Below are 72,089 nucleotides of genomic sequence, written 5' to 3'. Positions count from 1 at the left end.
GGAATAGCACCCCAGTGCTGGATGTAATGAGAAAGTCTGGTACCATAAGTGATCTTCTAGATCTTATAATTACATTTTTCCCTGAGACATTCAAGTCTCTTCTTTATCTACGATAACGATTGTACTTTTGTATTCTGTTTGTTGGATTTTTAGGTATTTCTGTTATGTCACTGATCTGAAAGAAGTCATTCCAAATTATCGAAGGAAACAATGGAAAATGCATGAAAACTATGGGGGGGGGGGGGGGGGGTGAACTGGAGGAATTTTATGAGTAAAAACAAATGTACAATATAATGCAGAAGAACTGTTGGGAAAGTTGTTTCATCATCTAGAATATGAATCCACCACTCAAAAAGTCACAAAGTACATAGACTTCAGTGTGCAGAAAATGAAAGCCACACAGAAGAAAAAACTACCTAATCTTATTAAACAACAGTTATCTCCCAAATTAAACCAAAAAAGCTGAAAGAAACATATTTTACACACCTTTGCTCAGCAACACCAACATAATATTTACAGCACAGGATTCAAACCAAATCAGCCAAGAGAAGCTCATCACTATCACACAGTTTTCAACCATCTGCCTTGAGAAGCAAAATGACAGAATAGCAAACTGCCAGAAAATAAACAAAACTATTGAGGAGGAGATCACAAAACAAGTCCCAGGAGACAAGAAAAGAGAGGAAGTCCTCACACATAACATAAAGACAAAACTGAATACAAATAATGCAATAACAATAAGAGCTGACCTTTTTCTGTGCTGCAAACCTACACTTTGGCTATCTCTTACCTCCTCTGACTTTCCGTCCAATGGTCCTTTTGGTGGAGAACCTGACTGTACTTGGTTCACGATTTTAATCTTGATTCCCAGTTTCACAACTGGCACTATACTCCCCTGAATGTCATCATGACTGGGTCACAGGGACTCCCTGCAACAGCTTACTGGCCAGGTAGCTGTTGCTGTGGCTGGGTGGCACCTGTGGGGAGAGCCCGCATTCAAAGTGGGTGGCACCATGGCAGATAGTTTGTACATCAAGCAACTTAAACTTTCTTTTGATGGTGGTTGTATAGCCCCAGTAGCCTCTTTACATGGAAAGGCCTTGTATGATGCAACTAAGTATGATCCCAACATGTTCCCTTCCCTGACCACTCCATGGGAGGAATGCAAGACTAGGCAAGGAGCAAAATCCTCCCCCCCCCCCCCCCCCCCAATACCTGATCTGTACCAGGACTGACGAAGACATCTTTTTGGCACAAAGCCTTTATTTTTTGTTGATCGCAGTGAGGACAAATATGGGGAAGTTGCAGCCACCTCTAAGACGAAGAGTGGTTCCCTCCTGATTAAAACATCATCTCCTGCCCAGTCACAGGTGCTGCTCTCTTGTGAAAAGTTGGGTGACATACCCATGACTGTCACTCTTCGTAAGAGTCTGAACATGGTACAGGGTGTCATCTTTCACTGCGATTTCCTTTTGAAATCTGATGATGAGCTGCCAGCCATCTTAGAGTGATAGGGTGTGCACTTCATCCATTGTGTCAATAGGGAACTAATGGAAAACAGAGTTGCTACCGGGGCCTTGGCTTTTGAGGGTGATACATTGCCTGAGAAGGTCAAGGTGATGGTCTACCATTGAGATGTGAAACCCTATGTTCCTCCTCGTATGAGATGCTTCAGGTGTATGAAGTTCAGACATATGTCTTCCTGTTGCACTGCTACCCCTGTCTGCAGGGATTGTGGATATTCTCTGCATGTGAATGTTCCTTGCACCCCTCTCCCCATCTGCATAAACTGTGGTGAGCTCCACTCTCCCTGCTCACCACACTGCTTGATTTTTAAGTGTGAGAAGAAAATGCAGAAGTATAAGTCTGGACAAGCTCACAGATCAAGAGGCCAGATAAAAGTATGAGCATCTTAATCCCATAAAGATGACACAATCCTACCCCATGGCCACAATGTCATCACCTTCTCTGTCAATGGTGCTTTCCCTTGTTGCACCTCTTACAGTCAGCCCTCGGTGCCACCCACTGATTCCTAACCCCAGGCTGTTGAGGGCCCTTCTGGTGCTTCCAATGCACCCACTTCAGGAGCATTGGCTCCCCACTTGCCAGGGACATCGGTCCCTATCCCCCAGCTGGAGACACTTCACCCTGCTAGAGTTTCTCTAGGCATGAAGGGGCCCTTACCTCCCTGCTGGTCCATAGCCAGATGCCAGCTGGCACCTGAATGAACCAGGGCTTCTGGCCATTGGACTTATCGATCTTCCTCTGTCCCTGAAACCAATTCAGGGACACCTCTCCAGTCCTCTTCTTCTAAGGAGGAGGAGGACAGGGAGGATAAAAAGAAGTCCTCTAAAATGAAGGAAACTCCAGTGGCCCCCATGCTGCAGGACTCTGCACCTACTCCTTTAGTGTCCAAGGTGGAGATCCCAGTGGCCACTGAGACACCAGATCTCCCCAGGCAATGTGCTGCAGGACCTATTTCAGTGGATCCACTGACATCTCAGCTGGTGACAGCACATGACCCTGGTTCATAACCCCCCCCCCTCCCCCCTAGTATAAACTCCAGTGATATTATAATGGATTTTTCCACCACCTGACTGTGCCATGACAGCTTTTAAGCACTTACTCTGCATTCTGTATTGCCATCCAGGAAACATGGTTTCCAGAAATTTTGACCCCTGTCCTTCATGGCTACTGAGGCTATTTTAAGAATAATACCGACTATGAGAGGGTATCGGCTGGAGTTTATACATATTTGCTGGACTCTATATCAGTGGTCTTGTGCCTCTTCCTACACTACTGGAGGCTGTGGCTGTTTGAGTAAGGGCACATAAGGGTTTTACCATCTCTGATGTTTATCTCCCTCCTGATGATGTGTCCCAAGATGTACTGTCAGCACTACTCTCTCAGTTCCCCCATTTTTCCTAGTCTTAGGCAACTTCAAAGCCCATAAACTTTTGTGGAGTGGTGCAACGATCACCGGCTGTGATAAAGACATCAAAATTTTACTGGTATGGCTCAAACTTTGCCTCTTGAACTCTGGTGCCCCCACACACTTCAGGGTGGCACACACAACTTATTCAGCCCTTGATCTCTCCTTTTGCAGCCCTGGTCTTCTACATCCATCGAATGGTGGTTCCTTGACGACCTGTATGGTAGTGACCAGTTCCCAATCTTCCTTTACCTCGCTCAGCGTTGCTCCCCTGGATGCCCACCCAGATGGGTTCTCCATAATGCTGATTTGGATTGGTCCACCTTTGCTTTCATCCTTAGCACCCCATCGCCGAGTCAGCATTGATGCAGCTGTGCAGCATACAATGGCAACCATTCTTTAGGCAGCCAACCACGTCATCACCTCTTTCTTGGGATCCCCCCACTGGAAGATGGTACCCTGGTGGACCCAAGAGATCACTGCAGCCATTAGAGATCATCAGCAGGCTCTCCAATGCCAAAAGCAGCAGCCTTTACTGAAGCATCTCACTGCCTTTAAACGGTTCCGTGCCCATGTCCACCAGCTCATTAAACAATGAAAGCAAGAATCCTGGGAATGGTATGTTTCCATCATTTGATAGCATACCTCTCCATCACAGGTATGGGCAACGATCAGATGACTCTACACTTCCAGTCCCCTGCCGGTGTACCAAATATTTCCTTAGATGATGCCATTTATACTGATCCAGATGCTGTCACTGTGTATTTTGTTGAGCACTATGCTTGTGCATCTGCGTCTGAGAAATACCACCCTGCCTTTCAGCTGATAAAACAGTGGGTGGAGCGAATGCACTTATCTTTTACTACCCACCACTTGGAGCCATATAATCCTCCATTCAGTAAATGGGAATTCTCCAGTGCCCTAGCCCATTGCCCTGGTATGGCCCCAGGGTCAGACTGCATCCACAACCAAATGCTGAATCATCTCTCACTGTATTGTCAGCATCCTTACCCTCTTTAATTGGTTCTGGAATGAGGGTGCATTTCCATCTCAGCAGCAAGAAAGTGTGATTGTTCCGGTACTGAAACCAACTAAGAAACCCCCTAGAGATGGACAGTTATCACCCAATCAGTCTTACTGAAGTCCTCTGTAAGTTGCTCAACAGCATGGTGAGCTACTGGTTGTGTTGGCTCCTTGAGTCTTGGGTCCTTTTGGCTGCATCTCATGGTGGTTTTGACAAAGGCCACTCCATTTCTGATAATTTGGTTCACCTGGAGTACATCATCTGGATGGCCTTTGCACATTGTAACTTCATTGGTGTCTTTTTCAATCTACAGAAGGCTTATGACACAGTGTCTTCACTTCCTTACTATGATACATATGTGGAGACCCCATAGTCCTCTCCCAATTTTTGTCAAGAACTTCTTGTCACACCATACATTCTGGGTCCAAGAGGGTGCTTCACGCAGTGCCCCACATATCCAGGAGAAAGTCGTCCTGCAGGGCTCTGTACTGAGTGTCCCCTTCTTTCTGGTTGCTGTCTATGGTCTAGAGGCAGCTGTGGAGTCCTCGGTATCACCCTTTTTACTTTTATTATTACTCCTCTAGTAAGGGCATTGCTGAGTGTCACCTAAAGGGCACCACATGGGAGGTGAAGTCATGGGCTTTGACCCATGACTTTCAGTTGTCAGCTGCCAAGACTTATGTCATGCACTTCTGTTGCTGTCGTATTGCCCATGCACACTCAGAGCTTACCTAGATCATCAGTTAATTCTTGTCGTTTAGACACACCACTTTCTGGGACTGGTCTTTGATTCCTGGCTGACACGGATTCCCCACCTTCGCCAATTTAAGTGAAAGTGCTGGTGACACCTCAATCCATTTCACTACCTCAGTAACAGTAGCTGGGGTGCAGAATGGTCTACCCTTTTGTGGCTCTACAAAGCCCTGATTCTGTCCCATCTTGCATATGGTGTAGCATCACTCTCAGCAATGTGGATACGGGACCTCATCCATCATTGTGGAGTCTGGCTTGTGACTACTAGTCGAGGCTGGAGTCTTTCCAGTACCTATCAGGTGCCAACAACAGCTCCTGAATTATGCTATATGCATTTGTAGCTTCCCCAAACATCCCAACTACTGTCTTCTTTTCCCTCTAAGGAAGCTCCACCGTCCACAACAGTGACCCAGAACTTGGTTTACAATTACTGCATGCCTCCAGTGTCTCTGTTTGGAAATGCAACTTCCCCCACTGTTGCCCCTGGTCTGAGAGACATCACATCTGCCCCCATGGCTTGTGTTCAAACATTTGATTTCCTCAGAGTCTCGTTTGGTCCAAAAGATTCCATTGACTCCATGATTTTTTGCCACCTGATGTTGGCTGTCCTTGAGAAGTATCCAGGTTTGGAAGTGGTATTCACTGATGGCTCAACAGTCGACAAATGAACAGGCTTTGCATACACACTAGCATGGTGTAGGGAACTCCACTCTGTGCCAAACGACTGCAGTGTCTTCATTGCTAAATTGATGGTCAATAAATTAGCCCTTAGTCATGTTTGTTCTTGAGCTGGCAAGAGTATCCTAATCTACTGTGACTCCCTCAGCAGCCTTCAGGCTATAGACCAGCACTACTCTCCACACACACACTGGTTATGACTATCTAGGATCTTGTCTCTGACCTCGATCAAGCTGGGTGCCAGTCATTTTCATTTGGACCCCTAGTCACAGTGGGATTTCGGGAAATAAATGAGCTGACCAGTTGTCCACGCTGGCAACCACGATGCTGATTCTAAGAATGGAGGTCCCAGAACCAGACCTTCAGTCATTTACATGCCATTGATTGTTGGAATTTTTCACCGGCCCCCTCCCACCTCTGTTACGTACAATGCACTTAGCTTTTCACTCTTATTAACTCATGCACAAGGTTTTAGTAGTAATCTATGTCTTGCATATTACCCTGTCTTCCACTTTTAAGCTCTCAGGTTTTCAAATCTTGTCCGATGCAGTCCCCAACAATCAGTCTTTCCTTCTCATCCCGTATGGTAAGTCTCCCTCTGACCTGTGGCTCTGGGTGACTTTACTGAAATCTTCCTCCTTTTCTTAGACCTCTCCAGTCCTTTTCCTTCACCCTTCTTCCTTCCCCTTCAACCTTTTTGCCTGAAGAAGGAGCCATTGGCTCCAAAAGCTTGCTAATCACAACAGTCTTTTATGTGTACATTCTACCACCACTTGTTGAGTACATTTTTTATCTCTCCAATTAACTAATTTTATCAGGAATTGATTGTTTTCATTGTTATATCTCTTGAAGCATTGTACTTCTTAATTCATTTTTTATTCTTTTCAATTTGGAGAAGGAGTGTTCTGCACTGCAGTTAGTTACCATCATGTTTAAAAAGATTCTCAATGTGATTTCTACATTTAGAAATATGTCTTCAATTTTGTTTTCTTTCAAAAGGTGATATATTTCCAATATACTATTAGTTCCTCCCATTTTTACTATGAACAGTTTTCAAGTATTCTGTTAAATATGGACATTCCATTTCCTACCCTTGCTTATTAATGTCTTCATTATAAATTTTGGCAAATTCTTTGCAACTTTGTTTCAGCTCTTGGGAATTCGAAGTTTTCAAGTGAAAAAATAAGCCAAAACATTGACTAATGTTCTCGTATGAAGTTAATCGCTGTTTTGGATGAACATTCAGGGTATCAGTCATGGGAAGATAGATTTCTACTTTGAATTTCTCTTTTCCACTCAGCTGGACTGACAACAAAGATGATGTGACTTACCAAACGAAAGCGCTGGCATGTTGATAGACACACAAACATACACACAAAATTCAAGCTTTCGCAACCAACGGTTGCTTCTTCAGGAAAGAGGGAAGGAGAGGGAAAGACGAAAGGATGTGGGTTTTAAGGGAGAGGATAAGGAGTCATTCCAATCCCGGGAGTTACCCTCTCCCTTAAAACCCAAATCCTTTCGTCTTTCCCTCTCCTTCCCTCTTTCCTGACGAAGCAACCGTTGGTTGCGAAAGCTTGGATTTTGTGTGTATGTTTGTGTTTGTTTGTGTGTCTATCGACATACCAGTGCTTTCGTTTGGTAAGTCACATCATCTTTGTTTTTAGATATATTTTTCCCACATGGAATGTTTGGAAACATTCCACGTCGGAAAAATATATCTAAAAACAAAGATGATGTGACTTACCAAACGAAAGTACTGGCAGGTCGATAGACACACAAACAAACACAAACATACACACAAAATTCAAGCTTTCGCAAACAGCGGTTAGTTCATCAGGAAAGAGGGAAGGAGAGGGAAAGACGAAAGGATGTGGGTTTTAAGGGAGAGGGTAAGGAGTCATTCCAATCCCGGCAGCAGAAAGACTTACCTTAGGGGGAAAAAAGGACAGGTATACACTCGCGCGCGCGCGCGCGCGCGCGCGCGCGCACACACACACACACACACACACACACACACACACACACACACACACAGACACAAGCAGACATTTGTAAAGGGAAAGAGTTTGGGCAGAGATGTCAGTCGAGGCGGAAGTACAGAGGCAAAGATGTTGTTGAAAGACAGGTGAGGTATGAGCGGCGACAAATTAAAATTAGCGGAGATTGAGGCCTGGCAGATAACGAGAAGAGAGGATAAACTGAAGGGCAAGTTCCCATCTCCGGAGTTCTGGCGGGTTGGTGTTAGTGGGAAGTATCCAGATAACCCGGACGGTGTAACACTGTGCCAAGATGTGCTGGCCATGCATCAAGGCATGTTTAGCCACAGAGTGATCCTCATTACCAACGAACACTGTCTGCCAGTGTCCATTCATGTGAATGGACAGTTTGTTGCTGGTCATTCCCACATAGAAAGCTTCACAGTGTAGGCAGGTCAGTTGGTAAATCACGTGGGTGCTTTCACAGGTGGCTCTGCCTTTGATCGTGTACACCTTCCGGGTTACAGGACTGGAGTAGGTTGTGGTGGGAGGGTGCATGGGACAGGTTTTACACCGGGGGCAGTTACAAGGGTAGGAGCCAGAGGGTAGGGAAGGTGGTTTGGGGATTTCATAGGGATGAACTAAGAGGTTACGAAGGTTAGGTGGACAGCGGAAAGAAACTCTTGGTGGAGTGGGGAGGATTTCATGAAGGATGGATCTCATTTCAGGGCAGGATTTGAGGAAGTCGTATCCCTGCTGGAGAGCCACATTCAGAGTCTGATCCAGTCCCGGAAAGTATACTGTCACAAGTGGGGCACTTTTGGGGTTCTTCTATGGGAGGTTCTGGTTTGAGGAGATGAGGAAGTGGCTCTGGTTATTTGCTTCTGTACCAGGTCGGGAGGGTAGTTGCGGGATGCGAATGCCGGTTTCAGGTTGTTGGTGTAATGGTTCAGGGATTCCGGACTGGAGCAGATTCGTTTGCCATGAAGACATAGTGTGTAGGGAAGGGACCGTTTGATGTGGAATGGGTGGCAGCTGTCATAATGGAGGTACTGTTGCTTGTTGGTGGGTTTGATGTGGACGAATGTGTGAAGCTGGCCATTGGACTGGTGGAGGTCAACGTCAAGGAAAGTGGCATGGGATTTGGAGTAGGACCAGGTGAATCTGATGGAACCAAAGGAGTTGAGGTTGGAGAGGAAATTCTGGAGTTCTTCTTCACTGTGAGTCCAGATCATGAAGATGTCATCAATAAATCTGTACCAAACTTTGTGTTGGCAGGCCTGGGTAACCAAGAAGGCTTACTCTAAGCGACCCACAAATAGGTTGGCATACGAGGGGGCCATCCTGGTACCCATGGCTGTTCCCTTTAATTGTTGGTATGTCTGGCCTTTGAAAGTGAAGAAGTTGTGGATCAGGATGAAGCTGGCTAAGGTAATGAGGAAAGAGGTTTTAGGTAGGGTGGCAGGTGATTGGCGTGAAAGGAAGTACTCCATTGCAGCGAGGCCCTGGACGTGCGGAATATTTGTGTATAATGAAGTGGCATCAATGGCTACAAGGATGGTTTCCGGGGATAACAGACTGGGTAAGGATTCCAGGCATTCGAGGAAGTGGTTGGTGTCTTTGATGAAGGATGGGAGACTGCATGTAATGGGTTGAAGGTGTTGATCTACGTAGGCAGAGATACGTTCTGTAGGGGCTTGGTAACCAGCTACAATGGGCGGCCAGGATGATTGGGTTTGTGAATTTTAGGAAAAAGGTAGAAGGTAGGGGTGCGGGGTGTTGGTGGGGTCAGGGGGTAGATGGAGTCAGGTGAAAGGTTTTGCAGGGGGCCTAAGGTTCTGAGGATTCCTTGAAGCTCTGCCTGGACATCAGGAATGGGATTACCTTGGCAAACTTTGTATGTAGTGTTGTCTGAAAACTGATGCAGTCCCTCAGCCACATACTCCCGACGATCAAGTACCACGGTCGTGGAACCCCTGTCTGCCGGAAGAATGACGATGGATCAGTCAGCCTTCAGATCACAGATAGCCTGGGCTTCAGCAGTGGTGATATTGGGAGTAGGATTAAGGTTTTTTAAGAGGGATTGAGAGGCAAGGCTGGAAGTCAGAAATTCCTGGAAGGTTTGGAGAGGGTGATTTTGAGGAAGAGGAGGTGGGTCCCGCTGTGACAGAGGACAGAACTGTTCCAGGCCGGGTTCAATTTGGATAGTCTCTTGGGGAGTTGGATCATTAGGAGTAGGATTAGGATCATTTTTCTTTGTGGCAAAGTGATATTTCCAGCAGAAAGTACGGGTGTAGGACAGTAAATCTTTGACAAGGGCTGTTTGGTTGAATCTGGGAGTGGGGCTGAAGGTGAGGCCTTTGGATAGGACAGAGGTTTCGGATTGGGAGAGAGGTTTGGAGGAAAGGTTAACTACTGAATTAGGGTGTTGTGGTTCCAGATTGTGTTGATTGGAATTTTGAGGTTTTGGGGGGAGTGGAGCTGGAAGTGGGAGATTGAGTAGATGGGGGAGATTGGGTCTGTGTGCAATGAGAGGCCCTGGACGTGCGGGATATTTGTGTATAAGGAAGTGGCATCAATGGTTACAAGGATGGTTTCTGGGGGTAACAGATTGGGTAAGGATTCCAGGCCTGGAATCCTAAAAACAGCTTTCGCATCCCGCAACTACCCTCCTGACCTGGTACAGAAGCAAATAGCTAGAGCCACTTCCTCATCCCCTCAAACTCAGAACCTCCCAAAGAAGAACCCCAAAAGTGCCCCACTTGTGACATGATACTTTCCGGGACTGGATCAGACTTTGAATGTGGCTCTCCAGCAGGGATACAACTTCCTCAAACCCTGCCCTGAAATGAGATCCGTCCTTCATGAAATCCTCCCCACTCCACCAAGAGTGTCTTTCCGCCGTCCACCTAACCTTCGTAACCTCTTAGTTCATCCCTATGAAATCCCCAAACCACCTTCCCTACCCTCTGGCTCCTACCCTTGTAACCACCCCCGGTGTAAGACCTGTCCCATGCACCCTCCCACCACCACCTACTCCAGTCCTGTAACCCGGAAGGTGTACACGATCAAAGGCAGAGCCACGTGTGAAAGCACCCACGTGATTTACCAACTGACATGCCTACACTGTGAAGCATTCTATGTGGGAATGACCAGCGACAAACTGTCCATTCACATGAACGGACACAGGCAGACAGTGTTTGTTGGTAATGAGGATCACCCCTGTGGCTAAACATGCCTTGGTGCATGGCCAGCACATCTTGGCACAGTGTTACACCGTCCGGGTTATCTGGATACTTCCCACTGACACCAACCTGTCAGAACTCCGGAGATGGGAACTTGCCCTTCAATATATCCTCTCTTCCCGTTACTCATCTGGCCTAAACCTCCACTAATTTCAAGTTGCCGCCCCTCGTACATCACTTGTCACTCAACAACATCTTTGCCTCTGTACTTCCGCCTCGACTGACATCTCTGCCTAAACTCTTTCCCTTTACAAATGTCTGCTTGTGTCTGTATATGTGCGGATGGATGTGTGTGTGTGTGTGTGTGTGTGTGTGTGTGTGTGTGTGTGTGTGTGTGTGTGTGTGTGTGTGTGTGTGTGTGCGCGCGCGCGCGCGCACAAGTGTATTCCTGTCCCTTTTCCCCCCTAAGGTAAGTCTTTCCGCTCCCGGGATTGGAATGACTCCTTACCCTCTCCCTTAAAACCCACATGCTTTCGTCTTTCCCTCTCCTTCCCTCTTTCCTGATGAAGCAACCTTGGGTTGCGAAAGCTTGAAATTTGTGTGCGTGTTTGTGTGTTTTTTATTGTCTCCTATCAACATACCAATGCTTTCGTTTGGTAAGTAACAGCATCTTTATTTTTAGATATATTTTTCCCACGTGGAACGTTTCCCTCTGTTATATATATATATATATAACAAAGATGATGTGACTTACCAAATGAAAGCGCTGGCACGTCGTTAGACACACAAACATACACACAAAATTCTAGCTTTCGCAACCAACGGTTGCCTCATCAGGAAAGAGGGAAGGAGAGGGAAAGAAGAAAGGATTTGGGTTTTAAGGGAGAGGGTAAGGAGTCATTCCAATCCCGGGAGTGGAAAGACTTACCTTAGGGGGAAAAAAGGATGGGTATACACTCGCGCACACACACACATATCCATCCACACATATACAGACACAAACAGACATACATATATATATATCTAAAAACAAAGATGATGTGACTTACCAAACGAAAGCGCTGGCACGTCGATAGACACACAAACAAACACAAACATACACACAAAATTCAAGCTTTCGCAACAAACTGTTGCCTCATCAGGAAAGAGGGAAGGAGAGGGAAAGACGGAAGGATGTGGGTTTTAGGGGAGAGGGTAAGGAGTCATTCCAATCCCGGGAGCGGAAAGACTTACCTTAGGGGGAAAAAAGGACGGGTATACACTCGCACACACACACACATATCCATCCACACATATACAGACACAAGCAAACATATTTAAAGGTCTATATATATATATATAAAGATGATGTGACTTACCAAATGAAAGTGCTGGCAGGTCGACAGACACACAAACGAACACAAACACACACACAAAATTCAAGCTTTCGCAACAAACTGTTGCCTCATCAGGAAAGAGGGAAGGAGAGAGAAAGACGAAAGGATGTGGGTTTTAAGGGAGAAGGTAAGGAGTCATTCCAATCCCGGGAGCAGAAAGACTTACCTTAGGGGGAAAAAAGGACGGGTATACACTCGCACACACACACACACATATCCATCCACACATATACAGGCACAAGCAGACATATTTAAAGACAAAGAGTTTGGGCAGAGAGTCATTCCAATCCCGGGAGCGGAAAGACTTACCTTAGGGGGAAAAAAGGACGGGTATACACTCGCACACACACACATATCCATCCACACATATACAGACATCTCTGAACAAACTCTTTGTCTTTAAATATGTCTGCTTGTGCCTGTATATGTGTGGATGGATATGTGTGTGTGTGTGTGTGTGTGAGTGTATATCCGTCCTTTTTTCCCCCTAAGGTAAGTCTTTCTGCTCCCGGGATTGGAATGACTCCTTACCTTCTCCCTTAAAACCCACATCCTTTCGTCTTTCCCTCTCCTTCCCTCTTTCCTGATGAGGCAACAGTTTGTTGCGAAAGCTTGAATTTTGTGTGTGTGTTTGTGTTCGTTTGTGTGTCTGTCGACCTGCCAGCACTTTCATTTGGTAAGTCACATCATCTTTGTTTTTAGATATATTTTTCCTACGTGGAATGTTTCCCTCTATTATATATATATATATATATATATATATATATATATATATATATATATATATATTAAAAAACAATATAAAAAAATCTGCCATTAGCTTCTATGTTTTGCTCTTTCATATAGATCCTGGTAATCAGATTCTGGGTTCCTTTCATTGGCAGCTGATTCAAAATCATCAATTTATCGCTGAAGTTAATGGTAAAATTGTCAAGTGAAGTGAACAAATTAGTTTCTTTTTAAGAAAATTACATTTTTGTCCATTCTTTCCAATATAGAGCTCCAAATTGCCATTATTATAATAAATTCTAGCTTTCTCATTTTTTCTGGACAGACTAAGGGCTTCATCTCTAGTTTCTCTTGCCTGTTCCATATCTTCTGCAATGGACATCAAAGTTTCTATAATTTGTTTATGACTTTCATGCAAGGCTGACCTTCTGGTTTGTGAAAGACTTGTAACAACTTTTTTTTGAACCTAAATGTTCTGTCAATATTTTCCATCAGTGGGTAGAGCTCAACAAAAAGTTGTAAACTTTCTGAACCGTTTCATATACACCCAGCAGCTTGGATACCTACCAAGTTTAGTGAATATCCTGCACGATACGAAGGTGGCAAATTCACATTTCTCCTTAATTCTTGCTTGTAGACCACACTTGAAGCATTGTCGTAGCTTTGTCCTCTGCAATCTTTTATGGAAATATAATGATTCTCTAGAAAATTCAAGATGATTTCCTCTAAATACTCAGATTTATGGTCTTTAATAGGTATAAATTTCAGGAATGTTCAAACAGGAACCTGGTCTTTTACATATCGAATTATAAAAGTTAGCTGGTCAACATGAGACAGATCAAGCATATTGTCAACACTAATAGAAAAACATTCTGATAATTAACTTCATTTATAATTTTTTTAGGATCTGTTTCCCATTATGTCAATAAACTCATTACAGATGTTCACTGCTAAATAAGAAGTGTTACCTTTTCCAGGATTCCCAAATTTTTGTAAGAGATCTGCAAGAAATGGATCAAATTTGCTCAATAATTCCACACATCCCACGTAATTTCCATTGCTGGGAGATCCTAGGATTTCACTGTCACCATGAAATGGAAGCCTTCTCGATGCCGAAAATTTTCCAGCAGCTACCATCCATTTAAGTACATTTCTCCAGTAAACAACTTCTTTTTGATGTTGAGATAATAAGTCTGTATTTATTCCACCAACCACTTTCTTCATACCAGATAAGTCATCATAGATTGCCTATGTGCTGAACTATTTTCAAGTGTTAAAATTATGTGATTAATGTGCTTCCAATCATTACATCCACTTGGAGAGTGTAGATTTACATCGGAAGGGTTGAATAAGCAGCATGAAAAACAAAAGGCAAGTACACCAAGCATTTTCTTTTGATGGTTTCATTGGTCTTTAATTTGCAAATAGATAATGCTTTGTTGAAATACCTAGTAACTGATTTATTAACATCTTTGTACATTGTGAATACCTCAGAAAAGTCAGTATCTTTATATTGAAAATATACAGTCACTTACAAATAAAACTTCCCAATTTCTTTCTGTAAAATTATCACGAAAATAATCAGTGGGCTTGTGTGATATTTCTTCTGGGTTGGAAAACTGTTGTTCAACTGACACAGTTGTTGGTGTTGGTGAAGTTACCAAAGTTGTAGCATTTTCGTCATAGGGACGGTCACTTTGTGATTCAATCTCTTTTCTTAAATTGTTAGAAATCTGAAATTGGTGTACAACATAAACATTCAGAAAGTCCGACAATTTGTGATCAACATGACGCATCACGTGGAAAATTTATCATTTGATTGGTATTTACAGAAGTTGCTCCAGCAGTAGTAGTAGTAGTAAAATATGCTGTAAATTTTGTAACTTTTCAATTACATCCTTCTAATGTACAGCTTTTTGCAGATCCACTAGCATATGACCGTTTAGACATTTTATATTATAATTTAGTATTTATTTTTAGACTGAAAATAGTTGCTAACACAAAACAAAAAAAATATGGAAATGATGATTTAATCAAAGAATACCTCAGACACAGTCAGTAACAACTACAAACAAAACAAACGTCGCAACACTGGAGACAAATACAGGGGAATTCCTGATCGTCGAGTCAGTTTATTTAAGTCAATCAGTCATGTATAATTTTACATCGCTATTCACTATGTTCAGAACTATGCACTGTGCAAAGCTAATAAGCAAGTAGGTATTGTAGTCAGTCATTATCATTTGATTTTTTCAAAATAAATTTGTTTTTTTGGTAATAAATATTGGTTATCATTTGGTGATGTGGCAGGAACTATGGGACCCCTATCGATCATGGGTAGGACTCCACCATGGACAGTTATGTCAAGCCCGAGTCGAGTACTGTCGTCAGTTATAGTGTAGCTACCAGTAAAGGTCCTTTCAAAGGATTTTTGAAGCTGAAAGCACAGTATGTTTGTTAAAATCATCTTCAGGACTGCAATTATGTTGATGTTTTGTAATTTGAACAAGTATTTTGATAGTCTGTGATGCCTAATACTTACCGTGTAATTGAGAAATATTGTGGTTAATACATACTGTGAACTATAGTGCATGTAATCAACACAGTCCTACTAGACCCCTTACTGCTCCGTAACATAATCATAGCAAAGTGTGCTCAGGTGCATTGCATGAACTATATTTTGCAACAAACTCAGATTAAATATTTTTTGCAATTAAGATCTGTGGCAAGCATACTGTTTGAAGGATCCTGTTTCAGTTGGTGCGCCTGGTAGTGCCAGGTTGTGTTGCCTTAGGAAATCAAAATTGGAATATGAATTAAAAATAAGTGGATGGGAGCCACACAGGAATGCTACTATGTCAGAATCTTGAGAGAAGTATTAGACCAAATGGTAGTGTTGCCACTGGTGTGCATTGAAAAGGTGACTGCAGCCGTTTCTGCAAGTGAAGAGGTGTTTAAATAAACCCTTATAGCATGTTTGTTTTTTTGAAGTAGACAAGCCATCCTGTGTACAATTTAAATGTTTGAGGGCTCAGGTTGTTCACTATAGTATCCAGCTACAAGATTTGGATTGCACTGGGGAGAGCACAGTTGTGGTCAATCAAATGACATAGCTTGAACAGTCTGCACTTACTTCAGTGAGTGTCTTGGGGATATCTTAAACAGAACTGGGTTTGGTGAAAGGCAGAAAGTCGGTTCAGAAATCAAAGAGGATAAGCTCAATTGTGGAGGTCAGCTGAGTCTGGAAAAGGTGGTCAGGAGTGTGATGTGACAAGGATGTACCATGCTCTTGACGTATTTGACAATACTACCCACTCCTCTGGATTACTGATGGAAGCGTGAAAATTTTTGGTTGATACAAGACAATCACAGAATTCTTCATGTTTATTGGTAAACCTTCAAGAACTAGATACTGTATAAGAGTTGGTCAATGATCATTACCATCAGCTCTTGAAGCTGTTCATTTATGGTCATTTGCTGAAATGCATAAGTGCAGCCATGATGGATGGAAGTAGTTTTGACAAATTTCAGCTTAAAGTCTGTAGAGATTTTATGTTGGATTATGCATAGCCAGAGTTGATTTGTGTTCACTGTTTGTGAGTGGAAGGTGAACAAGTACTCTTAGCCAAATACGTTAGGAACATTAAATGTGGTGTTTAGGCACATCTACCCTAAGTGAAATTCGATAATATCAATAATATACTTGAGCGGATTATGCAGAGCAGTAGGTCACACCTGGTAGGAATGGGATGAAATGATGAGAGAGGTGGGAAACGTTAGGCATGCCAGTGAGCAAAGATGAACAGAAGTCAGTAAGTGAGAGGTAGTGGGTTCAAATGGCTCTGAGCACTATGGGACTTAACATCTGTGGTCATCAGTCCCCTAGAACTTAGAACTACTTAAACCTAACTAACCTAAGGACATCACACACATCCATGCCCGAGACAGGATTCGAACCTGCGACCGTAGCGGTCACGCGGTTCCAGACTGAAGCGCCTAGAACCGCACAGCCACACTGGCTGGCAGAGGTAGTGGGTAAGCGTGACAATAATAATAATAATTCCAGATTTGTGCAGAAATGTTTTGGGTACAGTAGTACCAGCCACCTTATGTGGGATTGTCAGGTAGTTCGTAGGGAAAAAAATCTGGGAGGTTTGATTGACTAGCAGAGTGGACAGCAGCAGATTAATTACCAAGAGGTCTGAGTTTTGTAGTATGATAATTGGATCAGTTGCTTGTGTTCTTTTGATTTGCACTAGTATAAACGAAGAAACAATTTGTGCACTCTTGGGCAGATCAATTTCACTGATTAGCAAAACTTGGTACCACAATAAATATTATGTTTATACATTTCCATCATGAAGTTCATTTGCATGAATCTGCAGGATGGCAAATATAAATGACATGCAATTACTAGGTGACCCCTGGGCAAAACTGCATGTTGAAGATTTTGCCTGGAAATTCCATGTGAGAATAGCATGTAAGTTGGCAGTACCACATAATTTTCCTCATGTTCTCACTGATGAGTTGGGAGTCACGAAACAGGCAAAGCACAATGTTGAGGTCACAGATAAGATTCCTCCAAGACAACCACTATACTGACACTTGCCCCCTTGGATGAAACAACGTAAGTCTGTTACTGATCAGATTTTACATGAGAAATAATTAGACCATTTAAATCACCATATTCTTCACTTTTTTTTTTTTTTTTATCAAGATGCAAGGTGAACTTTAGCTAGCAGTTGATTATAGAGACCTGAATAAGAAAATAATCCTCCAGTCTATTTTAGATCTCCACTCATTCACGTCTTTTGTGGTTTAGCAAGGTAATTTTTTTTAAAACAATAGACATAAATCAGGCTTATTATCAGATGCAAATGGCAGAAGAGTCAAAGCCAATAACTGCCTTTGAAATGGACAGGAATTTATGTGAATTTAATAGAGTTTTGTTTGGGCTTTCAATAGGAGCGGCAGTGTTGTTACGTATCCTAAATAACTTTTTTATCAAATATAAAGTTTAGATCTGTATATCATTATTTAAATGATCTCACAACCTTTAGTGAATGCTTTGAAGACCATGTTGGACATCTGTGGGAGGTTCTGTTGTGGTTAAGGGACTGGCTGTCAAGCCATCCAAGGTTAAATTCACCTTACTGGAGACATCTTTTCTGGGTCATATTGTTTCACAAAGGGCATCAGCATCGACCAACCTCCCAATGAAGCAATTTTTGCTTGTCTCCCCTCCTAAGAATGCAAAGGGTATACTGAGGTTCGTGAGGAAGGCCAACTGTTTGGTTGGTTTATATCAAATTTTGCCCAGATGGTGAGACCTTTAAAATATTTAAGCGAAAAGGGCAGAAAGTTTCAGTGGGGTGAAACACAGCAGGATGCATTTGAGGGACTGAAAACTGATTTGGCAAGTGGGTCAGTTCTCACCATTCCAGACTTTTCAAAAGAATTCTTAGTGCATATGGACACATTTGCGTCAGGCGTGGTACCATATTGCTTCAGGAGCATCCATTGGCAGATGGCCTGTGGCATATGCCTCCCATGCTTCGTCATATCTTGAGTTCTTAATTTATGAATTGAAGGTTTTGACAGCATTGTTCACATTAGATATGTTTAGTATATATTTGGACAAAAAAATTGGCACTTAGTTGGGTTCTTAGAAGACCTATGTGTACTGGTCAGTGTGTGATTAGAATCAGGTTGAAGTATAGCATGTACGGGGTACAGAGAGAGATTTTCTTTTTGGCCAAACTGCCGAGGTCATTGGTCCCTAGGCGTACATACTACTTAAACTAACTTATTTTAAGGACAACACACATGCCCATGCCCAAGCGAGGACTCAAACCTCCGACGGAGAAGGAGGGGTGGGGGGAGCTGCGCGAACCATGGCAAGATGCCTTAGACTGAGCGGCTACCCCGCACGGCCTTAAGAGATTCTGGTAGTGAATAGTTTGAGCCAGATGTTTGGCGAGGAAAATAAGGAGCAAGTAATGGGGCACATCAGTGATGTATAGAACAGCTGCTATTCAAACTAGTCAACGAACATTTTGTTTAAGGATGTAAACCTACATCAGGAGTCTATCCTGAATTAAAGCTTGTGCAGGGTAATCTGTTTCACATATTTACAAAGTAACATCCTTTTTTGCTAGTAGGGGAGACTGGAGAAGTAAAACAGTCTTACCTACTGATTTGGATCTGATGATTTTTAAATATTACCATGAATGTCTGGTTGGTGTCCTTAACACACAAGTGAAGCTTAGAGAAAATTTGATTTGGAAAGGGACTGTTTAAGAAATTAGGACCCTTGTCGAAACATGTAAGGTTTGCAGTATATGTAAACAAGTGGTGAATACTCAGCAAGGGTTGTTGGCCTCAGAGATAGTTGGATCAACTATCGCATTTATAATGACTATATTGGGCCATTTCAATGGTACAAGGAAGGAAACGGATTCAGACTGATATTTGGGGCATGTTTCTGTTGGTTCCGAACACGCTATGCCTTAGCATAGAACACTGTTTGATACTTATAGTCGATATTTGACACCTTTGGCCCTTGTCATTGTCATGTATTGGACCAACCTATAGCTTTTACATCCAGAAAATTTCATTAGTTTTGTTTTGAGGTAGTGATCTCCCAAACCACTACTATTCCACTGAATTCATAATTTTCAACACAAATTAATTTTGACTTGCATTCAACACTGATCACTTCCCACTATCAAGACCGTCACTGCATTGGCTCCCCTCCAGTGTTTAAACACTGCTGTTCACGAGACACACAAGCAAATCCCCGCTACATTCATGTTATGTTTCACATCTAATTGCCTGCATGAATCTTCGGGAAAACTGATGATGTGCAAGAGCAAATTTTAGGCCTGGTTATTGTAGACAAGTTAAGAGATAAAATGCAGGGAGATGACCCACTTCACTCAGACTGGGCGACCATGTATTTGTTGGTAATTTTGGAGCAATGACCTAGGCAGTGGATAGGGTAATGAAGAAATTGGTGCCCAGATTTAGTTGGTCCTATGGAAATTCTCAGGTTTGTCACACCTGTCACTGTCCTGGGTAGGTATCCCAAAACTAACAACAGAATAAACCTTGCTTTATAAAATCCTGAGTGTGAACTCTTTCTTGTCTTTTGAAAAGACAAGTTGAAGTAATGAGAGTCTAAGACTGGAGATTGCCTTACTTTGAAGAGAGGTGATATCTTTAGATTAGTATAAATGTTTGTATTTTTTGGCCATTTCTTGGTATCTCAAGTTTATTTGTCAATCTACTCACTTTTTATTTTCTGTAAAGTCCCAGAGGAACTAAACTGTGCATTCAATTAAATCAGTAGTGACATTATTAGAAGTGTTAACTTGACTGATTATTTTAAATGTCAATTGCAACAGTGTGACTTAATTATCTGGTACACAACAAATATTCTTTTGAGTTTCCCAAAAGTTTTTGTCGATTGAGGAGTTTAAAGGGCTTCGGAGGGGGGAGGGGGACAACATGGGATTTGAATTTCCCAGTGCACTGCTGGGTCATGAGTCATATGGAGGATGCAGTTGTCCATGCACTGCTCGAGGCACAAAGACACAAGCTGTGACCATGGAGTCTTGGGCCGGAGATGGACAGAGCAGCAACTGCCAAGCTGGTGTGCCTGTAATTACGTCTTGGCATGGGGCACCAGTTTTATCTAGTGCTTGACTGGAAGTGTCAGCAAATACAGTGTCACTCAAACATGACAGTTACGTAGACCTTGTGTCCAAGTTTTGCCACCAGTTATAGTGTATGATAAAAGAAAACACTGACCGTTGTTGGTTGTAAATTTATCTTTTATTTATTGTGCTATTGGCCAATTTTGAATAAGATATCATTATCAAGGACATGTAAAATGTATAAACTATTGAAGAGTGAAATGCATAACTTGTATAACAGTCTAAAGATCTTAAAAATATATTAGGAATAAGGCACTGTACATTATTTACATATGCAGTTACATTATGCGTCATGTTGTGCTAGATGTGACATGCAAATCAATTGGTCAGGCCGCACGTGGAGTGACACATCGATGTTAGTATTGTCTGTATCAAATACCTATGGATGTTAACTTTAACATCAAGTTATACTATATACCTTTTCGACTGTATTTGATGCAGAGCATGCTGACATTGCTATGTGGCTCTGCATGTTGATTGACATACTGATTTGCATGTCACATCTCATGTAGCAAGGTGCGTAAGTTAAAGCATATGTAAGTAATGGACAGTACTTTATGCCTAATTTGCAACTTTGACACTTATGTTTTTAAGATCTTTAGTGTGTTATACAAGCAGGTTTAGGAAAGTTACTTTTTGAAAGTAACTAAGTGACAGTTAAAGCTACTGCCCAGGAAAAGTAACTTAGTTACAGTGATAGTTACTGTACATAAAAAATAAATGTCTCAGTTACTGCTATCATTACAGTTGCTTTTAACTCAACTGTAAATAAATAATGAACCATATACACAGAGAAAGGAAACAAGCATTAATGTCAATCAGTAATTAAATACATTGTCCACGGCCTCTTCTGTCTCAGTGCATCTCAATTGATCTCCTTGTTCATTTTCAACAAAATGTTTTTCAAATATTACACATCTCCTAATTTGCCCCTCATTGCCCTCAACACAGTGCCGTTATACTGAAAACTCTCTCTTCAGATGCAATAGTTGGTATGTGTTAATTAAATTTAACAAAGAAGGTTTTGACTGTGGGAAACACACTGGCTTGTTGAATACATATGTTGAATAAAATAGTAAAAATTGTTCAGGATCCTGGTGAGCACATGAAGTAAGTGTATCTTGTCTCTCAACACACAAAAAATTTTCTTCTCTTCCTTGAGTACTTTTACTAGTTCTGTGGCAGTGTCTTGAGGATTAGATATTTATTTTCAAATGCATGTCCCAGTCTCTTCTGCAGCCCTGGACGAATTGTATCAATAAAGGTCTGTATACTGTCAGCTCGTCTTCTTGTTCATCAGTTGTACTTTGCCTCCAGAACAACCTAAAAGCCCTGTAAAAGTTTGTGTCCTTGTCTGTTGTGGTGCTGCACACGTTAATTTTGTATCCGACATTCTAACAATGAGTTATTATTTCCTTGGCCAAAGCATCATATGTATGCCCTACTTTCACATGTCTACAAGTGAAAATTTCCATTTTTGAAGCATAAATGCAGACTGAAGCAACGAATGAAAATTTCTACCAAGATTAACCACTACACCCCCCCCCCCCCCCCCCCGCACAGTGGCTTTGCACAACTGCACGGACTATCCTAGCATGCCTCCCTCCTCAATCCACATTCCCATTCATGCCTCAGCCCATTTGGTATTCTCCCTAAATTCAAACAACATTGCAGAGATGAGTGCTAGGAAATACTGTGCAGTTGTGCAAAGCCACTGTGCCGAGGTGGCTTAGGAGTTAGCACATCTGCCTTGTGACCAGGAGACCTGGGTTCGAACCCTGCCCATGGTAAAAATTTTCATTCATCACTTCAGTCCACATATATACATCATAGATATCTGGGACTTGAAAAGATCTCTGGAACAATATAGCTTCATTTGACTGCCATGTTTCTTTTCAATGTGACTGGATGAAGCCAGTGATCAGTTTTTGCAATGAAGCTCTGAAACAAAAAGATACAATATAGTGGAAATACACTCCTGGAAATTGAAATAAGAACACCGTGAATTCATTGTCCCAGGAAGGGGAAACTTTATTGACACATTCCTGGGGTCAGATACATCACATGATCACACTGACAGAACCACAGGCACATAGACACAGGCAACAGAGCATGCACAATGTCGGCACTAGTACAGTGTATATCCACCTTTCGCAGCAATGCAGGCTGCTATTCTCCCATGGAGACGATCGTAGAGATGCTGGATGTAGTCCTGTGGAACGGCTTGCCATGCCATTTCCACCTGGCGCCTCAGTTGGACCAGCGTTCGTGCTGGACGTGCAAACCGCGTGAGACGACGCTTCATCCAGTCCCAAACATGCTCAATGGGGGACAGATCCGGAGATCTTGCTGGCCAGGGTAGTTGACTTTTACACCTTCTAGAGCACGTTGGGTGGCACGGGATACATGCGGACGTGCATTGTCCTGTTGGAACAGCAAGTTCCCTTGCCGGTCTAGGAATGGTAGAACGATGGGTTCGATGACAGTTTGGATGTACCGTGCACTATTCAGTGTCCCCTCGACGATCACCAGTGGTGTACGGCCAGTGTAGGAGATCGCTCCCCACACCATGATGCCGGGTGTTGGCCCTGTGTGCCTCGGTCGTATGCAGTCCTGATTGTGGCGCTCACCTGCACGGCGCCAAACACGCATACGACCATCATTGGCACCAAGGCAGAAGCGACTCTCATCGCTGAAGACGACACGTCTCCATTCGTCCCTCCATTCACGCCTGTCGCGACACCACTGGAGGCGGGCTGCACGATGTTGGGGCGTGAGCGGAAGACGGCCTAACGGTGTGCGGGACCGTAGCCCAGCTTCATGGAGACGGTTGCGAATGGTCCTCGCCGATACCCCAGGAGCAACAGTGTCCCTAATTTGCTGGGAAGTGGCGGTGCGGTCCCCTACGGCACTGCGTAGGATCCTACGGTCTTGGCGTGCATCCGTGCGTCGCTGCGGTCCGGTCCCAGGTCGACGGGCACGTGCACCTTCCGCCGACCACTGGCGACAACATCGATGTACTGTGGAGACCTCACGCCCCACGTGTTGAGCAATTCGGCGCTACGTCCACCCGGCCTCCCGCATGCCCACTATACGCCCTCGCTCAAAGTCCGTCAACTGCACATACGGTTCACGTCCACACTGTCGCGGCATGCTACCAGTGTTCAAGACTGCGATGGAGCTCCGTATGCCACGGCAAACTGGCTGACACTGACGGCGGCGGTGCACAAATGCTGCGCAGCTAGCGCCATTCGACGGCCAACACCGCGGGTCCTGGTGTGTCCGCTGTGCCGTGCGTGTGATCATTGCTTGTACAGCCCTCTCGCAGTGTCCGGAGCAAGTATGGTGGGTCTGACACACCGGTGTCAATGTGTTCTTTTTTCCATTTCCAGGAGTGTATCAATGGATCTTGAAAACACAAGGAAAGCTACTGAGATCTGCATTCATTTCCACATTAAATTATAAAGCAGACTAAGTAAATAAATAAAATAAAACTAATGTAATCTAAGTATTTGAGATTTATGAGAGTACCTTTTGCCTTCACTCCATACATTGGGGTGGTTGCCACCACATCCACCTTCTCAAGTTCTCCTTGAATTTGACTTTTCATTCTCTCAAACTCTCTATTTAATCCTTTTCTTGCAGTTTTTCTTGTCATAACTCACAGAGACTTTGGCAAGCACAGATGTACAAGATCTTTAAATGGCAGAATAGCTGAGCAGTATCTATGATAAATTTAATGACTGCTCTGTCAACCATGCTTTGGGTTACATATTGTGAAGTTTAAGGGTTGCTCCTTGATTTAAGTGTTGTTTGTTTTGAGTCTGAACCTGTAATGATATTGCTGCACTTTCTTTTTGTGCCTCATACTTTATTTTTCTTAATTTGTTTTATGAACTGTGAATGTTCTCTCTAAACAAAAGTGATAAATATTGAGAATATATGTTATTTAAATAAAACAATGGTATCAATCATTCTTTTATTTAAATACCTAATGCTAACAGCAACCAAAAAACTTACTCGTTCATGGTTTTTTTAAGCTGCAGTGAAGCTCTGACTTCTTTGTATTCTTTTCCCCATTATTGCACAATTTGCAAAGAAAGGAATCATTTTCTCCATCCAGCGTCAAAAATTCAAACACTTCAACATAAGCTGGCCAAGGCATGTGTATCTCTGTTTTCTCCTCCACATCCAAAAAGATGTGGAAATTAATGTAACATTGGAGACTGAGTGTTATTCATGTGAGACATGTCATGTGACTGCAATGTACTCTTTTTACATTTATAACTTTCAAATAAAAATGTTATAAATAAATGAACAAAAATTAGGTGCAATAACAACAAAAAGTACAAGTCAGACATCAGATATTTCCTATGTATGTTCTGGAATATTATGCGCAAGTGATAATAGTTAATAAATAGCAGACGTATTGTTGATCAAGTGATGTGAGGAAGAACCACGAGCAGAAACAAACTGATGACAAGGTGTGGACTGCGTGAAGAAAATGTGTCACTGGCAGCCACAGTGAATTCAAATGTTTTCAGAAAGCATCAACACAATTTGTTTTTTGTACAGTTCAGTGGCAGGGTAGTTCTTATCAGAATCGACAGCAAACCAACACTGACAACGATAGTTCAGGTATACATGTCGACATCACAAGCTGAAGATGAAGACAGGGAGAAAGTGTATGAGGATATTGAAAAGGTAATACAGTATGTAAAGGGGAATGAAAATCTAATAGTCATGGAGGTTTGGAATGCAGTTGTAGGGGAAGGAGTAGAGGAAAAGGTTACAGGAGATATGGGCCTGGGACAAGGAATGAGAGAGGAGAAAGATTAATTGAGTTCTGTAACAAGTTTCAGCAAGTAATAGTGAATACTCTGTTCAAGAATCACAAGAGGAGGAGGTAGACTTGGAAAAGGCTGGATGACGGGGGAGATTTCAGTTAGATTACATCATGGTCAAACAGAGATTCCGAAATCAGATACTGGATTGTAAGGCATACCCAGGAGCAGATATAGACTCAGATCACAATATAGTAGTGATGAAGAGTAGGCTGAAGTTCCAGATATTAGTCTGGAAGAATCAACATGCAAAGAAATGGGATACGGAAGCACTTAGGAATGATGATACACGGTTGAAGTTCTCTTATGCTGTAGATACAGCAATAAGGATTAGCTCAGTGGGCAGTACAGTTAAAGAGGAATGGATGTCTCTAAAAAGGGCTATCACAAAAGTTGGAAGGAAAATATACGTACAAAGAAGGTAAATGCAAAGAAACCATGGGTAACAGAAGAAATAATTCAACTGATCGATGAAAGGAGGAAATACAAAAATGTTCCAGGAAGCTAAGGAATACAGAATTATAAGTCGCTGTGGAATGAAATAAATAGAAAATGCAGGGAAGCTAAAACGAAATGGCTACAGGAAAAATGTGAAGACATCAAAAAAGAAATGACTGTCGGAAGGACAGACTCAGCATACAGGAGAGTCAAAACAATCTTTGGTGACATTAAAAGCAAGGGTGGTAACATTAAGAGTGCAACGGGAATTCCACTGTTTAATGCAAAGGAAGAGTGGATAAGCGGAAAGAACACACTGAAAACCTCTATGAGGGGGAAGATTTGTCTGATATGATAGAAGAAGAAACACCAGTCGATTTAGAAGAGAGAGGTGATCCAATATTAGAATCAGAATTTAAAAGAGCTTTGGAGAACTTAAGATCAAATGAGGCAGCAGGGATAGATAACATTCCATCAGAATTTCAAAAATCATTGGGGGATGTGGCAACAAAACAACTATTCACATTGGTGTGTAGAATGTACGAGTCTAGAGATATATCGTTCGACTTTCGGAAAAGCATCATCCACACAATTCCGAAGACGGCCACAGCTGACAAGTGCAAGAATTATTGCGCAATCAGCTTAACAGTGATGCATCAAAGTTGTTTGCAAGAATAATATACAGAAGAATGGAAAAGAAATTTGAGGATGTGCTAGATGATCAGTTTGGCTTTAGGAAAAGTAAAGGCATGAGAGAGGCAATTCTGACGTTGCGGTTAATAATGGAAGCAAGACCGAAGAAAAATCAAAACACGTTCTTAGGATTTGTCAATCTGGAAAACGCATCTGACAATGTAAAATGGTGCAAGATCAAAATTCTGAAAATAAGTAGGGCTAAGCTATAGGGAGAGATGGGTCATATACAACAGCCAAGAGGGAATAATAAGAGTGGACGACCAAGAACAAAGTGCTCGTATTATAAAGGGTGTAAGACAAGAATGTAGCCTTTCACCCCTGCTGTTCCATCTGTACAGCGAGGAAGCAAATGATGGAAAGAAACAAAAGGTTCAGGAGTGGAATTAAAATTAAAGGTGAAAGGATAACAATGACACGATTCACTTATGACAATGCTATCCTGAGTGAAAGTGAAGAAGAATTACATGATCTGCTGAACAGAATGAACAGTCTAATGAGCACAGAGTATGGACTGAGAGTAAATCAGAGAAAGACGAAGGTAATGAGAAGTAGTAAAAATTAGAACAGTGAGAAACGTAGCATCAGGATTGATGGTCCGAAGTAGATGTATTTAAGAAATTCTGCTACCTAGGCAGTAAAATAGCCAATGACGGACGGAGCAAGGAGGACATCAAAAGCAGACTAGCAATGTTAAAAATGGCTTTCCTGTCCAAGAAAAGTCTAGTAGTATCAAATATCGTCCTTAATTTGGGGGAGAAATTTCCGAGAATCTACGTCTGGAGTACAGCATTGTATGGTGGTGAAACATGGACAGTGGGAAAACTGGAACAGAAAAGAATCGAAGCATTTGAGATGCGGTGCTACAGACCAATGTTGAAAATTAAGTGCATTGATAAGGGAATGACGATGTTCTGCACAGAATCGGAGAGGAAAGGAAAATGTGGAAGACACTGATAAGGAGAAGAGTCAGAATGATAGGACATCTGTTAAGACATGAGGGAATGACTTCCATGGTACTAGAGGAAGCTGTAGAGGGCAAAAACTGTAGAGGAAGACATAGATTGGAATACATCCAGCAAATAATTGAGGACATAGGTTGCAAGTGCTACTCTGAGAAGAAGAGGTTAGCACAGGAGAGGAATTCGTGCCAGGCCACATCAAACCAGCCAGAAGACTGATGACAAAAAATTGCAGGGATTATGCTGTCTTAAGATGATCACAACAAAATATGTTAAATGTGATAGAGAAAGTAACAACACTTTTGTTACTTGTTAAATCATTACTGAAAAAGTAACTTAGTTACAATTACAGTTACTTTATGGAAACAATAATGACACTACTATTACCTTTGGAAAGTAACTGTTACTAGTAACAGCATTACCAGTGATGCTTTACTTCCCAACTCTGTATACAAATAATGTATTTCACATTTCTGTAGTTTATATGTTTTGTTGTATGACTCCTTAATCAAAACTAGTCAAGAGCACAACAAATAAAACATACATTTACAGACCATAATGGACGTTTCCTTTTATGAAGCACTTTTAGGCATTTGGCACTTGATAGTCTGTTTCCTTACTTGGGCAGCTGTTGACATCTCAACTAAGAATACACCATAGCACAGCCTATAAGAGATTTTAATGTGTCTTAATGTCTTTCTAATCCCTGTTGATGTAGAATTTTTTTCGAAGTTTCCTTCCTCTCTTTTAATAAAAATAAATACATTGTTTACTCATGGACATAGTCTGTTACTAATGATATTTATCTTGACTGCACCTTCCCATTACATTAAAACATGTCTTCTTTCCACAAAAAGAAACAAATAAATACTTTAGCTTACAGAACTCCTATCCAGTCCCATGAAACTAGAAACAGGAATGTAGACTTTACAAGATTGTGCAAAATCTGAAGCACAAGGGTGGTTTGAAAAGTTCTCAGAATGGAATAGAAAAAAAGTACTTACATCACTGAAACTTTTTTTTGTTGTTCAATGTAGTCTCTTTGTAGATTAATGCACTTGGTCCAATGATGTTCCAGTGCCTTGATCCCATCTCGAAAATGAGTTTCCTCCAGGCCTGCAAAATAGTTGTCAACTTCTGCTACCGATTCTTCGTTTTAAGTGAATCTTCATCCACCAAGAAAAATTTTCAGTTTTGGGAAGAGATGGAAGTCTGATGGAGCCATATAAGGTGAATAAGGTGGGTGTGGCAATAATTTATACCTTAGTTCATGTAATTTTGCCATGGTGATGGCACATGCGTGCGGGCATCATCAATAGTCGCAGTACCCATCTTGCAGATAAATTTTTCATTTCTAATTCTTCAGTTAAAATGTGGTGTACTCTTTCAGATGACATCTGGCAAGTGTGAGCAATTTCACGCACTATCAATCGGTCATCCTCCATGAACATTTTGTGCACTTTTGCAATGATTTCTGGAGTAGACACACATCTTGGCCAGCAACTGTACGTATCATCATCTACGCTCTCCCGAGCAAATTTAAATTCATTTGTCCACTTGGCAACAGTTGAATATGTAGGGGCAGAGTTTTCTAAATATGACTATTGATAAAATGTTTAGGATTGATCAACTGTTGGACCTTTGATTCTGTCTGACAAATCACGAATATTCACTCAAACATAGCTTTATGTATGGGAAAAATTTTGAGTTGCACTGTGATTCAGTGTCACTTACCACTGGCTGCTTAAGTGATGCTTACCATGATGTCAAACAATGAGGCTACTGAAGTTAGTTTGAGGAGGAACCAGGAGTAGACGTATGGAGCGGATGTGGAAAAAAAAGGGCACACATTGCAGAAATCAAAAAAATTTTGCTCAGAGTAGACTGGACTGATATTAAACCCTGCAGTGGTCACACAGAATATTGTTTCATTGTGGGTTGTGCGGCATCCCACAGACACCATAAGCATTATTGCACCAACAATGTACATTTAGTTCAATCTGTTCCAGTTTATATTTATAAAAGCACTAATCAAGTACTAGAAAAGAGATGAGTACATTGTGACCAATGGAAAATATTTTATTTTTCTTATTTTTAAGTATAAATGTGCTTCACAAAACTGCTGACTGTCACATTACATAACTTTTAGTGCCTTTCATCACAAAGGTGAAAATCTATCATACACTTTTCAAAAAATTGCATTACAGTCCTTGTATGGAAACGTTGCAAGTTAATTGCATTGTACAAATTATAACAGAAATATCACATTCAGTGAGCATTACTCTCAGCAGTTAACGCATACTTGCTGCACATGTTCTATTCACAAAAATTTCTTACAGCTGCGACATCTGTACTTGGCGTACCGGTTTTTTGAACAACCACATTCACAGCATCTCTGTCTTTTTGAGCTTTGGTCCTCTTTTGTGGGTTGAACAGTGGCTGCATCTGGAAAAAGATTCTGAATATCTTGTCTGAGATTTCTTGCCAACGATACGTACTGGGAACATTGACATAAGTAATTGTCAGCTAGATTACATGCCGGAAGTTTCAGAAACTCACTGCACCACTGCTGTTATTTGCATGGTTTATTATTTGCGCATTTATACCTGCAATGTTCATCATGGCATAAAAAAAATCACCATTGGCCATCTGTTGGCTTTTCTTGATACATTGTAGGTACCGCATAGCTGATCGACAGTATCAACTCCTGATTTGGTTGCATTATAAAATGTTATCATTTCTGGCTTTTTCTTATTGCCAGAAGCGGCATCAATTGTGTTATCGTGATGTGGATAGTAACAGATCTGTCTTGTTTTTCTTGGCGACATATGACATTAGAGTTGAGTTTTTCTGAAACCCAAACAGTGCTGTGCTTATTTCCGTGTTTCTTGTTTGCGTAAACTCTGGCAGAATCTCAAGTTTATTCTTCCTCATAGTTCCAACCAGAGTAAGATTCTTCTGAAGCAAGTAATCAGCTAATTCTAATGATGTGAACCAATTGTCTACAGTTATATTACATCCAGTTCCTGAGATCTCATTAGTGAGACATTTCACAACATCTGTTGGTTTGTTGCTAACTGCAAATGGCCCTATAGGCTGCTTACCAGTGTAAATTTCCAGGTTGGCTGTGTAACACATCCTAGCATCCACCAAAGCAAATGTTTTCAGCCCATACGTATTTCGTTTGCTAGGGATGTAATGCCTGAAGAAACACTTGCCCCTGAAAGCTTCCAGCTTTTTATCAATAGTACAGTATTCTCCAACAGAGTAAGCATTTTTAGTTTTCCACAAAGGAAGAAAACACCTCACGTATGGGGGCTAAATTATCCACCTTCTTCCTTTCCTCTCTAGTATCCTTGTTGTCAATCCTCAGCAATACAATTGGAAACTAAATCATTTTTCAGTCATTATAAGAAGACATAACTCAATTTCCATTTTATTGGCTGTCCATATATCTTGGGTGTTAGTATGGTTATCTTCTGTTGCAGCACATAAATACAATACTCCTAACAGAGCTTTTACTTCAGATACGTCTGTCAGTTGAGCAACCCTTTCTCTGGAATAATTTTATGTACTGCAAAAATCTTTTTATTTGTGTGATCAACAATACTAGACAGTGATTCACCATTGAAAAATAATTCCCAAAATTCCATCGATGTTCTGGCATTCTTAGTGGCTCCTTTCACTCCTGGTAAATGAGTGACAATGTTTTGTCATAGAGTACGAACATTTTTGAGGGGGGACATGTTTTTGACCATTTTGTGGATTTGTTTCTTCCTAGAAAACATTTGTCAACATGATCATCACTGTCGCTCTCACTGGAGTCCGCATCTTGCTCAGTGTTTGAATCATCTTCTCTTGTTTCCACATTGTCTTCTTCCACATCAATGTAAATATCAAACTCATCATCTGATTCATCATTTTCCTTGAGCAACAGTTGGAGTACAATTTCCCTATGATGTTCACTTTCCAAATTGTAGGTCTTCCACAAACTCATGTTGGATCTGAATGGCAAAGATCGCATGGCGTCGTAGACTTCAGTGATGCAGCTCTGGAAACAGTCTCTTCTCTCCAACACACTACAGCGACTAATGTGATATTGATGAGCTGAATATGTCTGTATTTAGTAAATTGAAAAGAAGATGGTACCGCACGTCTGCCAGAGTATCGGTTGAACAGTGAGTGAATGCAGTGCAGCTAGCGTCTGTCAGATGCCACGTGACCACTCCAGGATTAAGTGCAATCATTTGTATTTGAAAGGCTTGGTGTTATTTCAGGTACTGATAATTCAGCTAATTGTACTGAAAATTGTACTACTACTGTTTTACAGTGCTCTTGGAACACATTAGGTCAATGAAATTTTTACGTATTTAACCATGTAGATTTTGTACTGATAAAAGGGCCAACAAAGAAAAATTGTTTACAAAATATATTTTGAATTTTTAGATATTCTGTAGTAACCACAACAATACAACAATTCATATATAAAGGCACAACAACATTACATTGCATAGGTGTTTCTAAAATTACAACTATTCTAAATATTTCACAGTACAAATAACATGAACTCTGACAATGAAAATGAGAGCAATCACAAATTTATATTACATGCTGATGCAGTCTTGCTTGCAAGCCATGTCTGTGATTACAATTGGAAACATTTAGTCTTTGGCTTCCTTTTCCTTGGAATTATCTCTCCAAACACGGTAAGTCAGAGCTGTAGCAAGTGTGAGCCATGCCATGTATGGAATGAAAATGTATCCAGCAATCGGGTTAATTTTGAAGAAATAATAGCCACAAGCAGCAGCATTTCCCCACAGCACACCAATCTCTAGTAGACTCTGTTGCAAGGAAGAGAGGGAAACAAATGAGACTAACAAGTACACAACAACAGGAAAGCACACACAACTATATGTGGCCAAGATGTGTAGTTTACATTTCGGTTAGTCAGGACATGACCTTTTATGCACTACATAATTTTCAGACTAAAATCTGGCCCATTCTATTTATTTACTTACTTATTTCTATAAACAAAAGCAATGGAGTTGCCCAGGTTTAATCACTCAGTACTACTACCACCACCACCAAAGTTCCATTTGATACATAATTAACTAGTTCTACATACAATTTTATATCAGTATAAAACATACTGATGTAAAACATTCATTTTAATCTGATATTCAAAACCTACTTATTACCAGCAAATTTTAATTAATATAAACAGGAGTCCAATGACTTGCGTTTTTAAATGCTGCTAGTTAGATCTATCTGGATCTTCTCAAAAGTTGACTTGGCTACCTAATGCTACCAGGGTTGCCTCAAGTTTCCCCAAGCGAAATTTCCCGACACTTCCCCGATTTCATGACTAGTTTTAGCATTTTTACACGACAAGTTTTGTCATCTCAAGGGTAAGTAAAGACATAAGCCAACAAAAAAATGTAAGGACTTTTGTATTTCTAAACGTGTAAGTAGAAATCTTAAGTATCAGCATAAACATCTTTTGTAATGAACTGTTTTTAGATGGAGAAAACAAGCCAAATGATATATATGTTTCATTAAGATCACTGGTGTTATTTTATTTCAATAAAACAAAATGCATTTGGAGACAAAAATATGCATTTTGTTACAGTCGCAAGACATATTTAAAATACTTCACCGATTTCAGAAATAACCTCAGAAAAAAAGTGGGCAGCGAAGAGTTGTGTAAACCAACACTATAGGTGACTGCCAATAAAACGTTACTTCTACTACGTTCGTTATTGTCGGTTATTACCCTCTGTGTTATGTCTATTATTTTACAGGTATTGTGTGGTTTTTCTTTCAAGAAATACGTGAGTACATAGCATAAAAACTGCCAGCGACTGCCACTGTTTTCTTCTTATCATCCATTCTTTCTAATGTGTAAACTACTTTCAAAGTGCCAAAATGTACTAGAATAAATAAAATGTCTATAAAATGCCACACTGTGCAATGTACTTGCAATGAGCCAGTCACAATTCCTGAAATTCATCATCCACGGCCCCGGCCCGCTGGGAAGCACCACACTCCTCGGTACATGGATAAACTGCAAAATCCACTGTATTACACTGCACACAAACAGAGCTGACCTGCAGGCAGATCAGTGAGACTAGATCTGATTGGCAGGGCTCAGCACATTAGTGGGAAATGATGGGCCTCAGATCGGCAGGCCCGATCCGTTAGAGATACTCCCAGAATTAGCCTGTGGTTTTGGTCTGTCATGGAAGTTCACTTGTGTGGCCAGGCATTCACATGCCTCAGACACCATGTTGATGAAATGAGACTGCAGTGATCAAAGCAACAGACAACCTGTGTGAATACTCCGAGAATCAATACTGATGAGGATAGGTAGCAACTCACCATAAATATGATTGCTGAGCTGCAGACAGGCACATAGGAAAGAATCACAGTTTTTGGCCATAGCTTTTGTCAGAAAATGAGAGCACACACACATTCACACAATCACTCAGACACAACTCAAGCACTCATGACTGCCGTCTCTGGCCACTGCATCAACGGTCTCTGAGAATCAGAGACTAGCAAACCACTTCTCTCACCTTTCTGCCTCGCATCGGCAGCTGCTAGGCTAACGGCAAGAAGTGGTGGCAGCACTGACTGCAAGCTGAGGGGAGTGGTAGAAAGGGAAGATTCAGTAAGAATGAGGGAGTAGGGAAACGGCACACATACTCAGCTGCGCCCAGTGATGATGCATGACATCTCAGTGAACAAATGATTTCATTTACTGACACAAAAATGAGATTCTTCCAGTATTTCTTTCAAATTTCCCTGGCACACTTTAAATTCCCTGCTATTCCCCAATTTCCAGAACCCTGGCTACAAAACATTCAGCACATACTTCATACTTCTGGACCCTGGTGTATGTCCTTGTTCATTCTTTACTGAGACAAAGCCTAAAAACACCTATACATCTACAATTTTGTTACGTTATGTAACTAAAGATTATTTTTTAATTAAATTTAACCTGTTAGCTGACATACTTTTAATCAAACAATTAAACACAGTGCAATCTGCAGAAGCAAATTTATTTGGGAAATTTACATAACAATCATAAAAACACTATTTGAATAACTACAGTCAACACTATGATCCGATTCATTTAATCAGAGACTTTTGCAGAGAATATATAACTCTTCTTGGGTTTCCCGTCTGGCTCAGTTGTTGGTTTTGTCTGAATTTTCTGTCTTGAGAGTTTTCACTTATTGTCACTGGGGCTAAGTGCGCATGAGAGCATATTTGTAAATGCTCATACACAGTTTAACTAAAGTTGAATTAAATAGAAATTATAAAACTAACAGTGGCATAACAACAATGGATATGCAATGGAAGTTATAAAAAGAGAAATTATGAAAGAAAATATAAAAGAATACCAAGCCAAAAGAAAACTACATCATCAGCTAATTACAACTGCTGCTGTGTTCTTGAGTCTGAAGACTGATCTGATGCATCTCTCCACGCTGGTCTATCATCAACATGCATTCTTATCTCTGCATAACTACTGCAACCCACATCAATTTGAACCTGTGTACCGTATTCTAGCTTTGGTCTCACTAGACTTTTTGGCCCACACATCCTTCCACCAGACTATGGATCCCTTGATGCTTCAGGATGCACCATACCAAGCTATCCGTTTCTTCAAGTTGTCCCATAAATTTCTTTTTTCTCAAATTAAGTTCAGTATCACCTCATTATTTATTCGATATACCCATATAATCTCCAGCATTCTTCTTTAGCACCACGTTTCAAAAGCTGCTTTCCTCTTCTTGTTTGAACAAATCTTCATTCATGTTTTACTTCCAGACAAGGATACACTCAATATGAATGACTCCAGTAAAGACTTCTTAACACGGTAATTAACATTCGATGTTACAAAATTTCTCTCTTTCAGAAACACTTCTATTGCTACTGCCAGTCTATATTATACATGCTCTCTACTTTTGGCTATTGTCAATTAATTTGTTGCTCAAATGGCTGAACTCATCCATTACTTTTAGTGTTTCCTAATCTAACTGAGGGTCCGCCTCTCGTGGTCTCGCGGTAGTGTTCTCGCTTCCCAGCACGGGGTCCCGGGTTCGATTCCCGGCGGGGTCAGGGATTTTTCCTGCCCCGAGATGACTGGGTGTTGTTGTGTTGTCTTCATCATCATCATTCATTCCCATTACGGTCGGAGGAAGGCAACGGCAAACCACCTCCATTAGGATCTTGCCTAGTAAGGCGGTGCGGGTCTCCCGCATCGTTCCCCTACGCTCTGTAAAGAAGCATGGGACTTCATTTCATTTCATTTCATTTCATTTCATTTCCAATCTAACTGAGGAGCATTTTTTCAAAGCTCAATATAGGCAAAAAATTTCAAAATTGTATCAGACAGGGTAATGGAATAATGTTGACATTTTACATCAACCCCTGATCCAATTTCAGCAAAAGTCTACTATTGAAGAGTGTGTGTGTGTGTGTGTGTGTGTGTTTGAGGTTTACGGGCGCTAAACAGCGGGGTCATCAGCGCCCAAACGCAGAAAAACAGGAACACATGCAGTGAAGGGACTAAGACGGACAGCGAACAAGGGGAACAGCTAAAAGACACAGACCTGACGCAGTTCCAAATCCTCACATACAGAGGCAAAACAAGAGGAGAAGGAATGAACTAAAAAAGGAAAGGAAACACAAGGAAGGGAGGACAGAAACCGAAGGGAAACAAGGAGGTATTCGTGACTAGTGGACCTCTTACCTAAAATCTGGGTGAGCCAGTCATCCAGCAGCACATTAAAACCCTCTCCCTAAAATCCGAGGCAACAAATTGGACAGGACACAAAACCGTAAAACCTTAACCACAGACGTTGCGTCGTCTTGCAAAATAGAGGGCAAATCCGGTGGCAAAGAAACCACCGCCCTCTGGTCAGAGAATAAAAGACAGTCAAGTAAAATGTGGCGGACAGTAATCTGGACGCCACAAGCACTGCAGATTGGGGGATCCTCCCGCCGGAGTAAAAAACCATGTGTGAAGGCACTGTGCCTGATGCGGAGGCGAGTGAGGAGAACCTCATCCCGCCTGCATGACTGGTAGGACGTACGCCATGGCCGCGTGGTGGCCTTGACCAGACGCAGCTTATTGTCACCGACTATCAGCCACTCCTCTTCCCATTTACGCAAAACACGAAAACGCAGGAGGGAGGTAACAGCATGGAGGGGGACGGCACATTCAACAACGTGAGGGAAGGAACATGCATCTTTGGCAGCCACATCCGCCAGTTCGTTGCCCCTAATACCCACATGCCCCGGCACCCAGCAGAAAGAAACCTCCTTCCCCTGCCGTTGCAGGTGGAGTAGGGCATCATGGATGTTCTGGACGAACGTATCCGCTGGGTACAAGTGTTGAATGGTCTGAAGGGCACTAAGGGAGTCAGAACAGATGAGGAACTTACGACTGGGAACACATCTCATCTGCTCCAATGCCCGCAGGATCGCAAACAATTCGGCATCAAAGATGGTAAACGCCGCAGGAAGCCATAACTTGACGACTCGATCAGGGAAAACAACAGCACAACGAACAGAGTCCCCCGGTTTAGAGCCATCCGTAAATACTGGTACATGGTCCGGATGCTGGTGTAAAATATTGGAAAATAAGGAGGTAAAAACAAACTCAGGAGTGCAGCTCCTCCGGTACTCCGACAAGTCTAAAAGGACGCTGGGCCTCTGGAGCAACCAGGGAGGGAGACGAGTAAAACCCAGTCGTTGGGGGGCCACACGCTCCACACCAAGGGACGCAAGCAAATGCTTGGCACGAATCCCAAATGGTCTCGTTGCCCTGGGACGACTGGAAAAGAGACGTTCCATAGGCGGTCGGGCAATGGCAGGGTACGCAGTGGAGGTAGGACAGGCAAGGAATTGACACACCCGCCGCACCATGAGGAGTTTCCGCCGGATGGCGAGCGGCGGTTCCCCTGCCTCAGCACACAGGCTGGGGATGGGACTAGTACGGAACGTACCAGTGGCCAGCCTGATACCCTCATGGTGTACTGCGTCAAGAATCTTCAGATACGAAGGCCTTGCGGACCCATACACGTGCAACCATAGTCAAGACGTGATCGGACGAAAGCCCTATAAAATTGCAGCAGACGCGCCCGATCTGCTCCCCAGGACCGATGGCTCAGACACTTCAAAATATTCAGTGCCTTCAGGGCCCGCATCTTGAGGTCTTTAAGGTGAGGCAACCACGACAACTTGGAATCAAAAGTGAGGCCCAGGAACCTCACAGTGTCTCTAAAAGGAAGTATGGTGTCCCTCAGACGCAATTCAGGGGAGGTAAAAAGACGTCGAGAACGATTAAAATGAAAACACACACACACACACACACACACACACACACACACACACACACACACACACACACACACACACACATTTGTCTGCAGAAAAGGTAAAACCTGTCTTCGCAGTCCATGCCTCTAATTGCTTTAACATAAGCTGCAACTGCCGACTAGCAGTGACAAGACTAGAGGAAGAACAGAAAACAGCAAAATCGTCCACAAACAAGGAGCACTGGGCAGGACTCCGGATTGTGGACGCGATACTGTTAATGGTGACGGCAAAGAGGGTGACACTTAAAACGCTTCCCTGAGGAACACCATTCTCCTGCACGTACAAATCAGAAAACACAGTACCAACCCAATATCGAAAGAGGCGGCGGGAAAGAAAGGACCGAATGAAGATGGGGAGACGGCCACGAAAGCCCCACTGATGGAGTTGATTGAGGATAAGGCGGCGCCAAGTAGTGTCATACGCCTTATTAATATCAAAGAATACACCTAGACAATGATGGTTACGTAGGAAGGCCTGCTGGACGGCCGCCTCAAGCAGGGTCAAGTTGTCTATAGTTGATCGACATCTCCAAAAGCCACACTGAGAGGGGCTAAGGAGCTGCCTGGTCTCGAGCAGCCAAACCAGGCGATGGTTGACCATGCGTTCCAACGTCTTCCCGACACAGCTCGTCAAAGCAATACTCCGATAACTACTGAGATGCGTTCGGTCCTTTCCCGGCTTGAGGAGGGGAATCAAAATCGCCTCCCTCCACGAGTGAGGGTACGTGCCGGATAACCATATGATATTAAAACAATTCAGGAGAACTTCCTTGGAAGGCAGTAACAAGTGCTGCAGCATGCTGTACCGGATTTGATCATGACCAGGCACAGTATCATGAGCCACAGACAGCGCCGAATCCAGTTCCCACATTGTGAAGGGGCAGTTGTAGGGTTCAGAATTTGGAGACCGGAAGTCCAAGTGACCCCTCTCGATGGCAGTGCGGTAGTGGCAGAAATCTGGATCACAGTTAATAGTGGCAGTAGATGCCGCAAAATGCATGGCCAGTGTCTGGGCAATGTCTCTCGGCGCCGTGAGAAGACTTCCCTGATGCAGCAATGCCGTGACAGGTAGATGGCCGATTTTCCCGGAAATCCTCCTGATGGCTTCCCATACTTTCGTAGAACTAGTGGAGCGGGAGATGGAGTTCAAGAACGATTGCCATGACCGTTGTTTGCTCTCTTTAATCACTCGCCGCGCTTTGGCCCTTGCCACCCGAAAGGCCGCAAGATTGTCAGCTGAAAGACGGCACTTGAAGCGGCGCAGAGCTGCACGGCGGGCTCGGATGGCTGAGCGGCACTCAGTGGTCCACCAAGGGACAGGACGCCTCTTGGGATGACCAGATGACCGGGGATTGACAATTCAGCAGCGTGGGAGATCATGGCTGTAACACGGTCTACCCATTCGTGGACGCTGGCACGGTGTTCCAAAACAGACAGTTGGCTGAAAAGTGTCCAGTCAGCTCGGCAGAGGTGTCACCGGGGTGGCACTGGTAATGCCATAGCCTCATCCAGGAGGCGAATCCAAAGGGGGAAGTGGTCACTAGAATGGAGGTCAGCAGCAACCTCCCACAGAGCAGAATCCGCGAGTGCTGGAGAGCAAAAGGAAAGGTCAATAGCTGATGACGACCCAGAAGCAGTACAGAAATGAGTGGGAGCACCAGAGTTGAGGATGCACAGTTCTTCAGACATCATGAGGCGTTCCAGAATGCGACCTCTGGGGCAAGTAGTCGAAGAGCCCCATAAGACATTATGGGCATTGAAGTCCCCCAGAAGAAGAAATGGGCGGGGGAGTTGGCTAATAAGATCTGCGAGAGCCTCAGAGTCTATCGCATCCTGAGGTGGTAAGTAAAGTGAACAGACCGTGAGCCTCCGACCCACAAGAAGGACAACAGCAACTGCTTGCAAGTCTGTAACGAGAGGGAGCTCAGAGGACGGGTGCATGTCACGGACAAAAACCGCAACACCACCCTTTGCCCTTTCCCCCCGTCAGATCATCTTTCCGATGTACGGTATAGCCCCGTAAAGAAGGAGCATCAGTGGCCCGAAAATGTGTCTCTTGGAGACATAAGCACAAAGGGCACTCTCGTACAAGGAGTTGTAATTCGGCCACATGCGTCCTGAACCCATTCAGGTTCCACTGTAATATGGGAGCCAGTGATCAGGGTGGCTGAACTTTCACCCTGCCTCTGTGTTTTGAAGGAGAGCCCGTACTGGCCGGAGATTTATTCCTGGGGCGAGAAGATTGCCCCCGGTCGACATCAATGTCCATCAGCTCCGATGACGACCCATGGGAGATGTCAGACAGTACGATGGCCTCGTCATCGGACCGACCCTGACCAGTCTCCTCAGGTGGCAAAACCTTCACCTTCGGCGTCTTTGTTTTGGGGGGCTTAGAATGCAGAGCCTTGTCAGCAGTTGGAGCTTTACTCGCCTGGGCAGAAGGCGCCATATGGGAAGAGGCAGGAAGTACCCCAATGTCAGCAACCACGGCCTTGTCCGACGTTGCAGGGAGAGCCGCAGGTTTCAAAACAACCGCAGCAGCACAAGTGCACTGGCAAACGCAGGTATTAGCGCTAACACTAGCAACCTCCGTTTGCGTAGCAACAGTGGCCATTTGGACCGGTTTTTTCAGAGCGGAAGTGAAAGATGTCGTAAACACAGGAGGTTGCATGGCCTTAAAGAGCTTCTTGGCCTCACCATAGGGAATGCGCTTAGATGTTTTGATCTCCTGGATCTTCCGTTCGTCGAGATATATAGGGCAGACCCGGCTCCAGACAGGGTGACTCCCAGAGCAATTCACGCACTTCACAGGCGATGAACAATCGGCTCCTTCATGGGCAGGCTGACCACATTTACCACAAGTGGCTATCCCATTGCACCCCAACGTCGTAAGCCCAAAGCACTGACATTTAAAACAGCGCATTGGGTTGGGGAAATATGGTCGTACTGGCAAACGTAAGAACCCCGCTTTAACATGCTCTGGGAGTCTCGGACAACTGAACGTGAGAATAAACGAGTCGGATTTGACCAGGTCCCCATCGACTCGTTTCATAATATGCTGCACGTCAACAATACCTTCGTCAGCCTACTCAGATTTTAACTCATCTGTGGAGATATCCACCAAGTCCCTACATGTCACAACACCCTTACTATAATTCAAAGTGGAGTGGAGCTCGGTCTCGATAGCGTACTCTCCGAGACAGGTTGCTTTCCGAAGAGAAGTGACTTGACGGGAACTAGAAGTCTCAACTAACAGAGTACCATTGTGCAGTCGCTTAACAGATTTCAGTGTACCTGCAATTCCCTCAAGACCCTTGTGGATGTAAAAGGGAGAAACCCTCTCAAAACTACCCTCCTTCTGTTTAATAATCAAAAACACATTCTGATTATCAGCATGTGCTCTGTTACGACAGTCTGATAAATCTCTAGCAACACCATGAGCGGGAGGACTCGCAGCACGAAGTCGCTTTTTCGATGGGGTGTGTTTTCCTACCAGTGGCCCACCCAATCCACTGGTAGGGGGAAATGTAGAGGTCGAAGGGTCCATTGCGGTCCCACGAGCAGCTAGGGAACTAAAGGTCCGCTCAGACAGAGCCCCGTGTGCCTGAGTTAGCCGTATACAACCGGGGTGCGGCAGGTGCCCCAGAGGTTGCCTGCTTGCGACTGTTCCACCCCAACAGCCATGCATCTCATAGGCGCGGAGCACACCGTAAGATTGAGGGGTTTTTAATAGAGGTTGGCCTTCCTTGCAATCCAGGCGGTCAAGCCAAGATTACCATTCCCCGCAGCACACAACATTCCACCGCCGCGCCATACGGTGGTCGCTGAAGCATGTCCGGGGGTTACGGTGACAGGAGACTGGCGGCGCAGACCAGTCCCCAGCTCAGGACCCCGGGGTCGCCAAGCCCGTACTCAGCAAATGAATGCTGAGCCCCTGGGGGGTATTGAAGTGTGTATGAACAATCCAAATCACGAGATTTTTAGCAAAACATGATATATGCATTCTTAGAGCTACAGCAAAAGTCGACAGATGCAATATAAGTACTCTCTAGTGCCTTTGCTCTATTTCCACAGCAAGCAATTAACAATAATGGAGAATGCAGGCTGCTTTAAGTGATGTTACTCATTGCCATTATGATATTTGGTGGGAATAGAGTTGTAGCCAGACTTCATTGTTGTAGAAATACCTGCAGTTTACTTTTAAAGAAGTATTCACTTGATGCTCATGTGTACATCTACAAAGAAGTATTGCAAGCCGAAGCAGAATGTATGATGATTCTTGTGATTCTGAAAATGGTATACAGTTCAAAGAATGTTCTGATGGAAGAAAATTCCAATTCAAGAAGAGATTGCATTGACCTAAAAAACAAAGCAAAAAGTGTTAGAAGGAACCTATCATTAAATGCAATCATGGACTTGAGGTTTCCCCTTCAGAAGCTAAATGAATGAAAGAATGCAAAGCTGCTGAGGTCCGCAACGAAGATATTTCCCATTTTCATCATGACATGACATTATTACATAAAATGGATCAATACAAGTTTATGTTAATATTTCTTCACCTCAGCACAGAGTAAGACAGAGATTTTGGAACCAGATTACATAGTGTAAGGCATTTACAAGGGCAGATTTGTTGGCTATGAAATGTCGATTGGAACTGAATAAATTGCAAAAAGGTAGGAAATTAAGGAGATGGGACCTGGATAAGTTGAAAGAGCCAGAAGTTATTAAGAGTTTCAGAGGGAGCATTAGGCAACAGATGACTAGAACAGGGGAAAGGAATACAGTAGAAGATGAATGGGTAGCTTTAAGAGACAAAATAGTGAAGGCAGCAGAGGTTCAAATAGGTAAAAAGACAAGGCCTCGTAGAAATACTTGGGTAATGCACGAGATATTGAATATAATTCATGAAAGGAGAAAATATAAAAAATGCGGTAAATAAAGCAAGTGTAAGGAAATAAAAATGTCTAAAAAATGAGATTGACAGGAAATGGAAAATAGCTAAGCAGGAATGGATGGAGAACAAATGTAAGGATTTACAGGTATATATAACTAGGGGAAAGATAGAAACAGTCTACAGGAAAATTAAGGAGGCCTTTGGAGAAAAAATAATTGTATGAATATCAAGAGCACAGTGGAAATCAAGCCCTAAGCAAAGAAGGGAAAGCTGAAAGGTGGAATGAGTACATAGAGAGCCTACACAGGGGAGATGTATTTGAGGGCTGTATTATAGAAACGGACGAGGACATAGATGAACATGATATGGGAGATATGATATTGTGAGAAGAATTTGACAGAGCACTGAAAGACCTAAGAGAAAACATGGCCCCTGGACTAAACAACATTCTGTTAGAACTACTGATAGCCTTGAGAAAGCCAGACATGAAAACTTTTTCACTTGGTGAGCAAGATTCATGAAACAGGTGAAATACCCTCAGGCTTCAGAAAGAATATAATTCCAATTCCATAGAAGGCAGATGCTGACCGGTGTGAATCTTACCAAACTATTACTTTAATAAGTAATGGTTGCAAAATACAGTGTGTACGTTACGTCCAGGAACACTTTAAATTCTTTATTGCACAAGAACTAAACACTTTGCAGATGTGGATGCGAAGCACTGAAAGTCCTCCCCCCCCCCCCCCCCCCCCCCAACATTCGATATTCGAACCATGAGTGACCTGGCACAGGTCAATACGGTGATCTAATTTTTGCCATACTCGTCCCAGCACGGCATCGTCAACTGTGACAGTCTCTCCCTGTATTCTCTCCTAGAGCTCTGCTACATCACGTGGTAGAGGTGGTACATACGCCAGATCTTTAATGTGTCCCCACAGAAAAATGTCACATGGAGTGAGATCTGGTGTTTTTGTCGAACTCCAACACACAGAAAGCTCGCTCTGCACCTGAACTTGCCATGTTTGCGACTAGCATTGACTATCAGCAAACTACCAAACTATGCTGTGGTGGTATACATGAAAAAACTTTCAGGGCTTCTCTTCGAAATGACATATGTATCACATCTGTACAATGTTTGGTTCTTGTGCAATAAATAATTGAAAGTGTTCTCGGACTTTATGTACACCCTGTACTAACACAAATTCTTTACAGAAGAAGAATGGAAAAACTGGTAGAAGCCAACCTTGGGGAAGAACAGTTTGAATTCCGGGAAACTTTAGGAGCATGTGAGGCAATACTGACCGTACGACTTATCATACAAAATAGGTTAAGAAAAGGCAAACCTATGTTTATAGCATTTGTAGACTTGGAGAAAACTTTTGACAATGTTGACTGGAATAACCTCTTTGAAATGCTGAGGGTAGCAGGGTAAAATACCGTGAGCAAAAGACTACTTCCAACTTGTACACAAAACAGGTGGCAGTTACAAGAGTCGAGGAGCATGAAAGGGAAGCTGTGGTTGAAAAGGGAATGAGACATGGCTGTAACCTATCCCTTATGTTATTCAATATGTACACTTAACAAGCAGTAAAGGGAACCAAAGAAAAATTTGGAGTAGAAATTAAAGCTCAGGGAGAAGAAATAAAAACTTTGAGGTTTGCCGATGACATTGTAATTCTGTCAGAGACAGCAAGGGACTTGGACGAGCATTTCAACAGAATGGACATTGTCTTGAAAAGATGATGGCACATGAATATCACCCAAATTAAAACAGGAATAATCAAACACAGCTGAATTAAATCAGGTTAAGCCGAGGGAATTAAATTCAGTAGGATGTAGGTTGCAGTAGCCACTGGGGGATGAAGAACCCTGTACAGGACAGTGTAGCTTGGAGAGCTACATCAAAACAGTCTTTGGACTGAAGACCACAACAACAACAGCACAGAATTGTGGAAAACCAGAATGCAAAAAGGAAGAAACAGTGATGAAGTATATAACTAGAAAAAGGAATGGTAAACTAGTGCCTGTTTGTGCTGCCACTTTCCAAGGAGTACTTGGCATGTCAAAGGATAGGTTATCCTATCTAGCACACAGATTCCATGAAGGAGGAAGGTTGTCAAAGGAAAGGATAGGATAGGAGGCAACAGAACAGGAATGGGCCACAAGGAGGTAACTGTTGCCATTAGGAATGATAAAAATAAATAAATAAGTGTAGAGAGAGGCACCATGGAAGGAGGAAGTCTATGAGAGGTTATTTGCCATCAGATCTCAGATTTCATAGCCAATAAAATGTTCAAGACATTCTGTGAAAGAAGAAAAAACTTAGGACTGAAACAATGGTCCTTATCAAAATACAAGCATATATTTTACAAACATTTCAATCTATCATTCAGGATATCTCATAGCGATACCTGCTCCACTTATAAGGTTGGTTTAATGGGAATAAGAGCAGAAGCCGGTCAGCAAAAGAATGAACTACAAACTAAACACAGATTACATAAATTTCGTGCAAAGTGGTTTTGATATAAAGAAGGAAGATAATCCAACTGTCATTAAAATTTGCTTTGACATACAGCAAAACCACTCTATTCCAAAACTATCAGTCAGTGACATTTTCTATGCTAGACAGATATGGTTATCCAAATTGTGCACTACGACCCACACTAAGCAGCAATAAAACAAAAGCAGCATTTTTTACACCTGGTAAGAGACAGAATCTTCAAGAGGATGCAATAAAGTTGTTTGGCTTTGCTGGATTTTCTTTCCAACTCAGGAGAGGGGAAAAAAAAAAAAAAAAAAAAAAAAAAAAAAAAAAAAAAAAAAAACACCCACAATCAAATTATTCCAAGATTTTTGCAGCAGCCAAAATACGAACAGTTGTATGATGGCGATTCTTATAGTATTCTTGGAAACGAGCACAAAATTCGATGATATTCCTCATGCCTTCCCTGTTGTATCTTGCACACCAGGTGGAATGATTTTGTGATGGGTAGCTCTCCCAAGGATTTCAATAATTCTGCAGGAATGTCATCTACCCCAAAGGCCTAGTCTTGAATTGTCAAGTAGAGCTCTGTCAGATTCTCCTCATGGTATCATACCTACTGTCTCATCTTCTTCTACTTCCTGTTCTCTTTGTATAATATTAGCTTCAAGTATGTTACCCTCACACAGACATCCATATACTGCTTCCACCTTTCAGCCTTTCCTTCTTTGTTTAGTATGGGTGTGGCATTTATGCTTTTAATATTCATCCACATGACAGCTATGCTTTTAATATTCATCCAACTGCTTCTCTTTTCTTCAAAGGTGTGTTCAGTTTTCCTAGAGGCATTGTGTAACTCTCCCATAGTCATGAATGCTTTTTTAGTCTTGTTTTTGTCATCCTGCTTCGACATTTTGCATTATCTGTCAATCTAATTTTTTAGACAGCTGTAATCCCTTTGGTCTGTTTAATTTTCTGCATTTTTATATTTTTCTTCTTGCATCAATTGGTTTCATTACTTCAAGCCATCCATTTATCTTCTATTGTCTTCCTTAGTCTTGTTTCATTCAATGGCTGATTAAAACTCCCTTCAAAACTTTCGATTTATCTTATTCCCTCTCCTTAATGTCCTACCTTTCTGCAATTTATTCAGTTTTAATCTGCAGTTCAGAATCAATAATTTATGATCAGCATCCACATTTTGGCCATGGAAATGTTACGTAGTTTGAAAAAAGTATCAAAATCTCCATTGCCATTATGTAATCTATTTGAAACTTTCTGGTGTCTCCAGGTCACTTCCATGTATACAGCTGTCTCTTATGATTATAAACCAAGTATTAGCAATGATCTATTTACACCAAGCACAAAACTCTACCATGTGGGTTTCCTTTCCACTTCATTACCTCTCCAGCAGTCCAGGTTCTCAAATTATTTTCCCCTCTTGGTCTTTTCCTACTGTTGAATTCCAGCCCCCCATCCCAATAAAATGTTTGTTTCTATTAATGGTCTGACTTATGTCTTTGACCTCAGCATACGTTCTTTCAATTTCCTCATCTGCAGAGCTAGTAGAAATGTACATTTGTATGAATGTAGTTAGTGTTGGCTTTGCATCTATCTTGGTTACAATGAAGGACTCCCTGATCTGACTTGACGAGGACCTGTTCTTTCTGCCATTGCACTTACCTAATTTCCAACGTATCTGACTTCAACCTATCCACTTCACTTCACTTTTTGAATTCTCAAACATACCTACTGAATTAAGGGATATAATCTCCTATGCTCTGACCTCTGCGAGTCCCTGTTTTGTGATGTTAGCATTGTGGACTGGGATGGGGGAGGCTTCCACTGAGACAGATGTGTGGGTTCTGCGACAGCACAGACACAATGAAAGTAACACAGAATAGGAAATAGTAAAATATCTTACTCAACTCAGGTAATGCTGGTTACGGCAACTGCAGAATGCAGGTTTAGCTTATTTGTCCTGTGTTGACTAAAGTTCCATCAATGGAAACTAAATAATGTTCTCTGCACTAACGTTGGAAGAAAACTAATCTTCTGTCTTAAGGTACTATTCAAAGGACAATTCAAAACAAACAGTACTCCGTTAAATCTCTAGGCAGGCAGTCTCTGTCAATACAAAATACTTCTATTCACTGTTTTGTTTCTACTGACAACTAATCACCATTGACCACTGTTTCTATCTCACTCGATAACTTGAAGACATGCCGAACATTCTGCAGGAACTCCCTACCAATACCCGGACTGACTTACAACTTGCAACTAACAGCTTTTAACTAATACTTGCTCATGCACAATTAACGATTACTTAAGTGCATGTCTCTATCTGTTGGTGCTGATGCTCCAGGGGGAGTGATTCTCATGGGCAGCATGATCAGTTTGCATGCAGCAACGTTCCTACTGTGGATGGACATCCACGGTACTTCTGGTACCAACTGTCACAAACTCTTCTTGTGTGCTATCTCAGTACACCACAGTTTAGCATCCTCTTGTGCAGTACCCACAGCTGTATCAAGTTGATCCTGCACCTTTGGGCAACTGCTAAAGCTGCCCCCCCTCCCCAACACCCATAAAATTTCTTTTCTGCAACTTTTTTTATGCAGATTTAGCAAATTTTGTATTACATATGTAGGTTCAATAAAAGTGGAGCATTATTGAAAAATTTTATGAAAATGAATCATACTGATGAAAAATACTGAAACAACAACAAATTAAATGCATCACTGTAGAATATAAATTACAAATTGTATAAACCGATACCGTTCAACACATGTTAGCACATATATTTGTGAGTTCTCTATTTCTGGTTTATTTAAATTCTTTGATAATTTATAGGCAAAGACTTGTCTCTCGTGTACATTGTGTTCGATACCACTCACAAATTTTTCCGAACTGTCCCTAAGCGCTCTTCTAGTCTGAGATTTTGCAACATTTCTAGCTTGCTCTGCTTTTAGCTGTAGGTACATTTCATATGGTATTTGCTTATCACTGAGAGTTTTTTTCTGTTTTGTCATTCCTTATTCTCAAACCATACTTTTGTTTGCAGGTGGCTTGTTTCCCCAATACTTCCTCCACTGCTTGTTTCATACCATTCTTCATCCCTTCCCATTCCTCATTAATATCCTTCCTTGTTTCGTTTTCTATGAAATATCTGTTCAATCTTTGCTGATAGGGGTCTGCTACTGATTTTTCTTCCAACACTGTAATCATACAATTTCCTTCATTTTTCTCTAGTATTAATTTGTTTTTGATCATTTAGTATTTTGGCCATTGGCAGATAATGGTCATTCTATACATAACATTCTCTGCATATTGTTACATCATTCACTAGCAATGCTGCTTGTCTATTAGCTGTCACACAGTCTATGACTGATTTGGCAGCTCTGTTACTCGAGGTATACTTATGGATGTGTGTTAGTATCTTCAATGTATTATGTATGCAAAATTCTCGCATCATCATCATCATCATCATCATCATCATCATCATCATCACTAGTGTTATTTCTGGTTTCTCTGAACTTTCCTACAATGTTGTTGATAGGAATGTTCCCAACTCAGTATTCCAGTCTCCACTGGTGTACATTATATCTCTTTCACTGATATCTCCAATGACAGATTGTAATCTCTGTCTCTAGTGAATCTCGCCATGAAGTTTCATTTTCACGCAGCTCAATGTTTATGGCATCACATCTCCTGAACTATGTGTCATACAATTATTAATTTTGCAGGTACATTCAGCAGCATATGTGTATACTGTCTGAGAAATATGTTGTGAACAGAGTTAGCAGTAAAGACGTAATAAATTAAAATGCTATGCCTGGTGTGGCACTTTTACTGCATGAACAGTTAAAATGTAGTAAGCGATAAACTTTAGCCCTTCTTAATTTTGTGGGGTTGTCAGTGAGAAAAAGTTTTAAATTATGCATTAAGTTTGTTGAAAGTTGCTAAGTACTCTCATTCTCAAGTACTGGATGAACATAGTCTAACTATTTGTGCATCATAGACGACACTTCTTTTTCACCTCTACCAGTTTGATAAGGAGGTGGTTCTTATACCCACAGCAATTCTTTCTCGACACTAAGTGATGTGTGTTCCAAGTTTGGATTAAACTGATCCAGTAATTCAGGAGGAGGTGCTTTGATTTGTAGCGAGAGTACAAGAAAACATGACACAAAGATGAAGTGAATCAGCTACATGGTTATTAATTATTAAAGTAAACTTATAAGAGAGTCCAAAAATTTACACAAATGAACGATACACTACAAAATGCACTATTAACCCATAAGCAGAAGTTGCCATGAGCAAAAGAATACAGAAAGTTCACACTTTTTGGTGCAGGAATGTAACTGTGATGATGATCTGAGTCCACTTTTTGTCTGACAAAGCAATTACATTTTCTGAAAGTGGATGTAGAATGAATGACAATACAACCATTTTAGATGCACTGGACGAAATTTGCATTTTTTCACCTGAAGTGTGAACTGATCCCAGACATCACTCCTTATCTAATAGGACACATTTGCAATTGTATACATTGCATCACTTAATTTTCATCTTGCACCCTTTACAGTCTCACATAACACAGCTTGATAGCAACAGTCGCTCATTTCGCCTTGTCATTGTCACTTTAAAGTAGTAACCTTGTTTACTCATCTTCTATTCTAAGTCACGACTAACGAAGTGACTGCAGTGCCACCATTCTCAGACTCTTTATACAAGCAGAGTGGTAATGAAGGAAGGCACTATACCAATCATATAAAAGTAGTGTCTAGATTTGTAAAGTTTGCAACCTGCAACATTAGCCTCAGACTTTCTCCGTTTCCAATCTCTATTGGGGAGGTTAATTGGCACAACAATCGCATCTGGGGTGCAGATAACTCCCACACTTTTAGGGACTATGTCACGAGATAGCAAAAGGGTTAACATGTGGTGCACGCTGATGAAAGACAGCATAGCTGAACTATATTTCTTCAGCAAGCAAAGAGTAACAGGAACCAGTTATTCTACACATTTTGAGCCATTTGCTGTTCCTCAGCTTCTCCCCCTTCTGCCAAATGCAATCTCCCAGAAGGATGGCACAGCACCATACTGGAGTTAACGTGCTTGTCACTTCCTGAACCGAACATTTCCACAGCAATGGATGGTGTGTGATGGACCAAGTGGGTGCTGCAATCTCCACGCATAGCCCCTTTGGTGGATTTCTTCCTGTGAGGTTATGTGAAGGACAGCGTGTACAAATCCCTGCACACAACCTTGGCAATCTCTGCAGAATTATGGCTGCAACAGCCTTTATCACCCCAAACTTGCTTTTGTGCACACACTTTGAGATATGGCATTGTCTAGACATTTTGTGTGTTATGAAAACAGCCAATGAAGAATTGTATTAATTTCTTGCAAGAGACTCAGTTATTTTGCACATGCTGCAAACTACAATCATTTAAGTCTCATAGTTTTTTAAATTTTATCTGGAATTCAGTGAGATTCCATGGGGACACCCTGTACATTCAATATAAGGCTTACCTTTACCATGTTATTAACGTGGCATAACATAATATGGTACCTGGTCATTGCCAGTGGCAGCTTCTAGTGCCACTGACAAGAGTAGAATTCATCTCCCACAGAAATTGACAGTTGTATTGTTCTGAACTGTTGAAATCTAAGTCCAAGTTATTGCCACCTATTCTTCTGTTTAAACAAACAACTGGATCTTGGTTATCAGTGGCAGTAATACTCTACCTTTTCCCTCTCTCAACAGAAGCTATCAAGGGGGTTAACTTTCTGCTTAACAGCAGATGGTTTTGCTCGTCTGAAGTCATCCTAATAGCTTCAGATACTATTGTGAAACTAGTGGCACATTTAAGGGAGTTCAGAAACTTTCACCGTGACCCTTGTTTTTTCTCCTTTATTGCACATCTTACTCTCCGTATCTCAAAGACTGTAAAGTTTTCAGCACCCGGTCATTGGCTGGCACTCTTATCCATCAAAGAGCAATATGCTTAGTGCACAGATGGCAAGTGGCATTCTGACATTATGGGTTTAGATCCCACTTCTATCTGTACCCTCAATATCTCAGGTGATGGGTCCTATGCAGTGCTGAGACGAATTCTTCTGTCGTTCTTCACTGGTTAAACCTGATTTACATTGACTTTTTAGAGCCACACAGAACTCCAGCAATTGACCAAATTGGCCACTCTCCCATAATTTCCTATGGTATGGATTTTGAAATTAATGAAATGACAGATGATACACTCTTCCTGGAGCTGTGGAACATAGGAAATCCAAGCCAACGAGATCACAGTGAATAAAGGAACTAAACTGCACATCCAGAAAGCAGGGGATTATGATCTCAGCATGGTAAGTTTGAAATATGAAGTGGGATATGAATCTGCTGCCACAGTGGCAGTGACAATCATCAGAGAAATGTCTTAACTTCTCTGTCACTGGTAGTGAGTAACACGGATCCTGATGGATTAGGGCATCTTTCAGCATAATTTCACTGATACCACAGGAGTCTTCTTACTGAAAATTCATCCAGCCAACAACTCAATGCACCAAAGATTCAAGAAGAATTTTAAATTATTTAAAATTAAACTAAACTAAACTATAGGTGGATACACAAATGCCTAAATAGGGGATAAAAATGCAAAGGCATAAGTAATAGTGGAACTTACGAGGCCAATGTTATGTGACCCAAAGAAAATTGGTGTCCATGCCCAGTTTAAAACCAGCTGACTTCCATACAGAGCCAAGGGAAGCCTTGCATCACCTTAAAAATAACAGCATAAACATCAAAGTACAGGCACAATGAACAATGTGAAGAGTAACAATAATTATTAGGCAATTACAAATTCAATATTTTTCAGAATGGTGTAGCATTCAAAGAGATTTAAGTTAGATTTTCTTCCACTTATGAGCAATGGTCAAAAACTAGTACTACATACTAACATTAGAGTGACAATGATCCAATATCTATACTTCATTCAGTTCAGAAATATAATGCTGCTCTTACTGTTTGTATTATTTATTAACATGGGCAATAATTCTTTGAGATAGGTGCTTAGCTCATGACACGCAATGTAATCCAAATGGTAATTAACAGAAATGATAACAATGTCACCAAGTAATTCAATCAAGAGAAAAAAATGTACATTGAAGCAAAAGGACTACTGGCAATTATTCCAGGAACGGTCTTGTTTGAAGTTTCTTTTGTTGTGATATGCTTCTATGGGGCTGTGATCCAAAATAAATACATTTTGTAGAGGAAAGGAACCAAGAAGTGGTTTGTTACATTCCTGTGGCTAGCGCACCTCATCAGTTTATTTTTATTGATTGTGAAAGATGCATGGAAGTACATTACTTATAATTAATAAGCAATGAATGTATATTAACTTCTCTGGTTGGATAATGTAATAAAGCCATCTTCACATAAACAGTTTCCCAAAGTGAACTTAGTCAGAGCAATACAGTGTTGTAGGGGAAAGAAAGGCCATTATCATCTTTAATTACATAGGTAACACAATTTATTTCTAAATATTTGGCAAGCGAAACATAACATGGTGTGACGTGTTAAGCACCAATATAGCCACTTAATAATTTTTTTACAGTTTTGTGACAAGATTTCCTCCTAGGGTGTGTAGCGGGCTTTAGCATTGCCGTACTTTTGTTTAGATCGATTTTCCACACATTGTGAGGACCCTTAAACATGAGAGTTTAAGAGTGCGTGTGTATGTGGGGGGTATTTTAAATTATAGTTATTGAACATACCAGTACGGGCTGGACAAGAACTATTTCATATATGACATTTCCAACCTCAGCAAGCAACTTGGTAGCTATTACGAAATGCTTTGTGTACTCCATTTTGATTAAGGATGAGTAATGCTCACTCTCTTCCTTTTTCATTTGAGAAATAGTTTAGAGAATATTCCCAGTCCATCGCGATGTTTGAGTAAGACTCCCATGATACCAGATGAGATCAGTGATTCTTTCGACTAGGTGCCAGCACAAATCAGAGAGGTAAAATGGCACCCTGGTTGAGAGGGAGGCATGGGTTGTTCCCTTGCATCATGACAGTTCATGTTGACTTCAATAAGACCGGCATTAATTTCATTTTTAATTTGTTTTTCTCAGAAGTGGAGGATGTAGGCTGAATGGATGGTTTCTTGATACTACTGCTTTTGTTTGTGACTTTGATGAAACTTGTATAACAATAATATTCATCAATTAAAGCTAATGTTTTAGATGTGGGTGCTTGTTTTATATGATGCACAAGTTTTAATGCAGATAACACGTGCATTTTCTGAATCTCTGTAGCTCTTCACAATAAAAATCAGTGTTTCTAAATAATTATTGGGATACTTGATCGCAATGGATGAGATCTTACTTCTTGTCACTTTCAAATCAGAGGTGGTATAAGTGTGGAGGGCTGATCGAAAAATCAATGATGCTACGTGGTTGTGAAAACTACTTATTAATCCAGCAAAATGCTGGGAAACAAGGGGTCATGCCCTTTAGTGGTGCAGCTACCCTGCATTGTACTGCAATCAGCACATGCCTTTCGTTGGGGTCCAGTTTGTCATTACTAAACATTGTGCACGTTCAGTGTAGCTTAAAACATTATTACAACCTCTCTTTTCTATCCCATGTAGCAGTCATTTTACAAAATATGCCTTTAATAAATATGGCACATGGCTGGGCAACAAGGGTGTTCATTTAGTGCTCTGCCTTCAACAGTTAATTCCATGATACAGCAGCAAATAATGCAGGGTTCTATAGGAAGTCAATCAGTGATGTACCTTCACGAAAATAAGAATTAATTCACGTACCTTCAAAACCACCACCATCTCTCCACACTAGGTATGAAGCATATCCCATGCTAGAGTAAAGACCTGTCCATACTGGTCCAAAAATTCTATTTGGTGGACACCACACAGGTTTCTTCAATTTCTGAAAGATAAAGTAAATTATACTGATTACATCAATAGAACAATATTAACTACTTAGTTCTGTGCAGTATATTAACAACCAACACAATCAGCAATTTTTAACTTTAAATGTGTAAAATTTACTGCAATAAAAAAGTCATTAAGTTTTATTATTTTGTATAAATGTCACAATACTGGTGATATCAATCATAATGTATCCTCCTGCTTCTTTTATAATCTTAGAAAGTGGAACCAAACAATTAACAAAAATCACAGACTCAGTTTTTGCCCATCTGCTTCTATTCCACATCCTAGTGATGGAATGACATTGGAAACTCCTTTTATACTTACACAAACACTGTCACCATTAACAAGTGACACAGTAAGTGAGAATATTGACACATAACACAGTATTAGCACTGTGTGTGGCAAAAGATATCAAAATGAAATCAGTGTAACCTTTCAAACTGGAATTGAGAGATCAAGTAGTTAAAACTACACACGAGGTGGCTATTTCTGACATTTCTAGTCATAAGTAACAAATGTTTCCTGGTTTTCATCCCACTATTAGGTAGTTAGCCATTCTCTCTCTCTCTCTCTCTCTCTCTCTCTCTCTCTCTCTCTCTCTCTCTCACACACACACACACTCTAATTTCCAGGTTGTCCTTCACGAATTCTTCGGCTGAATCGTAACATTTCGGCACTAGCTTTTCATATGGTTTTTTTTTTTTTTCAGTGTTTCTAAATTTCTACTGAGCAATTCTGGTAGCAATACCCTCACTGCAAATGCTATGCTATTTAATTTATTTGCAAGGTACTGTGTACGTGAGCCTTATGATAGGTTTTTATCGAGTTGCATTCCTAAGAATTTCACACAGCAATCCTCCTGCAAAAAGGGGTTTTTGTGATTGATTTGATCATCATTTAATTTAACTTGTTTTATTTTAAACTGCATTAACTGAATCTTTTCCATGTTTAATTTTAACCAGTTTAAATCATCAAATTAGGTACCTAATTTTTCTAATACAGTTTGAGGAATTTGGTCAGTATTGTTACTTTCAATGATTACAGGTATGTCATCCACAAGTAAAACAGAGTGACACTCAATATTAAGTTGTAAATCATCTATGTAAAACAGAAACAGAAAGGGACCTGAGACAGAATCTTGTGGTACTCCTTGTTCCTCTCTCTGATGATATAACCACTCTTTGTCTTCGATTGGTTAGGTAGGACTTAGACCATTCTAATACAGTACCCCTAATGACATATTTGTCCAGTTTACAGAGTAGCAAGGAGCGGTTCACACTGTTGGGACCTAGAACCACTGGCTCTACTCTTCAGTAATATTGCTGCCCCACCACAGCAAGAACAACTGTATATGTGCCAGATGTGTACTCTGTGGTATGTGCTCAATGCTAAATGCATTGTGTATACACTGCGAGAATAGAAGTATTTAGAGTAAGTGATGGGAGTGTGAGCAATTATTTATTGTTGTAATTACCAAGACTGCTCCCCACTACCTAAGGTGGTGACACTGTTATTTTCTTTCCAACTGCAGCGTGAAATGCTGAGTTACACTGACGCCAGTGCGCCGCCAATCACCATGGGATACAAACTTCACACCGCAAAGAATATGCCTCACGATGGTGCTTCATCACCTGGAATCACTATAGACGATGTATCTGTGCATGTATTCAGTGTTCTTGTCGATTCCCAGACAATGTAACCAGTACAACTGTGGTTCTCGAAGGGTTGACAATGTTCCAATTGTTTCAACAGCTGCAGAACCAGGCTATCGTTACCTCTCGCCAAACAAACACGCTAAATCACTAATCCTGAATGACGTTATCAGTGAAGGTATTGAGACAAAGCCTGCCACTCCCTTAATTGTGCTACATCAACAGTGACCATACACAGTGAACAATGGCTGCCTGCCACTGTCCTCACCTCCTACCTAATCAGTGCTACTAATACACCGATCAATGACAGTGATGATGAACTACACCACACTCATTTTCATTTTCATTCTAACGACTCAGTGCATGTCAACATTCTGTGTGCAACATACCAAATTACAGACACCCGCCAGAATACTGGAATTGTTGACAAACAGCGCCACCACATATGACCACCTTCCACTGCAGAGAATCGATATTTACGGGTTATTGCAGACAAATCTGCCCTACAAGTGACCTTTGTGTGCCAGACCACGTTTTTTCATGGCTTACTCCAAAACTTTACATTCTGGGCTATACCGTTCATTACCCAGGTGATGTTACACTTGTTACGGCCGCAATGCAACTCGCGGAACATCATCATGAACACGTCACACTGACAACAGCCGTGCTGCACTCCAGGCCACACCTGCCATGTGATGTCACTCAACAAGCAAGCACACCATGTCTACCTGCAACAGCACTGGGTTTTCACACATTGTGACTACAGTGTATAAATACAGCAAGCCTGGCCACAACTACGATCCACGCACCATGGGAACATAAGGAGTACCTACAACAGCTGCTCTGTTGGGTGACCTACACCAATACACCATCTGCCACAACTGCCACCAACCAGGACCTGCCCAGCATGCTGTGTTCCTCGGTTCTCCAGCCGCCTCTACCAGCGCCACCAGACGGTGTTGACAAACCCACACCATATACTTCACACGATTCCAAAAACCTCATACAGGTCCTGGCCCCTTGCCATCAAGCAGATTACCACCAGTCACACACCGAGTTATATCTGTCACTGCTACAAGTTGATTTTCCGCAAGCATGGTTCGCCCTCTGTGAGTGCATGATGCACAGTCAGGTGGGATCACAGACAACTACGACGTGTTTTTGGTGCTTTTGAACCACATCCACACCAACACCGATCTCATCAGTGACCTATTGCATGCACCAACCACTGACAAATACGAGACAGCGAAGCACTCATACTACAGCGCCTGTTGCATTCACCTGAACAACTCTACCTCACCTTTGCTGGGCCATCGCTTGGCCACGGCACCCTGTCAGCGCTGGTGCAGGTTAAGCTTCCGAATCGTGACAAACCTCTTACCAGATCATATTCTCTGGTCACTACGGCTTCTCAAGCTGCTTGAAAATGAACAGATGGCCATGGTAATGCATGAGGACAAACTACTGGAAACCCAGTTACACCTTGCCGACCAGATGCTTGCGCCCGCCCAACATCACGCCTTGATAAGCACTTGCATCGGCTCCAGCACCGATGTCAACACCTGTTACATCTATAGCCAGCCTCTACATAGGCTGCATCCACAGATACCACTATGCAACACACAATGTGGCTAACCAAAAGTTGCCAAGCTGCTCCGATTTCAGCCAAACCCTTCTACGCCACATCAACAGCAGTCTCTTGAGACTCCGCTGCACCGGGACACCAACAATCAGATACCACGACAGAAACAGGCGCTGTGTTTGTTGTGGAATGTAAATAACTACCCGCCGCATTCATACCTGGCCTTCGACAAATGCCTAACTGTCACAACTCACTCAGCCAAGATGCAGTGCCTGTGTGGAGACTACATACATTTGAACACGTGTTCCATCATTGATAGTTGCACCATGCTCAATATTCAGGACTTCTCCCAGGAACTGGCTTATGCAACGATCTTTAGCGTGATCGACTGCAGAAGAGCTTATTTGCAGATTCCAATGGCCAAGGAGGACATTATCCTGCTAAAGGGGTTTTTGTGATTGATTCGATCATTTAATTTGGCTTGTTTTATTTTAAACTGCATTAACTGAATCTTTTCCATGTTTAATTTTAACCAGTTTAAATCATTAAATTAGGTACCTAATTTTTCTAACACAGTTTGAGGAATTTGGTCAATATTGTTACTTTCAATGATTACAGATATGTCATCCACAAGTAAAACAGAGTGACACTCAATATTAAGTTGTAAATCATCTATATAAAACAGAAATGGACCTGAGACAGAATCTTGTGGTACTCCTTGTTCCTCTCTTTGATGATATAACCACTCTTTGGAGTATTTTAATTCCTCTTTATGCCCTCCATGCTAAAGAATGCAGCCCAGACTTAAAATGAATCACCGACAGCTTTTTTTTTTTTAACCACGCTCTTTTCCTATTGTTACTTGGACAATGTAATTATCTTCTGACAAACAGCTCAAGATCATGAGAAACACATCCAAGCAGTAGTCAACAACTAGCAGAGCATGGTGTTGTGGTCAACGAGGACAAATGCCAACTCCAGTATAAATGTGTTACATTTGTCGGCCACGTCGTCAACGCTTTGGGCATCTGCCCCATCCCGAAAAATGTAGACCAAATCCACAACCTACCACTGCTGATGGACTATCAGGAGTTGCACCGTTTTTCAGGGGTAATTAATTTTTACCGCCAACACCTCTCCCACGCCACAGAAACATGTCTGCAGCTCACAAAGTCACTCCGCGGCAAGAACACATCAGGCACACATAAGCTCACTCGGACTCCTGATGTGCAAGCAGCTTTCGAGAACATCAAAACCGAGCTCGCTCGGATGACCACCCTGTCACTGCCATTGCCGGACACCCAGGTGGCCGATGACAGTGACTGGGCAATGAGGGCAGTGCTACAAAAGGAAGTACCAAGTGCAACCCAATCCTTATGGTTTCTCTCACAAAAACTAACCGACTCCCAGAAAATGTGGTAAACCTTCGACCATGAGCTTTTGGCAATACACGAAGCGGTTCAATACTCCCAAGAAGACATTGAGGGACTGGTCGCTAACTATCTACACAGACCATTAACCTCTGGCTGAAGCTATTAAAAACCCGCTAGCCAATATCCCCCCCCCCCCCGACAATTCCGACACCTGGACTTTATTTCACAATATATTACAGACATCCGCTATGTACGAGGAGCAGAAAACACGGTGGCTGACTACCTCTCATGACTCACCGTCACATCGGCACACCTTGTGTTCAACCAACTAGAGGCGGCACAAGCAACTGACACCAACCTTTGAAACCTGCTATTTGGACACACAACAGGCCTCCAGCTCCAGCAATGCACCATTGCAGGCACAACCAAACTAGTTTGGTGCAACGTATTCCATGGCAGGCAACGACCAGTCATCCCACAGAACTTCAGGAAGACAGCTTTCAACCTCCTCCACAACTTGTCTCACCCCGGAGTACACCTGACACTGAAACTTATACACGAATGTTTTGTTTGGATTAACATCAAAAGAGACTGCACTGTGTGGACAAGAGCCTCCATCCAATGGCAATGGGCCAAGACAGGACGTCATGCCAAACTGCCCTTTCGGAAATTCCCCACTGCGAAGGGCCGTTTCCAGTATGTCCACGTAGAACTGGTGGGGCCACTCCCAGATTCAAATGGATACAAGAACATCCCAAAAGCCACAGACAGGGCAACTCTATGGGTGGAGGTCACACCTCTGACTGATATCTCAGCCAACATCATCACTCAAGCTTCTATCACACTATGAATTGCACACTTTGGCTGCCCAGAGTCCCTGACAACTGGCCAGGGCCGTCAGAGTCAGCCCTGTTCTCCAAGCTCTGCCGTCTGTATGGGTGCCACCGGTTCCACACGACGGCCTACCATTCTCAGTCCAACGGACTTATGGAACGGTGGCACCACACCCTCAAGACAGCATTCGTATGACACATCAGGAATGGACAGAGGTCCTCCCCTGGGTGCTGCTGCGCATATGAGCTGCCTACAAAGAAGATCTGGACACCTCATTGGCTGAGGGAACCGATCACCCGCCCAGCAGAGTTCATATCACAAACCACCGACCCTGTCGGCACCAACCTGCCGGACCCAGTAAAATGTGTCAGGGACCACATCCGCCACATCTGCCATCCCACTATGCCAAACCGACCATCTTTGTGCACAAGGATCTCCAATTGTGTACACATTTCATGCTCAGGACTGACACTGTCAAGCCTGCCCTCCACCCTGCACAGTGGTCCGTACAAGGTGTTGAAATGAGGGCCAAACACTTTTGATATCTTGCAAGCCAAAACTGACAACAGTGCCAATGAACCACCTAAAACTGGCGTGGACTTTAGCGGACACATCTGGTGTTGACCCTCCACTTGCCCCAGCTCCAAGGCCCTCAAGGCAATTTACAGTCTGCCTAGAACTGAGAGAGTACCTCCCAGAATACATTTCCATAGTACTACAGGACTCACTACTCATGGTTAGAGCCAAATTTTACAATAGACAGTCAGGCTACAGCATGGTCTCGAAGTCATTAGAGCACTCCACGCCCCTTCCACCCTACAATCGACACAGTAGGTCTGACATCCACTCTTTCTTCAAATGACTACCTGCTCGTGTCAGCCCCAGAGCAGTTCTGGCCACCCAGGCACCTGGCAGACTATGATATGCCTGCCCTCACCATTGCCGGCAGGACAATGCCTCACGATGTACAACAGTCACCGTGCTCCACACTAACATGTCGAAAATCTCCATATGCGCTGGGGCCAGCATATGTAGTACAGCCTGCTCGAAGCAGAAATATCTGCTAGCAGTAATGTCGCTTCCCTACCGCAGCAAGAACAACTGTATTTTTGACAGATCATTTCTGTAGTATGCACTCTATGCTAAATACATTGTGTGTACCCTGCAAGAATAAAAGTATTCATAGTAAGTGATGGAAGTGTGAGTGATTATCATCTTAATTACCATGACTGCTCCCCATTACTTACAGCACTATAAAAGGCCTCTAATATGTAATGAACATGCAGTGAGTTGTCTAGAGAGGAGCTAATTTTATCTACAAAATGGTTTATAATAGATACTGTGGTTTTACCTATTTGAAATCCATATGATTTTCTGAGATTATTTTAAATTTTTCTATGAAATTTTTAATTTATACTGCAACTACCTTATCAAATATTTTTGATGGTGACGGAAGAAGAGAGAGTGTTTGATAGTTCTATGTTTTTTGTGCCTTTTTGAATTGTGGCTTAACTATTACGTACTTAAGCATGTCGGGAAAATAACCTACTTGAAGGGATATACAACACTGTAATACAACATAATAAATTATGGGGCTAAAATAAGGTGGAATAAAGTAGAACAGAAGGTGGCTGCGAAGCTTGGCAAACTGCAGAGATTGGTCTGTTTGGTCAGGAAAGGTGGAATTAGCCACACACCCACTGTAGGGATAGAGACCATGCTCGAAAAGCTCCCATTGCACCTTTGGGTTACAGTGGAGGCAAGAACAGAAGCATATAGATTAGAAACTGGAAATAACTGGATACCTGAAACATCCTGGCTGATTAAAACTGTGTGCCAAACTGAGACTCGAATTCGGGGCCTTTACCTTTCGCGGGCAATAGCTCTACCAACTGAGCTACCAAAGCACAACCCACAACCCGTCCTCACAGTTTTACTTCGACCAGTACCTCATCTCCTACCTCTTAAAGCTTCACAGCTCTTCTGCAAAACTTGCAGAACTAGCACTCCTGGAAGAAAGGATATTGCAAAGACATGGCTTAGTCACAGCCTAGGGGATGTTCCCAGAATGTTCACTCTGCAGTGGAGTGTACGCTGATATGAAACTTCCTTGCAGATTAAAACTGCATGCCGGACAGACTCGAACTCGTGACCTTTGCCAGTTTGACGCTCAGTCCAGCACACAGTTTTAATCTGCCAGCAAGTTTCATAGTAGTGCACACACTGCTGCAGAGTGAAAATTTCATTCTGGATACTGGATACCTGTAGGATATCTAGAATCTTACACCAACATAGTGAGTGTGGTAAATATAGGAATGGCCAGGGAAATTCCAGCTCACCATAAAATAGCTTTTAGCTGTGTCAATAAACCTTTCAGTGTAACAGTTGGAAGAAGGGAGCAGTGGAAGAATGAACCCTGACACTGTTCAGGAGACACGGTCTGGTTTAATGACATGTCGAAAATGTATGTATGCGCTGGGGCCAGCATACGCAGTACAGCCTGTTCAAGGCAGAAATATCTGCTAGCAGAGCTGCAAGGAGAGGAATTTTTGCAGCTGCTGCAGGGAGCATAGCATCTGCATTTTATTCAGACAGCCAAGCAGCTAAGAAATCTCTATCATCCCCTGTAGCAGAATGCCATGATGCCATTGCAAGACTAGAAGGAAAGCAACAAGGTAAACCTGCTTGGAACCCCTGATCACTCAGGAATTAATGGCAATGAACAAGGTGATAAGCTAGCCAGGATATGTGTGACTACTCAACTTATTGGATCAGAGCCTACCCTAACCATCACAAATGTGATGGTAAAATCAAAACTATGTAGATGAATCAGGAGGCAGCATGTAGATTATTGGGTTGAGACCCAAAACCAAATATATAACAAGCTAATGATGCCAAAGCCATGTTTCAAGTGAAGTTCGTAGTCCTGGACTTTAACAAGAAACAGATTAAACAAATAAGGACTAATGACTAGCCATGGGAACTTTAAATAACACTTACACACAATGTGCAAAGAGAAAGAAGCACTTAAGTGCAGACTATGTGGTAAGGGGGATGTGAAAGCACTATACCTAATCTTCCCATGCAGTGTGTTTAAGTGTAAAAGACACAGAAAACTCAAGTCACTAAGTCGCAAAGAAATCATGCCTGATAAGGAATTAGTAAAGCGTCTCCTAGTACTCTTTAAGCCCACCAGTTGACTTTACTAGAATCACAGGAAGTAAAACCACACAATAAACTGATTTGGGCACTACAACCACTAAAGTTTTGGTATCCTTGTGCAAATCAAATCAAACAAAATCAATTGTTTAAGGACTGACCTAGGAATACCCAGGCTGCTTTGTAATTTCCACAAATAACATTTTTCCATTCACCAACTGTGTCTTTCAGCAGTTCTGGTGGATAATTTTAATGATTGGTGGTTGCCTGTCCAAGTCTTGGCATTATGAACACTGCAATTAACATTATGCCACATCATTATTCTTAATAATGCTTCCATTAGCACACACAGTAACAGTGAATATAAGAATATTTACAAGAAATGTCTTTAGTGAGGTTAGCTGAACCATTGACCTGTTAACCCCAAAATGGGTGGTTCACATAATCCCATATGCACTAGTGAAATATGGTTTGCAACAGCATATCCTAAATCAGAAGAACATTTGTAAATGAAATAGGTAATGAAATCTTTAGAAACATAGTGTTAATTCTTTAGAAACGTATTTTTAATTTACTATTTATCCAACTTGAGACAATGGTTCCATCCTAGAGCCAGGTGAGACTCCAAGCAAATTTGTATTTTATTCTTCTCTTAACACACATTTTACAGATCATACTGTACAGGAGAATTTTCAGCTTATGATATACATAGTTTTATAATTTTCTAACATTAAGTCTGTCAGCACAGGTTTACGTCGAACATCATAAGATTATTAAATTTCTTTTTTTTTTTTCTCCTGATGTAGGCCTACCAATACTTAATATATAAATTTTCCAGTCAGTATTTTATACAGACAATATTGTGCACAACACTATGATATAATATAGTTACAATGTTCAAACGATCATCTCATCATTCATAAATTCCTCAACACAGTAGTTGCATTTTCCCCACCAAGCACAGTTTTCGCTATCTCCATGCTCATTACATCTCTACCCTTGAGTTTATTGTACACTTTCATTCCAGTTTACCTGGCTGCCTGCTGATAGGGTTTTTAGTGGTGTGTCAAAGCATGGAATTTTGTATCTAGTGTTGGACATATTTCGAAATGGTTTTCTTCAGTTAGCTAACGATTACTGTGTAAAAAGATAAGGTTCAGATCTAAAAACTTGAATAGTGGGAGACAGGGTGTTCTTGGATAAACAGCATATATTTTTCTAACAATTCTTTTTTTGATGTAGCACGACCTTGACACGTGGCTTGAATTCCCAAAACTAAACCATATCTAATTATGGATTCAAAGTACCTGTGGTACACCACTTTCCTGTTGTTTATGTCCATTACACTAGATAGCATGTCCTTTGCAAAAGCAAGGCTGTTTAATTTAGTAGCTAAATAATCTATATCTGCTTGCCAACTTAGATTTTTGTCCAAGTTTAGTTACAAGAATCTGATGGACTGAGCTTCTTCCATAATTTGATTTTTATGTATGACACTGATTTTTGGCTGTTTGGTTTCAAATTGAATAAACATGCCTAAGTTTACACGTTACCCTGTCCTCTTCAAGCACACTTATATGTTCAACATGTATGTATATTCTTTAAGCTATTTATTTTCATTGTTTTAAGATGACACTTCCTTATTTATAGATGATCTCTGGATGAATAACTGACATCACAAACACAATTAATAGTCAATGACAAAGACAGAGTGAAAACAAAATGAACAAAAAATTTACTTCAAAACCTGTCAACAATGGTTAGTAACACAGCAGTGACCTATTTTGGCTGTCAAAACAGCATGAGATGACAGGCTGTGAACTGAATTAAATTTTCGAAATGGTAAAATTTTCTTACTTGTTCATTTTTAATAGTATGGTTGAGTTAACCCTCACAGCCAGTTAACCTCACTTTAACCAACTACATATACAAGACAGACTACAGCAACATTCAGTCATTTGTATCACGTAATGTAAATCTGGATCAAGTTTGTACATAGGCCTATGTCAATTACTGGTATAAATGACACACACTGTCTGGGATATGAACTTCCCAAAAATATTTCATATAATATCAAACAACAATTGGCTACTGAAAAAACAACAAGCTGAATGGTGGGGGGTCACAATTATAATGGTCACTGGGACCCCACAATGTAGCAGTCCCACACACAATTTGAGTTATTCTCTACACCACTAATTTGCAATGTTACCTTAAACTGGAATGGGATGTGATCAATCCAATCAAGGTATACCTCAACTGCTCTTTGATGTTGCAGGAATGTAATGTGAAATGTGTTTTATTAATCTCATAACGTACACAATTTCACAACGTAGGCTATGTCTAATGTACAGGATACATGGGAAACCAACCAAATGTATGAGTGCTGCCCAATCATACAGTAATTTAAGATAAAATCACTTTATTTAAAGATTTTACGTTAGTTCACATCCATCTTAGTCCGTTGCACACACAGAAACCTGATTATATATCAGTTTGTTTATAATGGGAACCTGGTGTGTGATATCACACTGGTAGGAGTAAAGTCTGAAACTTGCAAAACGCTGACTAAACAGCACAACATTCTCGGCATGTGTATAACAGTCATCTTAAACTACCGATTGAAAAGTAAAAAGTTACTTACGAATATTGTGGAGTGTCAGGCTTTTCAACGTAGTTTTTCCTGAACACGAAGAGTTTAGGGTACGATTAAGACCGGGTTGAATTCAGTGTGGGCTTCGCTACACTGTTACCCTTGTTACCACGTCTTAAAGCAAATTGATCAGACATCAGTACTCACCGCATACCACGTATCGATGTTTCGGGCAACAAAAAATGCGCCAAACCATCCTCCAACATTAGGAAGAACGCACGCTCCTACGGCTGGCCACACGACGGGCATGTTTTCCTAGAGTTTCAAGTGGAATTTCGAAGCACCTGTGTTGACAAAAACTCACCGTTAAGGATACATTGGTTTGGGATAATTTACATCAACTACACAAAATCCTCAAACATGTGAATAAACAAACAAAACACGGCTGATCTTGACCAATTGTTTTGACATTCCTCATACCCTTCAAATTTGCGCGGTGTATTCGACACACCCAACCACCACTACTTTCCACTTCACACCGTAAGCGCAAACTGCAAAGTATATCTCTGAACAAAGAGGGATATCAGTGACTACAACCAATCCCCACACAGCAAGTTTTAGTTAGAATCTCCCAGCTCATGGATGAACTCGTTACATAAGTGATACACCAGAAGATATAAAGTTATCGGCACCATACTCAGCGTATCGAAACGCCCGAATGGACCATATTTACGCGCACGTAGGAATATAAAAATTAATATTATTTACCGAGAAGAAAGTTGCAAAACATCTATTAAAAATACATCTACATAATTATTTGCAAACCACAATGAAGTGCTTGGCAGAGGGTTCATCCCATTGTACCAGCTATTAAGTCTTTTTTCCTTTCGCATATCGAGCGCGGGAAGAATGACTGCTTAACAGCGTCTGTCCTCGCGATTTCTGTGGGAATGTTACGTGCGAGGTTGTAGTACGTTTCTAGAGTCATCGTTTAAATCCAGTTTCTGGAACTTTGCAAGAAGGCTTTCTCGGGTTAGCTTACGTCCACTTTAAAAAGTCTGTCAGTTCAGTTCTTTTAACCTCTCTGTGACACTCTCCCACGGGGCAAACAAACATTTGACCATTCATTCAGCCTTTTTCTGTATACGTTTAATATCCCCTATTAACTCTGTTTGGTATGGATCCCACACACTTGAGCAATATTCTAGAGTAGGTCGCACGAATGATTTGTAAGCAATCTCCTTTGAAGAGTCATTGCATTTCCCTAATATTCTACCAATAAACCTACATTCTACTACCTTCTTATACGCAACTAACCCCAGCTTAGTACAGTGGCTCAAGACCAATAAGCTTATTACAAATTCTGAAAAAAAAACTGACAGTTAATTTTCCCATCACACAAAACTTCCATCCTGCAAACACTGTTTTCACTGTTGAGGGGAAAAAGGTGTCTCAAATGCGAGTCATATAAAATTTTTTAGGCATACTTATTGAGGAGGATTTGAAGTGGGAGATGCACCTAAACAATCTAAATAAAAAAAAACTGAATACACGTAATCAAAGTAAGTAAAAACTTTTGAAAAAGAGGATTTGTATCACACAGGAGCTATGTTACATAACCATATGCCTTCTAACTTGAAATGCTTACGAAATTAAATACATTTAAGGTAAAGTTCAAACAGATCTTGCATGGCCACTGCTTCACAATGTCTCTGAATTTCTGGTGCGTTATTAAAGGTGAACCACATTTACCAAATATTGTTCATTATGTACTATGTCACTTCATGTTAGAATTCATTGTGTTGATCACTTAGTCTCTTTTAATAACTACTGTTATCAAAGGTAGGAGCAATGTAGTGTGTCAGTTTAAATTATTGAAATTCCAGAGCCGCCGCAAGATGCATGTAACTATTTCTTTATTATACGTGTTTCACTCGACCAGCACTACCATCTTAAAAAATTACACTGCGACTTGTGATGGCTCTACAATTTTAATGTCTTTCAGTCGCAGGCAAATGCATGTGCTCGTTGAATTTATACTATCATCCACTTTGACTGTGTACACAGTCACAATTACTACCATTATCACAAATTAATTTTTACCCTTGTCTTATATCATGTGTGCAAACAATACACTAAAAATGATCCTCGGACTAAGTAAATAAATATATTATCGTTCCATTTCATCTCCCTACAAAGTGTTACACCCAGGTATTTCTAGGGTTGACTGATCCCAACCATAACTGTGGTATTATAGGTTTAGGTTTACTACTTTTTTGCGTTTTGTGAAGTGCACAATTTTACATCTGGTTCTTTTGTTAACAATCAAATAAATAAAATCGCCGTCGCTAATTTTCTGAAGTTAATTTGTGTTAAACGCAGAAAATACTCGGATTCGACTCTTCCTTTTTAGTGTGTAAGATATTTTGTTTATCAAGATCATCAGTTTTGCATAATTTTTGATAGCTGGTGGTACAAGAGAAGTGAACAGTGAATCTTCCAGGGGGGGTTGTGGGGTGAGGAGAAGGTTCCATCCCGATGTTGAAATATATGCTCACGAGTTGCAGGGGGCAGAAGGTCTCGTAAGTTTGAGAATGGAAGTAGATCAAACGTTAAGACTAGTGTCAAAGCTTACTTCCTTGAAGACCTGAGGGAGAAGAGGCTGGTATTCCCACCTCATCTTCCTCAACAAACATTCGAAGTATCGAAACAGATCATTAAACAAACAGAGAAGTTCCATTACCCGTTCAGAGACGATAACACCGCCATAGAAGATTAATTCAGTCAGAGTGCAAGTACTGAGAGAAGTGCAAATCACACAGAGAGAAATTCCGATTCCTAAAAATGTGTCTACTACATAGGATCAAAATAAAACTAACAGATATCAGGTTGACGCCGCTAGTCCTTTCTTTGTGTTTGTCGAGGGAATCAATCCCATGGCTTAGGGAAAATTATTATTCACCTCAGATGCCGCATTTAAAAATATAATTGCGAATCTCAAAACTGTAGGGAAGAGTAGAGTGTGCACTGATTTCACTACAAGGGCAGCTGCCAATAAATCTGTAGAAGGCAACCCTCTAGGTCAAAAGAAATGGTTTCTTGTATATCGACTCACAGAACTCACCTCCAGGAAGTTGTAAAAATGTAGATGCTAATTTGTTAGAGGTGGAGCTGAAGGAAGCCAGTCTATAATCCCCTTGACTGATGTACGTAAAATGTGCAAAGGAATAAATCACTTGGGTACAGTAATGACTCAACAAACATCGTTATCACGTTCTCGTCAAAGTTCTTACCAGAATATATTAAAATCTGTGGTATGCAATTTTCAGTTAGGTCTTATATTCCTCTAGTTATACAATGCTTCCATTGTCTAAGATACAGCCATTTATGTAATCAGTGCCAGACAGAGATACATTGTAATAAATGTGAAGGTAATCACGAGGAGTCAATGTGCTCAAGCCAAAGTACATGTTGTGAACACTGCAAAGGCAATCACAAGTCAAGAGACGAAACTTGCCCAATGTATCTAAAACAGCAAAACATTTAAAAAATTCTTCAGGTGTCCTCAACATTTCTTTCAAAGAAGCTGAAGAATATGTTAACTGCAGACCATATGCCTCATTGGCAGGAAACCAGGGTAAAAGTAAACTGGATTGGAAGATGGAATTTCCTCTCCCTCAAAAGGCACAGCACAGATTCAAATCATCCACCAGAAAAGACCTAAGCCTAAAGAAACTTTCAGACTCCTACTCCCCCCCCCTCTTTGCCAATATAAGTTTACCGGGAATCCACATTGCAGAGTATCCTGACAATCAACATTATCACATTGGTACTCCCCAGTTACCAAAAACATGTGGACAATTTCTAGGAGGTGAGGACAAGAACTCTGCATTCATTGATGATCTAGTATCTGGAATATTAAATTTAATAACTCAGTTAACATCTTCGAAAACAGACAATGTAGAGCAAGCAGAAATTTACAATATGCTCTCCTCGGTTTTATCCAAGAAATGAAACATGGTTCAGAACAAGAAAGAAACATCTTCTCACTTCCAAATGGCCAGTATATTTACAATGGAGTCCTAGGTCAGCAGTTGCAAACAGGAAAATATTGAAAAAAAAACTAGTAAACAAAAAAAAATCTCCATTGTGATTCTACATGAAACATGGTTTGAGCAACAAATGTTCATTTCAAAAGATATACACTCCTGGAAATGGAAAAAAGAACACATTGACACCGGTGTGTCAGACCCACCATACTTGCTCCTGACACTGCGAGAGGGCTGTACAAGCAATGATCACACGCACGGCACAGCGGACACACCAGGAACCGCGGTGTTGGCCGTCGAATGGCGCTAGCTGCGCAGCATTTGTGCACCGCCGCCGTCAGTGTCAGCCAGTTTGCCGTGGCATACGGAGCTCCATCGCAGTCTTTAACACTGGTAGCATGCCGCGACAGCGTGGACGTGAACCGTATGTGCAGTTGACGGACCTTGAGCGAGGGCGTATAGTGGGCATGCGGGAGGCCGGGTGGACGTACCGCCGAATTGCTCAACACGTGGGGCGTGAGGTCTCCACAGTACATCGATGTTGTCGCCAGTGGTCGGCGGAAGGTGCACGTGCCCGTCGACCTGGGACCGGACCGCAGCGACGCACGGATGCACGCCAAGACCGTAGGATCCTACGCAGTGCCGTAGGGGACCGCACCGTCACTTCCCAGCAAATTAGGGACACTGTTGCTCCTGGGGTATCGGCGAGGACCATTCGCAACCGTCTCCATGAAGCTGGGCTACGGTCCCGCACACCGTTAGGCCGTCTTCCGCTCACGCCCCAACATCGTGCAGCCCGCCTCCAGTGGTGTCGCGACAGGCGTGAATGGAGGGACGAATGGAGACGTGTCGTCTTCAGCGATGAGAGTCGCTTCTGCCTTGGTGCCAATGATGGTCGTATGCGTGTTTGGCGCCGTGCAGGTGAGCGCCACAATCAGGACTGCATACGACCGAGGCACACAGGGCCAACACCCGGCATCATGGTGTGGGGAGCGATCTCCTACACTGGCCGTACACCACTGGTGATCGTCGAGGGGACACTGAATAGTGCACGGTACATCCAAACCGTCATCGAACCCATCGTTCTACCATTCCTAGACCGGCAAGGGAACTTGCTGTTCCAACAGGACAATGCACGTCCGCATGTATCCCGTGCCACCCAACGTGCTCTAGAAGGTGTAAGTCAACTACCCTGGCCAGCAAGATCTCCGGATCTGTCCCCCATTGAGCATGTTTGGGACTGGATGAAGCGTCGTCTCACGCGGTCTGCACGTCCAGCACGAACGCTGGTCCAACTGAGGCGCCAGGTGGAAATGGCATGGCAAGCCGTTCCACAGGACTACATCCAGCATCTCTACGATCGTCTCCATGGGAGAATAGCAGCCTGCATTGCTGCGAAAAGTGGATATACACTGTACTAGTGCCGACATTGTGCATGCTCTGTTGCCTGTGTCTATGTGCCTGTGGTTCTGTCAGTGTGATCATGTGATGTATCTGACCCCAGGAATGTGTCAATAAAGTTTCCCCTTCCTGGGACAATGAATTCACGGTGTTCTTATTTCAATTTCCAGGCGTGTAATTTAGTAAGGTCATACAGGCCAGGCAATGAAGGAGGAGCGGTATTATTAATTAAGAACACCATTAATTACAACATTATATATTTAAACTATAACAATTTAACATTTCAGGTTGCAGCTGTATAAATAGAAACACTGGATGGTAACTTCTGTATTGTGTCCGTATATAAAGTTCCCAGGACTATAGACAGCAGCAATATCTGGCAACATCTGTTTGTTCAGCTTCATCCACCATTCACTATCTGTGGGGATTTTAACTCTTATCATAGTGGTTGAGAAAATGCTGTCAATGGTCCAGAAGGCTGTTGCCTCTTCACTGCAGCCATGGATCTACATTTTATCATTTTCAATAATGGATCCCTCAACAATGTTACCTTCTCCTTATAGACAACCATCTTCGGTGGGCTTGAGCCTTATGTTGCCGGATTTCCACAAAATCTGTAAGTGGGAGGAGTTAAGATATTCTATGGGATCAGACCATTACCTCATTAACCTTTTGTTGGGTGCGGCGTTTTTCGCAATGAGATCAGGCATGGTGTATCAAATTCATCATGACACTTATTCACGTGATTATTTATTAAATTTCATTAACAAAACACACAATAAATTAAAAATATCTTTCAAGAAAGACAAAGAAGACATAAGAGCACAACAGCAATAGAAATATTATTCAGTCAGACTTCTTTTCGTTAGTGTTGGACTGTGGGCTCTGAGCACTATGTGACTTAACATCTATGGTCATCAGTCCCCTAGAACTTAGAACTACTTAAACCTAACTAACCTAAGGACATCACACAACACCCAGGCATCACGAGGGAAAGAAAATGTTGGACTGTGGTAACAAATGATAACATCACCTTTTTTCACTAGCTTCTTTATTTCATTTCACTAATTAAACTCATTATTAATGACAAATATGTTTACAGAAACGCAAAGATGACTTTATAGCACAATAAGAATGGTAATATTACTTTTGGACTGCATAACATATGAGAAATTTTACCACACTCAAAACAAAAAGGTTCAATGTGCATGAAACAGATTGGCTCTTGACACATTTTGCAACAATATTTTGTCAGTCTCTTTTTTACTGTGCAGGTATTACTCCTTTTCCTCTTGCCTGCAGCTGTTTTTTCTCCTTTTGTTTTTTCATGTTTCGCTTCATCTTCACATGTTCGCCTATATTGTTGTAGCCTCAGTTTAACTCCTGTGGTGTTCAAACTTCT

At 41.8% G+C, this 72,089-nt stretch overlaps 1 protein-coding gene across 1 annotated transcript; it reads right to left on the bottom strand.

Moving 5' to 3' along the window:
- Positions 1-31,725: 31,725 nt before the first annotated feature.
- On the bottom strand, positions 31,726-65,873 carry LOC126251787 (translocator protein-like). Its single transcript, XM_049952414.1, has 5 exons — positions 65,718-65,873; positions 65,445-65,581; positions 53,919-54,039; positions 51,768-51,862; positions 31,726-32,152 (listed from the first exon to the last, which is right to left on the bottom strand). Exons 2-5 carry the CDS (start codon positions 65,544-65,546, stop codon positions 31,973-31,975), a joined length of 498 nt encoding a protein of 165 aa, XP_049808371.1. The 5' UTR covers positions 65,547-65,581; positions 65,718-65,873; the 3' UTR covers positions 31,726-31,972.
- Between the last annotated feature and the right edge of the window lie 6,216 nt (positions 65,874-72,089).

The sequence above is a fragment of the Schistocerca nitens genome, chromosome 4 (assembly GCF_023898315.1).
Source record: "Schistocerca nitens isolate TAMUIC-IGC-003100 chromosome 4, iqSchNite1.1, whole genome shotgun sequence".
In the NCBI taxonomy this organism is placed as follows: domain Eukaryota; kingdom Metazoa; phylum Arthropoda; class Insecta; order Orthoptera; family Acrididae; genus Schistocerca; species Schistocerca nitens.
The sequence above is the reverse complement of the archived record's forward strand: the minus strand, read 5'-3'. Positions and strand labels throughout refer to the sequence as shown.

Excerpts from the sequence above, each read along its gene's own strand:
- LOC126251787 (XM_049952414.1), bottom strand. The coding sequence starts at position 65,546 with ATGCCCGTCGTGTGGCCAGCCGTAGGAGCGTGCGTTCTTCCTAATGTT. Across the intron at positions 54,040-65,444 it reads ACATCGATACGTGGTATGCG|AAATTGAAGAAACCTGTGTG; the intron begins GTGAGTACTGAT and ends TTTATCTTTCAG. Across the intron at positions 32,153-51,767 it reads GGTCACATAACATTGGCCTC|AGTCTACTAGAGATTGGTGT; the intron begins GTAAGTTCCACT and ends TCCTTGCAACAG.